Here is a 72,089-nt window from a genome sequence, read left to right on the forward strand (position 1 = left end):
CAGAGGAAGGGACCTTACTCATGGTTGTGGCTGACGATCTTTTGCTTGATTACTGGGGGCTCCACCCCAGAGAGATGCAGGTCAGCAACTGCTCAGTGCAATCAGCCTGGGATCGGGGGGGTAGTTCTGTTCTGTGGACCCAAGCCAGGAGTTCCTTTCTGGTGACAAGTGGGGGAGGGGTGAGTGGCTGGGACCTGTGGCAGATAAACTGATCTCCTTTCCTTGGGTCAACTTCTGCTTATTGAAGGTGTGGATAAAATACTTGGTGTCTTTGCTCCTGCATTATTCCAAGGGTAGCAGAGGCAGTAACGACACTGCAGAGGCAGTGACAGAGGGGCTTTCGGTTGCCCCTGGGGGCTCCATCTCTGAGGAACATGGAGCCACTGTTACTGGAAGTGTTCAGCCAGTGAGGTAGGCAGCTGCAGCGCTGGCATGAGCTTCGGGCTTCACTTGCTGGGGAGCAGGGGGTTGAGGGCTCACTGGGAGGAGACTGGTCTCCTCTCTGTATAGTGACGGTGGTCTGCTATAGGCTCAGGTGTAGTCCTCAGGCTCTTTGTTTCTTCCCAGGCTGGAGATGGCAGGGATAGAATCACTGCTATGGGAGGGGCTGTAGATGGCTCTGGGGGCCTCTCCCCAGGAAAACTCTAGGCTACTAACAGTGGGTATCTTCAGCCACGGGTGGGGCAGATGTTTTGCAGTCATGAGCCTGGGGCCCTACCTGGTGAAGAGTGGGAGGTGGGGGTTGCAGGGAAGAGGGGCTGGACTCCTTTCTGTGTGGTTGCTGCCCTGTGCTGAAGGTACCAGTGTAGTGACCAGGTCCTTTGCTCTTTCCCCAGCCCAAGGACTTTTAAAATGAGAGTTGTGGATTGACTGCAGCTGCAGCAGTGGAGGGGTGATGGGTTGATTCTGGCATTTCCTCCTCAAAGAAATGCTGTGCTGCTTCTGATTGAAGTGGTCAGGTGAGGGCAGGGTGGTTGTGCTGGAGTCCCAGGTAGGGTGGACCTGTCCACTGAGAAGCAGTGAGGACTGAACCTGCACGGAGAATAGTCTGGCCACTTTTCCATGAGGTGGGTGCTCTGTGCTGGGGGTCCTGACCAGCTCCTAGTCCTCACAGACTCCAGAACCTGGAGACAGCAAGGGTGAGGGAGGTGAGACAGCAAAGATGGCAACCCACCCCTCCCACTGGGGGCTCTATCCCAGGGAGTTGCAGAGATGCTACTGGTTCCATAGCCCCAGCAATGGGGTGGCTGGAAACCCAGGCAGGGAGAACCTGCCCAGTGAGAAAAATATGGGATCAAGAACCAACATAACAAACGGTCTGGCCACTTTTCCTCAGGCTGCTGCAGTGTGCTGGGGGTCTGCTGCAATCCCTAGTCACCTTGGATTTTCCAGCAGCTGAAGGTGTCAATAGTGAAGGCTATGAAACAGCAAAGATGGCGACCTGCCCCACCCTCTAGGAGCTCTGTCCCGGGGAGGTGTGGACCTCTTGCGGGCCTGAACACACTGGTGGGGGTGGCAAGGGATCCCAGTTGGGAGGTCTCACTGAGCGAGAAGGAATGGGATCAGGGGCCCACATGCAAAAGCAGTCTGGATGCTTTCTAGAGCAACTGTGCTTTGTTGGGGGTCCGCTTCAGCCCCCAGTAGCCTCAAACTCTCCAAAGACTGAAGGCAGCAATGGCTGAGGCTGTGAAACAGCAAAGATGGGATGCTCATTCAGTACCCAAATAATAAGTAATACTGACTAGGTTACACAGAAAACTAGGCTTGACCACTTACATGGGAAGTTTGCTCACCCTTCCGTGTGGGAGCTCCATCCCACGGAGGTTTGGAACTGCTACCTGCTGGAAAACACTGGTCGGGGTGTTATAGACCTCAGCTGGCAAATTTGGTCCGGTGAAGAGAAATGGGATCTGACACCCACATGAAAAGTAGTCTGGCTGCCTCTTTGTAGAGCTGCTGTGCTGTGCAAGGGACTGCTCCAGTCGCTGGTCACCTCATATTCCTCAGAGCCTAAAGGCAACAACGTCCAAAGCTGTGAAACAGCAAAGATGGCGGCCTGCCCCTCCCTCTGGGAGCTCCCTCTCAGCGAGGTGTAACGCCGCTATCCCTGCCTGGCTGAAGTTCCAAGCCAGTGGGTCTTATCCTGGGAGGTGCCTTAGAAGTGGGGCCTGCAGACCACGGCTGCTCAGCCCCCTGGATTTCCTAGGGGTACAGACGGGGGTCGAACCTCCCACTTTGCCAGAGTTGCTGCTATTTTTGCAGGGGAAGCCCAGATTTCTTAAGCTCCTGGGGCTCTGCGTGTCAATCTGCAGGTACTGGTAGAGTGGGTTCATGAGGGGATCTCCTGATGCGAGCTTTGCAGAGATCTGTGGGAGAAGCACGGGTTCCCAGGGTCACTCACTCACTCGCTGCTTCCCTGAGCAGAGGAAGCTTCCCTGGCTCCATGTCACTCCCACGTAAGCTGTTGCCCTGCCTTGCTTTTCTTTGTTTTCTGTGGGTTATTTTCTTGATGAATCCCAATGCATGTACCCAGATACTTCAGTTGAAGGTGCAGTGTTTATTAATATTTGCCCCTTCCATTTCTCTCAGTGAGAGCGGCACACACTAGCTGCTTTTAGTCAGCCATCTTGAAAAGAGTTAATTCCGATAACGAAGTGCCAATCAGCAGCTCCCACATTATTCTCCAGATTGCCAGGGCTTTGTACTATTTACGCAGGGGCTTTCTATACCTTTACCCAGAAAAGTGAGCAAGAGAGAGTTTCTGGATCTTGGTAGTAGGAATACTATTAGTCTTTACAGACTTAGAGATGCTCATTCACTACCCAAGTAATATTGACTAGGTTATACAGAAAACTAGGCTTGACTACTTATATTGAAAGTGTGCTTATCCACTAAGAAGTATAAAACCAAGCTTTAAATAAATAATTTCTTAATTTAAAAAATGCAAAATGTTTAAATTAGGTGGTGTACTACTGTGAGTTCCTAGCAAAACCAAAGGGACTGATTTGCCATTTGGATTTGGAGAAATCTCTTTTTTTTCTGTAACATTAAGAACTTGTTTTTTTTTTTTTTTTTTTTTTTTGAGACGGAGTCTTGCTCTGTCACCCAGGTTGGAGTGCAGTGTGGCGCAATCTCGGCTCACTGCAAGCTTCACCTCCCAGGTTCACACCATTCTTCTGCCTCAGCCTCCCGCGTAGCTGGGACTGCAGGTGCCCACCACCACGCCTGGATAATTTTTTTTTTGTATTTTTAGTAGAGACGTGGTTTCACCATGTTAGCCAAGATGGTCTCCATCTCCTGACCTCATGATCCACCAGCCTCGGCCTCCCAAAGTGCTGGGATTACAAGCATGAGCCACTGCGTCCAGCCAGGAACTTCTATTACCATCAGAGGAAACTATAAAAGCATGCAGGAAGGAGAATGAGGCTGTGGTCGAGACATGTGTCACCCAAGTGCACCAAGTCTTTGCTTTCAGAATGCTGCCTCACTCCCATCCTAACCTTGCCTAGGATAGCCCAGGAGAGCACCTCTCTGAAGCTACCTCACTAGAAAGTCAATCTTTTAGTGGGGGGAGATGGAGACCAGCTGCTACGTGCCCCAAAGAAAGTGAATTCCCCCTTTTGTAGACTTGTGAGCAATATTCCTGTTTCAGCTCGATACCACAAGCAAGTGTTCATAGAAATTCTGTGTCTCTAGTTTTTCAGCCTTTTCAAGTTTCCATCATGGGAATAAAATTGCTTCTAAGTGGTAAATATCTCTACTCTCTTTTTCTACTTTGCTAAGCCAGTTGTGACTTATTTATTCACTTTTGAACTTCCAGAATTGTATAGTAATCTCTTATTTCCCTTGTTATTTTGCTCTCTTTGCATTTGTATACAAATATATAAAAGTTGTCCTTGCTGTCATTGTAGCACAGTGTCACAAGAGAAGTAGAGATAAATCCACCATGTATGTATTAGTTTGTTCTCACACTGCTAATAAAAGACATATCAGAGGCTGGGTAGTTTATAAAGAAAAAGAAGTTTAATGAACTCACCGTTTCACATGGCTGGGGAGGCCTCACAGTCATGGTGGAAGGCAAAGGAGGAGCAAAGGCACGTCTTATATGATGGCAGGCAGGAAAGTATGTGTAGGGGAACTCTCCTTTATAAAACCATCAGCTCTCCTGAGACTTACTCACTATCAGGAGAACAGCATGGGAAAGACCTGCCCCTATGATTCAGTTACCTCCCACTGGGTCCCTCCCATGACACGTGGGAATTATGGGAACTACAATTCAAGATGAGATTTGGGTGGGGACACAGCTAAACCATATCAATATGTAAGGTAAAGTTTCTGCCTTATTTTTTGCTTTAGTTTTATGGAAGTAGACTGGATTGTGTCACTGTGGAAACTTTCTTTACTTTTGATCCCTTGTTTCATGCCAGTCTATTCAGCACAGTCTAATCCATGGGTAGACAGCCTCCCTGACTCACCTAACTGATCCACAAAGAGAACTGAAAAAATGAGCAGTGACAGTGGCCATCGCCTTAAATGAATATAGACAATGTTAGAAATAAAAGATTAAAGTGTTCTCTGTCAATGTGGTAAAGACATTTGACAATGAGAAAATAACTTTTTAAAAATATTGCTTTTTAAGCAAAGTTTCATGGTCATTAGACCTTGATTAAAATTCAAACTTTACCAAATGCTTACTAGGTCACCTTGTAAGTCTTTGAAGCCTCATTTTTTTTTTTTTACTTTTAAAATGGGGATTTTGTGAACAAAAATCAAGATAGCAAGTGTACAGTATTCAGCACTGTGTTTGACAGGTAAGTGATTCTTGAAAATATTAGGTCCATTTTTACATACTCACATGTCCAGCCTTCCTAATGGGGAATAATTTATATCAGAGAAAAATATGTAATTTATTCAAATTAAACTTAAATTAGTTCTATAAGTATTCTATCCTTCAAATCTTGGGGACCAAGTCTTTTTTGTTGTTCTGGCTTTAAATTTTATTCAATTCCTTTGGCAGAACCTTTGGAAGCTTAAAAAGTTTATTATGTTCTTTATGGAGTAACACAGGTACATTTCAGCATACAGGCTCTAGTCAGAGAGATTTAAAAAATTAAATTTTCCTAAAACTGGAAAAGAACCAAACCTTACAAACATGGTTCTGAACAAAGGCCATTGTAGTAATAGAGTTCTGGGAAAACAATAGAGACCACATTTTCAAAAACTCATTTCATGACTGATTCCAGAGCGAGGTAGAGGAGGTACAATACAAGCTTGGAACATCTCTTTATACTAGACATACCGTATATCTGGTACACTGTTTCCACATAGGTAACATTATAAATATATAAAAACTGTGTATTTCTGGCTTCATCATTTGCCAACTCTGAGACCTTAAGAAAGTCACCGCCCATAAGGTTTCCATCTTTTATGTGTACGGTTGGACCGAACACAGCTCCTCCCTCACGGTGTTGTGAAGATTGTGTGAGATTCTGTACGTGGACACCGGCCTCCCTGTGACTGATCATGGTCACCAGAACCCAGAATTTCTCTTGTGATCAAGGCGTTGTGTGGGGGGTGGCATATGATGAGCTTTATCTTTCCTGAGCATTAATCATCACCAGGAACCTGGCTTTTTACTTCTCTGCATGGTCCTGTTCCCTAGTGTGGCTACTGCCGTTACTCAGTGTTCCAGCTACTCACCTGCTGGGCAACTTGCCCTTCATAGTCCTCTCAGGAGGGCAATTTCCTGCCAAGTCAGGGAAAGGACCTGCTAAGTAGAAGCCGAAAACCAGCCACAGAGAGCCAGTGTGTGGCTTGGGAAGGCCGTCACTCTGAGGAAGAATGACCTTTTCTGTATTGTTTAGCAGCATCAAATAGTCATTTGAGCTGAGATGAGAGGCACTGTGAGCTTTCACGAAGAGAGGCAAGCCAAGAACCTAAGAAGTATATGGAATAGAGAGAAATTCAGATTTATTTTCAAATTATTACCATCCTGCTCCTAATGAATAGAATAGGCTTTCTCTAGTCAGCACTAGTTTATGGTACCCGAAAGTAAATCAGGTGCTTGAATAGGAAAACCCAATGCCTGCGTGAATCCCCACCATATACGGAGAAGGATGAGAACCAAGGCCTGAGGCTTTTGGAAGGAGAATAAGACCAGAAAAGGGAGCAAAGAATTAACAAAGGTGGAAGTGGCTACTTTGAGTAGCAGCAAAAGGGACTCAGAAAAAGCCACAGTTTTTAATCCTTTCCCCCAAACTGCCACAGGTTAAGGTTGTTTTATTTTCTTAACAAAAGCAAATATTTTAAATCGGTCAGAGAAAGACAAAAGGAATAATTATTTATTAAAGGCTCTAAGAACAAGTTTCATAAGACACAGTTAGACACTATGAGACAACCATAGCAGCAATCTTTCTAAGAAATAAATTTAGGGCACAAAAATGTACCATTATGACTCTAATTAAGAAAAAAAAATGAAGATGAGTTTTCATTCATTTTTCATCCAAATCCTTTGGGCCCCTGTCACATTATTTGCTACCTGCCAAGTACTGGAGACTTGGATCTCCAATGACAATCTCTCTCTTTCCCTCACTCAAATGCAGGGCAAAACGAAAACAAAAACAAACAAACAAAAACCAGGAAAGTCAAAATATTCTCTTCCATAAATAGCTTTATTTCCAAATTAACTTTCTCTGTGCTTCATTGCTCATGGGAACACCTACTAGGCCTCGTGTTTACAAAGCCATAGCTGTCTGCACTTTCATTCTGAATAATTTTGGAGTAATCTTGTACCACATTCTTGCCTTTCAGAGAGGCACCTAAGGAATTCCTCTGTGCTCCTTTTAGGCAAAAAGATAATTCACATTTGTAAGAAGTTTCTGCATTTTCTTCTTTGGTCTCTGATACTCCTGTCCTAATAACTTGTAATTACTTTGCCTTTGAAGAGTGAGAGAAGGTGCTGTTCAGAGCACCGTCCCTTTTTTTCTGGGTCGCTATCTGGCATCTCTCTGGTCTACATTTATAAAAAGCAGAATAGATTCTAATTAAATCCCATTTTTTCAGATAACTCTATTGAGTAAACTGATAAAGATGTTATCAGTGGGCCTGTTGTCATGTTTGATCAAGTTCTTTACAGAGCTATATAATCTCTCATAAAACCTGCTTGAATGGTATAGTTCAGAGAAAGCTTTGAACAGTACTGTCCTGTTTTCTAGAATCAAGGGGGGTAGAGGAGGTGAGGGGATTGCTTGAGAGTCTCCTGTTACGTGAAGTGATGCTTAAATGGTTTGTTTTAGGAAAAAAAAAACACTCTTCTCATCTTTTACTTTTACTGTCTTGCTGTAAAATCCCACTCAAGGTACAAAATGGAACCTATTTTCACTTATTACTAGGGTGAAAAGAATGAGTCACTTCAAAATCAGTTTTTTAAGGCTGAAATTTATTCACTGTCTATTATTTGTAGGGGACCATACCAAATATCCTACATGAATTACCTCATTTGATGCCTATGACAATGCAGGATGTTAATTCTGCTTTGGAGGTAGGGAAATTGAGGGCTGGACAGTCTTGTCCAAGGTCACACAGCAAAGATACTTCTGAGCTTAAGAGGGGAAGAGGGAAAGGAGGAACGAGAAATAAAGCAGCTCTGTGTGGAGATGAAGTTCTGTGTGTTTATGTCAGTTAGGGCTCTCATGGGAAACACACCCCCAGTGGGAGAATTCAGTAAGCTTTATTTACCGAGGGTCTAACTATCAATGTTTGGGTGGCTACAGAGGCATGGGGCTGTTAGCAGCTGAGCTTTTACCCTTCCTAAACCTGAGGGAGGAGGGTGAGGGGAGAGAGGCCTGCAGAGTCATAGAGTGATGGAGAACAACATGTTTTGAAAAGATAGATGGCCTTCAGTCTGAGCCGGCAGCCACCCTGAGGCCACCTTGCTGGCATAGAGTCAAGACCTCCCTCTCCCCAGCTAGCCCATCAGCAGAACCTTCCTGCAGTCCACAGGACAGGGAGGTCCTGCTCACACCACCCTGACTCAGCCTCTCAGGCAGCCCGTGGTGGGTACAAGACCCCAAGGTCTATTCCCCTTTTCACCCAGAGCCCCCAGTACTCCCCATGAGTTTCTGCCACAATGGGCTCCCTGGCTCCTGCCTCGTGGCTCCTGTCCCTTTCACATGGGGCTTCTTGTCTCTCTTGGTCTCATTTAGAGGGACACAGCTAACCTGGAGTGATGACAGAGAAGGGGCCTGTTTCCAGGGCATGTGCAATGGAGCTAAATCTGGATGAAAAGGAGTAGCAACATGGGGAGACTGAGGCAGGGTGGGCTGAGAAGGGGGTGGGCCCTGGAGACCATCACTGTCCACTTTGTTTGGATATTTGACACTTTAATAAAGTCCTGGGCCATTTACTTCTGTTTTTGGCCATCAGATATTGCTACCATTTCCCCATAAATAGAACTTTTTTGGGTGGACATTCAGAAGCCTGTCCCACATGCCTTCACTCCTCCACTTAGGTATTATTTCATTGATTTATCCATTCACTGTCATTCATTTATCCATTCAATCAGCACATGTTATGAGCATGTATCATCTTACTATTAGCACAAAGATCATTGAAATATGATCTGTCTTTAAAGCATTTGCAGGCTACAAATAAAATTTTAATGATCCTCACAAATAATTTTAATTTATTTAAAAAAGTAGGAAAACCTATGCAGATGGGATAGATAAAATGTATTAACTGTTGAAAAAACAAGGAGGTTATTTTTAATTCTCATATCAGAAGTTCAAGGTTCAAGTTCTTCTCTTGTGGAGAATTGTCTAGCACCATCTTCCTAGAAACCTGGAGTAATTCTGCCCTAGACTTAGCTGTCGGCTCTGAGCTCCTCTAGAAAGTGGTGCTCTGATGGACAGAGTCCGATATCAGATGGTACAGTGACTTTTACCATTCATGAGCTGGCTCTTGTGTTTACCTCTGCTTTCACCAAAGATATTTCCATCCAAGGCTTCCTTCTGGCTTCTGTATTCTTTCAGGGACTGGGTGGGTTCCAGCAAGTCAATGGTCGACCAGAGATGGTGTCACCTGCTGATGATGGGTAGGAGACATAAGCAAGTTAAGTGATGTCCCCATGCCTCACAGCAAGCCAGGGCTAAGACAAGGCCACAGGTCCCCAGTTCACACTCCATCACCCCACTCTGGCTCAAAACTAGATAAGATGAAGCTAGATACAGGAAAGCTAATCTTCCCTCTGATTAAGTTAAGACAAGTCCACAATGAAAATTGATGCCCAACGGTTTCCAGGCACTGTCCCTTCTCTTCCTCTCTTAAAACCTCCAGGAAACTGCTCACTGCATTTGAGAAATATGTCTCTGCATGTCTGTTTTCCTTACTCTCTTGTGAGCCCTGGGGACCAGAATCTGTGTCTTATTTATGTTTGTGTCTTCAGTAGAAAACTTTGCCTGATATGTCGAGGGCATCTATTAAATGCTCATTGAGGGAATGCTTGCACTGGTTCTTTCTTTTTTTAAAAATAATATTCACAAACCTTTAGTGACCAGACCCACAGCAAAAATTATTAAATGCTATTACTGGATGCCCCTTTCTCAAACAATTTCTACTAGTATCTTGTGAGAATATTAGCTCAATTCCCATTTTACAGACAAGCAAATAGAGGCTACGGCTGGTTGAACAATAACAGCTAACGCTTCTCGACCTGACACTGTGTCAGGCACCATCTGGAGCACGCTCCGTGTAATGCTTCATTTAGTCCTTATGATGACCCTATGAGAAGGTGAAATTAGGGTCTTCATTATTTCATATGATGAAACTGAAGCACAGAGATGTTAAGTAAATTGCCCAAGGTCACAAAGCCATTAACGAGAAGCCAGGATAGGAGGACAGTTAGTTTGACTTGAGGACTCAAGTCCTTAACGGCTTCATTGTACAGTCTTTAATGATACACCAAAGACTCAAAGATAGCCAGGGACCATGAGTTTTCCTTTTGTTAATGACTGGGCTTATGATGCTGAAAATGTCTCCATCTTTCAGAGTTTGATTTCCTTATCTCTGAGATGTTATACCAACATCCACTTCCCAATACAGGTCTGACTTTCTCCTAGACTGCCCCCAAGCCTACATAAAAAACATACATGTGTAAGCCACTCTTTGGCTTCCAAAATGCCAAAATCTCAACGGAATCATTTTATCCTCTACATTTTTAAATATACTAAACAACTAAGCACCATTTGTCCAGCCCTGGGCTCAAGAAAAATACTTTTTCAATGTTTGAAAGTCAGAGTAACATTGGGAAAAAAACTAAGGGTATAAAATTGTCTTTTTTTTACCTCTTAATATCTGTGTGACCTTGGGTACTTCATGTCAGTTCTATGTATTTGATATTCATCATCTGCAAAATAATAACAGTGACAACAGTAATAATTATCAATGAATTATTTTAAAAATGAGAGAATGATACACGGCTTTTTAAAACAATAATAACCAATTAAATGCTAACCTATGATTACTGTTTATACAGATTCAGTTAGTTCAACCCTGTTAGAACACAGACAAAACTCCAAAGGTTTAACTGAGTAAGTAACCTAAGTAGTGGATGGCAGTCTGTATCCCCAGATTGTTCATTTACTGGTCAATGTGCAGATACGGGGTTAACAGGACATAGGAGAAAGACCCCACTGTCTGGAATGAAATATTGTTATGTGACCTTGGGCAAGAGGTTTTACATTTCAAAATATCCATGGATGTTTACACTAAGGGGTTAAATAACTTTCAGAATTGTCATGATCATAGAATGTGATGCCCAAAATACAGTGTTTGGCTCAGGTTAGGATTGAATAAATATATATTTTCTTCCTCACTTTGGATAGAACTGTTTTCATGAGTGAAGAGAACCCAAGCAACTTTTAAAATTCCAAGTTTAATAGAGTATCATTATTAACAAATAACACTACTAGCCTTCCTCTCCCCTCCTTTGCCAACACTCTAATCGTTGTATTGATTTCAGACTCCATTTGTGAGATGAGAATGCCCCATGAGAAATAGCCTCAACACGATGCTGCTTCCTCACAAAATAAAGACAATGTCTATTTGATTGAAGGAGAGAGCACATTTACTAGCTACTGATGGAAGCCAACTTGTCGCCTCTTCATATGGACCATCAATGTAAATGTGTATCTCTTTTATAACTTACATAAAAACTAGCTTTATGCTTGAAATAATAGCATTAGAATAGCTTTAGGGAGCCAGAAGTCCTGGTTTTAATTTTACTTTGACAACTCTTTTTCCTGATACCATGGGAAAATCTTTATAATTTCATGAGCCCCAGTCTACTCATGGATTAAATGGATCAAAATATGTAAAAATTTATAATATAATAACTCATACATAGTAGGAAGTTTATAAATGTACATTTTCTATCATCTTCCCCCATAAGACCATACTTTAAATTTTACGTAACTATATAGATCCCATAATGACTAGCAGTATGCCCTGCACAAAATATGCTCTTGAGAAATGTTTATGAAATTAAACTAAATTTAAAATATATACAGATAATACAAATGTTTTTAATACACCATTATTTTACATTATAAAATGTACAAGCTTAGGATCTAAAATTAATTTAATATATTTTGAATTTTATGTATTAAAATTATAACTAAAAATCCACAGTGCTCAAATTTTTTTGTTGTTGTTGTTTGGTTCGTTTTTTTTTTTTCAACCAATCTCACGTGAGACCACCTAGTGTCAAGGAAAGAATAAACAATTTGGAGCCAAAGTTGAATTTAAATTTAGCATATTTCATTGGCTCAAAGATACCATTAATTATGAGATGCACATGTGCAATTGTTACAAAGACAGTACTGCCAATACACTAAGGGATGATTGCTAATGCACTAATTGCACAATGAATACTTATTTCAGAGATGTTAATATGAAAGAAAATATGACCCAATGAAATGCTATTTAACTTCTTTGATCTCAGTTTTCTCCATCAGAAAAATAAGTCTAACAATAATAACTGAGAGGATCTTGAAAGAATCACATGAAGAACGGGTATGACTGTCCACTTCAAATTCTAAAACACTGAAAATATTGTTTGTAGACGACAATCTCACTTGATGAGAAGCTCAGTTTGGGGATATGAAATGTCTTCTATCTTCCTGATCTATTTTTCCTTGGTTGTTTATGTAATGCCATGACCAAGAAGTAACAGGTTTTGTGTCTTTTTCACTGTAGAATGACAACATATAATCATGATAGATCACCTGAATTTGTGTTACTTTGCCTTTGGAATGAACTTCTTAAAGATTTTTTTTTCTTAACCTAGTTTCTGGTAATTATTCAAATACAAAAGTAATTGTTTAATGATTATTCAAGAAAAACTTTATATCCTATTTAGGTTACTCATTTAAAAGAATTGACCTTAGATTTTTAAACAAATCCGAAGAAAACAAATCAGAAAGCAAAACCCACAAAACAATCTAGAAAATTACCCAGGTCGGGGAAAGAACTGGATGATTTACATGGCAAACTATTCTTGAAATTTTTTTATTTTTTTATTTTTTTATTTTTTTATTTTTGAGACGGAGTCTCGCTCTGTCGCCCAGGCTGGAGTGCAGTGGCGCGATCTCGGCTCACTGCAAGCTCCGCCTCCCGGGTTCACGCCATTCTCCTGCCTCAGCCTCTCCGAGTAGCTGGGACTACAGGCGCCCGCCACCACGCCCTGCTAATTTTTTTTGTATTTTTAGTAGAGAGGGGGTTTCACCGTGGTCTCGATCTCCTGACCTCGTGATCCGCCCGCCTCGGCCTCCCAAAGTGCTGGGATTACAAGCGTGAGCCACCGTGCCCGGCCTGAATTTTTTTTCTGTAAGTCTAGGATATTAGATTTGAACATTTTTACAGAAACCTCAGCAGATCCATTTGACTTCAAAGTTTGGGACTGAACATAGGAGACACACTTTCTAGGCTTCCTGATCCTCTGTGTGTTAGGTGACATACCTAAAGAATTGCATGCCGGGAGATCGAGACCACGGTGAAACCCCGTCTCTACTAAAAATACAAAAAATTAGCTGGGCGTGGTGGCGGGCGCCTGTAGTCCCAGCTACTCGGAGAGGCTGAGGCAGGAGAATGGGGGGAACCCGGGAGGCGGAGCTTGCAGTGAGCCGAGATTGCGCCACTGCACTCCAGCCTGGGCGACAGAGCGAGACTCCATCTTGAAAAAAAAAAAAAAAAAAAAGAATTGCATGCCATATGAGTTATATAGTTGGATGTTGCAGATTCATTGTCTTGTGGGGTTTTGCCAATACTTCCCGATGTGACAAGCAAGGGTGCCAAGAAATAGTGTGATTCAGCTTTGTGAGTCCCTCCTGTTTCTGATTTTGTAACTCCATTTCTGTTGCCCCTGGAAAGATGGTCATCATTTGGTAAATTTGATTCATTTTTGGAGGTTCAATGAGCAAAGGAAATGCGAATGGTTTACAACTTACAAGGACACACAGTACCGCATAATGCCACAACAAAGGCATTAACGAAGTCGTTGTGACGTTTGACAGGGATAATTTTTAAAACTGAGGAGACAGCAAGGTGGTGGGCACATTCTACCATGTGCTCCTGGACTCTTCCAGTTTTGTCTCCTAAATAACTCCGATAATTCAAAGTACCTTAAGATTACCTCCCCTCATTCTCAAGCCTTTAATTAGAGTGTTTTCTTTATCAAGAACATCTTCCTCAGTGCTTTCATGTTAAAATCCTAAATATGCTTTAAATTTCAAACTCATTTTTCTTTCTTCCATAAAACCTTCTTGTCTCCGTGCAATCTCTATCCCATAAAGCATTCCATTTAACATGTCCTTGATACATCCAGAATAGCTCTTATCCTAGTTGCTCAGGGATTTAGGGATATGTTTCTCTTATAGCTTCAAATTTCTCTGTTTTATTTATAGTTATAATCCTAGGGCTTAGGTACAGATTTATTGAATATTTGTTGGCTAATTTTGATTCTCTTTTGCAATTGGGATGAGGAAAGAGACTGTAAATGCATGTCATAAAGCAATAGTTTTCATGGAATAGGTGATGTTCACTGGGCTGCTACCTTTCTTTGCCCAACTACCTCCTAGTCCAACTAACTCCATGCCTCTATTCCTGTTAAAGAAAAAGAATAGCAAAATCCAAAAAAGTGAGTGATATTATAAAAGAGAGACCATTAAATCTGCAAACCTCACACTTTGTTCTTAGTTATAGTGCACTTAAAACATACCTCAATTTTCTGCATGTTAGGTTTGACCATGCTATAGTTGAGAGCTGTTGCCATCAGCCCATGCTCAAAGAATTTCCCACAGAAATTGTTTCAAACTTCCCCCACTTTCTCCTAGTCACAAAACACCCTCTTGTCTTCAGAAAATTACCTCCTGTTTTATCAATCTATGGCAGCATTTCTCAGCATTGTGCTACTGACATCATGAATCAGATAATTCTTGGTTTTGTGGGCTGCATGTGCATTGTAAAATGTTCAGCAGCATCTTTGATTTCTACCCACTAGGTACCAGTAACAATCTCATGGCAATCAAAAGTATCTCCATACATTGCCTAATCTCCACTGGGAGAGAAGAGATCCCCCCAGTTTTAGAGTAACTAGTCTATAGAGACTCCTCTGGCTAAGCCTCCTCAACTTACATAACTGAGACTCTTAAAATAGGAGAGATGAAAGGAGCCACAGAGATTCACTGGTGCAACCACATATTACAGATAAGCCCATAACAGCTAAGCGTTTTCCCCAAATAGGCTAACAGTGCAAGACTAATGCATCTAAAATATAAGCGTGACTATGTCCTTCTAGTATTTAAAATTCTTCACTGGCTCTTCATAACTCAAAAAAGAATATCCTAAAGTCCCGTGCCTTGATTCACAGTGTCTTCTCTTGTGGTTCTACCTGTCCAGCTTCATAGCTTCCTCAAGCTACTTGCAGATAGTGGAGTGGAGTGTGCTCTCTCACTCATTGGCATGAGATGTTCCTGGCAAACATCTCTGTCCCTCAGTGTCATATTTTGACATTTCTCTGCATATTTGTCAGCTTCTCACCATAATAATGTAAGATCCATAAGGACAAATGTCTGGTCTGCCTTCCTTATAATTTCCGCACCAGCACCTTACTCCACAAAGTTGGTAGAAAAATGACTGGAAGCCTCTATATTCTGGCTAATATTTATCTACCTGAAATGCCCCCTAGAAATGCAGTCCAACCTCATCAAAGAGCACACAAAGACAAAAATATTCTCCTCTTTTATCAGAATGGATTCTGTGAGTTTCTCCTAAAAATCTTAATGGCTGGGTTGTTCACCTGTCAGTCAGCCAGATGCTCACTCTCAACACCATTGATTTCTAAGAGCAAAGACCAAATGGCACCACACTTGTAACCTTAGTGTTTAGTGCTAGTGTTTGGCTCATATTAAATATTTCATTATAAATGGATGTCTGTATCCCTTACTTCTTCCTTTTCTTTTCTGAGTACAACAGAAGTCGTGTCTCATCCTTCTGGATATTTTTCATACTGTGTAGCACAATACCAGGCAAAGAGTAAACGATTAGTTAACATGCTACATCTGTTTCTTCTTCATCATTGCTTAAAGGTTTTGGGGAGTGCTAGACCTGAAGTTTCAGCTAAGCTTTCTCAGGAATAGCATACATTGTTTATTGGTTTCAGGGTGCTTGGCCACTGTGACCAACATTGCTAGTGCTCTGCACAGACTCTCTTAAATCCCTCTCACTGCTTTAGTATTTGTCTTTCCCAGCTTCAGGGTGTTTCTGAATGCAAGGTCTGTACCTGCAACTCTTTATTGAGGACCGCCCTTAGCTACCGAGGGCCTTAGGAGCTTTGCGCTGCTATAAAGGAATACCTGAGGCTGAGTAATTTACAAATTCAAGAGATTTATTTGGCTCATAATTCTGCAGGTTATCCAAAAAGCACAGGGTCACCATATGCTTCTGGTGAGGTCCTCAGCAAGCTTCCAGTCATGGTGGAAGAGGAAGGGGAGCCTGCGTGTGCAGACACCACATGGAGAGAGAGAAAGCAAGACAGAGAAGGGGGAGGTGCAGGCTCTTCTAACAACCAGCTCCCGTGGGAACTAACAAAGCAAGAACTCACTCAGTGCTTTCAGAGGACATTAATCTGTTCATGAGGCGTCCATCCCCATGACCAAACACCTTCCATTATGTCTCACCTCTAACATCAGGGAATAAATTCCAACATGAGTTTTGGAAGGGTCAGACATTTAAACTATATCGTGGAGTCTTGTCAACTACTGGTGCAGGGAAGGGGACATTCTTGGAGGGCCCCACACCCACTCCCAATTCCTGCATCCAAGCATAGGGGAACACAGAAGCTCAACTGCCTCACCTCAGGTTCAAACACCAGGAGCACAACTTACACCCGCACTCCCTTCTGGGCTGGACCGAAGCAACCCTCTGGGCACTTTGCCTGAAATTACACACTGGCCTTGTTTCTTTCCCTTTCCTGTCTTCCCCCCGGGCCCCAATTCCTCATTTGTTTCCCTTGGAAGCAATTTCTTCATAAATCATTGACACACAAACTCTTATCTCAGGGTCTGCTTCTGACAGCAAACCCAGGACAACATCTTCCTCTCTCCTAATTGTTAACCAGCAGGGGAGGGAGTGAGGAGCATATCTGAATCACTTGAGGACATGACTGGGTACATAATTTGTGAGGCTGTCTTAGTCCATTCAGCTGCTATAATAAAATCCCATGAACTGGGTGGGTTATAAATGGCAGAAATTTACTTCTCATCGTTCTGGAGGCAGGGAAGTCCAAGAACAAGGAGCCAGCCAATCCGGTGTCTGAGGAGGCACCTTCTTGCTGTGTCCTTGTGTGATGAAAGGGGCAAGGGGGCTCTCTGGAACCTCCTTTCTAGGGGCTCTAATCCAATCCATTAAGACTCTGCCCTGATGACTTAATCACCTCCCAAAGGCCCTACCTCCTAACACCAACGTTATGGGGATTAGAATTTCAACATATGCATTTTGGGGGATGTAAACATTCAGACCATAGCAGGAGCTGAGTGTGCCTGAAAATCTGGGTCTCTTGTTCTTATTATGAATTTCAAGATCAGCAACAGCAGAGCATTGATCTAAGTGTGGTTTCCTTCTGGGCCCGGGTGCTTGTGTGACTGCCCAGATTGCATGCCCATGAGGTATGCCCTACCTAATAGACTTCGTCAATCTCCCATATCCAGCTACTCTTCCACAACCACCAACAACCAATAACACATGTGCACAGCCTTTGTATGGATGCTTTTTCCTCTCTCTAAACAGCATTTATTTAAAGTATTATCATATAAAAATAGCTGTAAAAAATGGAAGACATATGGGGAAATTTTAAAATATCAATAACTTCAGCAAAATGATCTGTGACACATGAGGGAGCATTAAGATTCATTGCCTGTGGGCAAAATTCTGGATACATAGTAGTCACTCAATAAATGCTCATTGATTGGCTGATAAGGTTTCAAATATTTGACATTTTTAATTGGTTTCCTTTGCACTTGGTGCTATTAGAAACACATAGGATTGGAATATATGAAAGTTAGAAAGGACTGAGGACCTCAGTAACCATAATTCAAAAATTTGATTTTGCAGATCTGAGACCAATATATTTTAATGATTTCCCTACGGTCATATATCTGAGATACGGTAACAAAGAATTACGTTGCTCATCGTTTTTTAAGAGCCATAGGGTATAAGTTATAATTGTTTACAGGAATCTTATTAATATAAACTTAAGAATTACCAAAGGGACAGTGAAGCTCTGTTAAAAGACAAGTTTGAAAGTGTACTATTTATCTATAGCCATACAACAATGAGTTACCACAAAATCTAGCTGCTGAAAACAACACACATTTAGTCTGAAGAAAGAATTTAGACATGCTGGGATGGGAGTACAGAGAAATTCTATGTGAATTGGGTGAGGCGTATAGATAAAGAAACTCAGAGTTCATGTGAAGAGCAAATCCCCTGCTTCAGATAAAGAACTAAATCTTAACTGTGTGCAATTTGGAATAAAATGAATGTCTATGAAAGTCACATAGTCCATGGTATTACTTTCAGGAGGTAAGTATCAGCTCTGTGCATGAGGAATTGAAGAGAAGAGGGAAGTGCTGTGATTAAAGATGCTCTGCAAAAATTATTGGTGAGAGGAATGAAGGTATAAACTAAAGACACAGCAATGGATAGGAGAGGACCAGTGTGGGAGCTAACATGGAGGCAGAATGGGTCAGACTTGGCAGTGGGTTGACTAGAGGCTTGGCAGTAGCCAGTAAGAAAGAAGGGAAGTTAAAATGAACTGCAGGTGTTACAGCCGTGAAATGAAATAGCATCTCAGCTCTTAGCAAGCAAGGCCCATTCTTCTTACAAAACCCCTTACAGATTCCTATACTTCCTCTAAAGAACATTTGCTTGAGATAAGGTAGTAGATAAGTTGTTCCTAGGAAGTACAGCAAGTGCAAAAAGGACAAGCTAAGGTTTTTGAGCCAATCTTTTTGGTATTGATGAGAATACTGAATTCTAGTTTCAGGAGCTCTATCATTGGAGCTTCATTTACAGATTCAGGGGCCAGGGTAGATCTATTAGTGATCTAGACAAGAGTTGTCCTGTCAGAGGGGTAGTAAAATTACGTGAAAAGACAAGTGCAGGACATATTGGTTACCTAAAGCCCCATAACCAATTACCCCAAATAAAGCCCCATAACCAATTACCCCAAATCTTAACAGCTTAAAACAACACACAATGCCTGAGGACCAAGAGTCAGGGAGTGACTTAGCAGGTGATCTGGCTCAGAGTCTTTCACAGGCTGAGTCAAGCAGTCAGCTAGGGCTGCAGTCCTGTGAAGGCTTTACCTGTGATTCCAAGGAGTAATTCATATGGCTGGAGGCTGGAGGCCTCAGTCGTTTGGCATGTGAGCCTCTCCACAGGGCAACTGTCTTCCATGAATCAAGTGATCAAAATGGGAGGGAAAGAGAGAGCCGGAGAGTGAGACGAAGAAAGTAAGTGAAACAGAAAGGCAGAAAGAGAAAGGTAGGCAGAGAGAGAAGAGACAGAGAGAGACAGACAGACAGAGATGGAAGAGATGCAGAGACAAGCACATACCAGAGGGAGATCAAGCAGGAAGCTGATGAAACTTTTATGACCTATCTCCAAAGTCAGACACAATCGTTCCTCCTTATTTTGCTAGAAACAAGTCCATCCCACACTCAAGAAGAGGGAAATTAAACTCTACCTCTTGAAACAAGAGTATCTTAAAATGTAGAAACATATTTTTAAAACCACCACAATGGGTGAGCTGGACGCAAATGAAAAAGTGTCAGGAAGATGGAGAAGACTCTGGAAAGAGAAAGAGGAGGAAAATTAGGATTAATAGATCCGTTGGCAAACACAGACAGAGGAGGGGAGTACAAATCCCTCTATACATAGCTCTGATGCCGTGTTGAGCTTAATACCTTATTACTGCAGGAAAGAAGTGGAGAGTTCCATGTCAACGTGTATATGCCAGGTATGTGAACCAATAGCCAAGTGCCTCATCTTCCTATACAATTAGGTGATATTTCAGCTGACCCATTTTTTAAAAAAAATTTCCCTCCCCCAAATTGCTACAGAACCATACTCCATTATCATATAAAAAGAAAAATGGCTTAGGTACTTCTTTCTCAAATCTCTTTATATAGACAAGGTGCAAAAACAAACATGGCAACAACCTGGACTCTTCTAAGTGCCTGTCATTTCCCGGGCTACAGGGCTTGTGCGTCCTCTTCAATGCTCATCCTGCAGACTTGCCCCTGCAAGGGGCTGCTGTGTCTGCATCTGCAGCGGCTCATTGATTCTGCTCTTTTGGCCAAGAACAACTGATGGACACGCAAAATACATGATTGGGTGACTAATAAATAACCATGTGCAATGTCTTGGCTCCCAAATGAATTCCCATAACTCATTTAACCTTCTTGGATGCTTGGCCAAGACAGTATGTTCTTATTGTTTCCCCTTCTTTTCCAGATATAACAAAAGTTAAGACATAAATAACAATTGTAAAGCATTTATAGCTAAAACACCTCAGATGTTTGTTGTATTTATCACTGGCTGGAAGAAATAGAAGACACTCTGAGGTAGTGGATGAAGCCGTAGATTTTAGTCCAAAGCCCTGGATTGACAACTGGCTTGGTGACCACTTAAGTGAAAACTCTGGGAAGGTTGATCCTTGGGAGCATGAGATGTGTGCTCTTTTTTGCTTGTCCATTAGTAGACTTTGGTTGGCAGTTGCTAGTTCAGTAACAACCTCCCTTTTACAGATCCTCTGGCAGCAGATGCATTTCAGTTTCAACGGGTTCCGCCTCGGTAGCAAGCTGTGGAAGAGTTTCTCCTCACTTAAACCTCCAGGGATTATTCAATTATTTGTTTATTTATTTTGGCACCCACATATTAATCTGACTCTTAGTTTGCAATATCTTCTGCCAAGAAATCGGATTAGAAGCAACAAACCCTTGGGCTTTAGTCAAATGTGACTTTCCCTTGAATCCATCATGTGCCTTAGAAAGGAGACTTAGCACTTCTCTCTTTACAGGAGGCTTCCCTGATCTCCTGGCTTTCCTGTCAACCTCTTGCTCCCCGTGTTATCTTAGACTAAGGGGTGCTACCGTAAATAGGGTTCACAGAGTACTGTTCCAATATCCTGGCCATTGCCAGATTATGTGGTCCCCCAGGGCCCCCACTATGAAGCCACTGAAAAGCATGATGGAGTAAAAATGAAGCCCCTATTTGACTAGTCTTCATTCCACAAAAGAAAATTTTTAAAAAAATCAGATGCATAGTGTTCAATTTGATTCCTGTGTCCTGAACACAACATTTGTCTTTAATGCCGGAGGTTTCTTAGAATGTAAAAAAACATGTTGCAGCAAAGGGAGGCCAATTTTCAAAATCACTCATTTGGCAAATGCACCAGCTTTCAAGCTGAAAAGCCCTGCTTCTGGTTCCTCACAGTTTACCTAATCCAAAAGCAGTGGTAATCATGTTAAAAAAAAAATTATCAGCTCTGCCAATAGCCTTGGGCTTTGCTTGCTGCCACAGTAACATACACAAAGAGAGATGGTGACAGTGGGTTGCTTATGCAATTGAAATGCACGGCCATCCATATAGAACACGTGTGCCTGTTTGAAGAGCTACCGGGCACAAAATTTATGGCACCCTTGATTTTACAACTGCACCACCCTCACTATAAATACTTTCATGGGATCAGCCAGTTTATTTCTTGGCTAATAACTGATCCATTCAAGCAGAAATGTCTGAATAAAGAGCTCTACTACTACCAGATGCGGTATTTGATCAGACTATAATCAACATATCTCATTTTACTAGCACTAGGATAACTTACATAATAAATTTCTCATTGTTGTATGGATTGAGTTCTTCCTTAAAAAAATAAAAAAAAAACTTGGAAGAAGACTAGCACTTTTATAATTTGGGCTGGCATTCAAAGTCTACAGGAATCTCTATAAATCTGCTTTCCAGCATTATAAAATGATGCGTCCTCAGCATATTTTTCTCTTTCTTGATGTGGATTGCATGTGCCTACCAGAGCAGAATCAATGAGGGATAAAAATGCTACAAGGATATCTTGCTACAGCCATTATCTCCTAAACCATCAATTTGCAAGAGATTGACTAATTAAATCATGCCTCGGGTCTTCCTTTCAGCAGGAAAATGCAGTTAGCTAATCTGAGCTCATATACTAATAATAGAAATAGGCATCTTCAAATAGAAGACATTATCTAGAGTCTCACAAAATATTCTCACTTGTTTGTATTTAATGCCTAAGGTGAGCATTACCTTTTTCCAACCTCATGTCAAACATGTGTTTAACATAGAATAGTCCCTTAAGCAACTGTAGGGTCAGTGTGGACCAAAGGATGCTAATGGCTGCTGTTGGGTGGCACGGCCGGGTGTTGGTTCCCTGGGACTGTCACAACAAAATACCACAAACTGGGTGAATTGAAACAGCAGAAATTTATTGCCTCATAGTTCTGGAGGGCAGATATCAGGGTATCAGCAGGGCTATGATTCCTCTGAAACCTAAAGATGAGAATCCTTCCTTCCACCTTCTCCCTCTGGTGTCGGACGGCAGTACTTGGTGTTCCTTGGTTTACTGCTGCATCAGTCCAGTCTCTGCCTCCATTGTCTATGGTTATCTTCCCTCTGTGCATCTGAGTTTATACATGGCATGCTCCTCTTTGTGTTTCCTCTTCCTCAAAGGACACTAGTCATATTGGATTAAGGGTCAGTCCTACTCTGTTATGACCTCCTCTTAACTAATTATATCTACAATAATCCTATTTTGACATACAATTGTATTCTAAGGCATTGGTGGTTAGGACATCCACATATCTTTATAAGGGAAAAAATTCAATCCATAGAAGGCTACCTATGCCCCAGTTGGTTTTGGTTCCTATTTAACAACTAGGATTCTACACAGATTTGGTGTATATCAGTCAGATGAATACCTTTGTCAGTGGTTTGTCAGGCAGAATGGCAAGCAAAGATGTCTGTAACCAGTCCTATTGGCACTAACAGATCCCAAGCAACCAAGTGCAATGTTACCCCTTCCCATTTACCCTGGGACTCTCCCAGGGAATCATCAGTGGGTTCCAGGTGGATATGGGAAGGGGCACCACTGACTGAGCAGAAGAAACTCCACCTATTGCTGTTACCTTAATGAATCATCATTCTCAGGGGATTTTGATTCAGGAATCCAGTCTTGTCTTTGCACCTAGAATTGTTTTATCTCAGAAGAGAAAATCATGCTGACTCAATTCTTCACGCCCAAACCATAATCTAAGTATGTTCATTTTTCATAGAAAATCTGTGCCACAGAAGCTGGAATGTCCATTTCAGTGTGAATGTGAATTTATTTTCTGTAGGCTGAGCTACACAGGAAGCAAAATCAGAAATTGCCTTAGTGAGACTGGAAACTAAAGGAGGGAAGACAGTTGGCAATTCAGTTATTATATTACGGAAGTCTGGGACAGCCACCTTCTTAGATTTGTTTCATATAAAAATGGAAAATAAAATAATGAGTATAGCTGACATTTATTACAAAGTTACTTTGTGTTAAGCATTGTACTAAGTATTTTTTGCACATTAACAGTTTTTAGTCTTTTCAACAATGGTATGAAGTAGATGATATTATTATTCTTGTTTTACAGATCAAGACACAGACAGGTGAAGTGCCTCGCTCAGTATTCCACAGTTAATAAAAGGCAGCCCCACAATGAGAACTCTCATCAGCTGATTTCCAGAAACCAAACTCTTTTTTTTCTATTTTTTTATTTTTTTATTTTTGGAGACAGAGTCTCACTGTTGCCCAGGTTGCTCACTGCAACCTCTCTCACTGCAATCTCTGCTCACTGCAACCTCTGCCTCCCCGGCTCAAGTGATTCTCCTGCCTCAGCCTCCCAAGGAGCTGGGATTATAGGCACTCACCATCATGCCCGGCTAATTTCTGTATTTTTAGTAGAGATGAAGTTTCACCATATTGGCCCAGCTAGTTTCAAACTCCTGACCTCAAATGATCCACCCGTCTCAGCCTCCCAAAGTGCTGGGATTACAGGCATGAGCCACCATGCCCATCCCCAGAAGCCAAACTCTTAATCAGCATGTTACTCTGTCTGCAGAAAGTCCATTCCCTGGTCAGTGGTAGATTCACACTGCTAGCTGCTCCCCACTGCCAGTCTCTGATTCTACATTTCTGTGCTGATTTCATGTCCTGCACTTGACAAACACTAATTAATTAATATCCATGATTGGTCCAAAGAGAAGTCTTATTATTCCTCTTTCTGGATTGAAAGACATTTTGTTTTTCATTTTGGTGCTATGAAAGGAAAATAAATCTCGGGACCCCAAACACACTAAGCCGAATGGAAAAGTCAAGCTGGAAACTGGGTCAGGCAAACTTGCCTCCCATTTGATTCCTAAATAACACGGCTACGAAGATAAAAAGCTACATACCTCCCCCACATTTTGCCCACAAGGAAATTCCTGGTGGCCCCCAAGATCTTTACCCTAAAGCATTTCTACTAACGTTCACCATGGCAATGTAAATTGATAGCTTATCTTCACAGGTGCGGGGACACAGGACAGAATTCAGAGTCATCCTTCGGCTAACCGGAGACAAATGCATATCTGATTGCTTCCTCTGCCCTATTGTCATTGTTTACATTATCTTATATAAATATTCAGATTCCCTGAGCCAGACAAAGGCATGAATGACCATTTTCCCCATCACCTCTCACATGAAAATTGTGTATTTCCCCAGTATCCACCTTTTTCTCTTTAAATATTGAAGCCCTCAAAATCGTCTTTGGAGAAAGGCATAGACTTGTCTTCCAGGCACGCATCCTTAACTTTGGTAAGTAAACCTCTTAAAGTGATTGCTACTTACTTTGGTCATTTTCTGATTTACAGTGCATGACACAAAATAGATTCCTTTGCTCAATGGCTGGTAGTAATAAGCGCCAGGAAGAAAAATGAATTAGCATTGGAGGCCATGGAGTGACAAGGAAAGCCATGTTATATAGGATGGTCATGGAGATGATATCTGAATTTAAACCTAAACTAAGTGAGAGGAGTCATGAAAACAGCACTAGCAAAGCGCCCTAAGGTGCCCAAGGAACCACAGTGAGTGTGTCACTCAGAGCAGGAAAGAATGATAGATGGGGGCAGAGGGTAGCTGAGCCCAGGGACAGGAGCTTCTTACACATCTCAGGGGTGATGGGAATATACAGAAGGTTTTGCACAAAGAAGACATGTTATTTGACTTATGTTTATAAATAATAATTTAGGCTATACTAAAAAATACTTTATAGTGTCAAGAGTAAAAGCAGGGTGTATTCGGTCTGTTCTCACACTGCTATAAAGAAATACCTGACACTGGGTCATTTATAAAGAAAAGAGGTTTAATTGGCTCACGGTTCTGCAGGCTGTATAGGCTTCTGCTTCTGGGGAGGCCTCAGGAAACTTCCAATCATGTCAGAAGGCAAAGGGGAAGCTGCCGTATCTTACATGGCCAAGGCAGGAGGAAGAGGGCGAAAGGAAAGGTGTCACACAGTTTTAAACAACCAGGTCTTATGAGAACTCACTCACAGTCACAAATACGGCAAAGGGGAAATCCACCCCCATGATCCAATCACCTCCCACCAGGCCCTTTCTCCAACACTGGGGATTGAAATTCAACATGAGATTGGAGCAGGGACACAAATGCAAATCATATCACAGGGAGAACAGGAAAAGCCTCTTGCAATGATGGTGGCCTTCCCGGGCCGGGTTGATGTAGGAGGAACACAGACTTCACATATGTGGCAGCTGCTGGAACCACAGGGACCCTTTGACAGATATTCCATCCGTCTTCCCATTAGAAGGGCAGAACCTCGCTTCTTGGAGATCTGTCTGCTACTTGCACGAGCTCTCCCCAACAATTGAAGTTGTAACACCTCCCCTCTAGCTAGGGACTCCAGACCCATTCGGGAGCAAGGGGTGGTGGTCACCTGGCCTCCACATGAGTGTGTCTTGAACCAGAGTGTGCATTGTATTTTATCCACAGGCCTCGCTGCAATGGAAGGAGCAAAGAGAAAGCTCTCAACGTAACCAACAAAAAAGTCTAAGGACTTTTGAGAATGACTACTCTGGTTATCTTTGGGAATTTTCTCTGATTGTGCCATCTCCAAGCCATCCCTCCCTCCTCTGAACACCTATTTCACTTACAGATGATTAAACAAAATGTAGCATTTAGCGGTGCCCCTGTTATTTCATGTGTGTGCACTACACCTACCTGAGTGCACACACATGAAGTGGCATGGACAGCAGCAAAGTCCATTTCACCCTCATCATCCTAAAAATAATTAATATTTTTCAGGCACCTATGGTATGCCAGATACTATTCTAAATGCTTTCCATATATCAGATCATTTAATCCTCATGACAAAACTATGAGGTGGATACCATGATTACTCATAACTTTCTGATGATGAAGAGACTGAATTATATGAAGATTATGCCACTGGATGAAGATACCCCTCAACCCAAGCAGTTTTCCCCAGACTTCTACGCTTCCACTGAGACACATGGCTTCTTGTGTTGACCAGCACAGCAGTGAGCACTGAATGTACAGAGATGACTAAAAGCAGATCTCTTACTTATGGGTTAACCAGCCAGTAATAAAATATTTTAACAGTGCATTCACAATTACGCTGGAAGGGGAAATAGGAGAGAGTGGAAGATGAACACACTCAAAATGTGTGAACTCTGTTGCTCGACCCCTCCAGGAGCCAGCCTGAAGACAGATCACACAGACGTGGGCTCGGACCCTTCACTCTGTCCATGGCCTCCATATGCAATCATGTACCATCACTCAGCATCGTGACCTTGGTCTGCTAATTAACTCAGCAAATGTTTATAAAGTATGCACCAGGTAGTACAGGCCTCATTGCCAGCTCCCTGGGCTGTGGCTTCACTCAGGCCTGTAGCTTTTATTCTGTACCACACCTCTGGGCTTCAGTTTTGACATCTCTTCTCAGCTACAATGTGGATGCTTCCCTAGGGTTATATTATTTGAACCAGGCCACTGCCTTCCCAAGAAGGCAAATAAGGTGAGATACGGAAAGTGATTGAAAAATAAAATATAAGACTGAAAGTTCCAGTGACAAGTACACATTCCAATAAGTGGTGGTGGTGGCTAGAAGGACACACACGTCCTGCCTGCACCTAATTCTCCCATTGTTTCTGTACACAGTGACGCCTTTGGAACTGCTCTGAATTCTATCTGTTCCTAATTCCTTTTTCTACCTCCCTATAAAGCTTAAAAATAGGACATTTTCTCTCCATATTTCCTAATATACTATGAATTAAACTTACAAAGCCAGCTAATCAATAAATAGCAATCCAACATCTAAATGCTATGTAGGCTGTGCACAAGATACAAGAAGAAAATATGTTCTTATTTTTCACATCATCTCAATTGCCTTTCAATATTAACACCATTTATTTTACAAGCACTTATTAAGCACCCACTATTAATGATGCACTATTTTGGGCAACTGAGAAACAGCAGCAAAGAAGGCAGACAAAACTTCCTGCCTTCGTGTAACTTACCATCTAAAAGAGAGACAAATGACTATGGAGGGTTCTGATACTGATGACAGAAATAAAGAAAATTAAACAAGGTAAGAGAATGAAGAGTAAAAGATGGCAGACAGGCTGGTCTTAAGGGTTGTATTAGGGTTCCCCAGAAGGATAGAACTACTAAGGCATATATATATATGAGATATATATGAGATATATATGAGATATATATATGAGATATATATGAGATATATATGAGATATATATGAGATATATATATGAGAGATATGTATGAGATATATATGAGATATATATGAAATATATATGAGATATATATATGAAATATATATAGGAGATATATATGAAATATATATGATATATATATGAATATATGCGTATGAAACATATATATGAATATATATGTATGAAATGTGTATGAATATATGTATGAAATACATATATGAATATACATGTATGAAATACATATATGAATATACATGTGTGAAATACATATATGAATATACATGTGTGAAATACATATATGAATATACATGTGTGAAATACATATATGAATATACATGTGTGAAATACATATATGAATATATATGTGTGAAATATATATGTATGAATATATATGTATGAAAGAGAGTTTATTAGGAATAATTGGCTCAGAAGATTACAAGGCAAAGCCCCACCATAGGCTTTCTGCAAGATGAGGAAAGATAGAAGCTGGAAGTAATTTAGGCCAAGTCCGAAAGCCTCAGAACCAGGGAAGCCAACAATGCATCCTTCAGTCTACCGCTGAAGTCCTGAGAGCCCCTGGGGAAGCAGCTGGTGCAAGTCCCAGAATCCAAAGGCCAAAGAATCTGGAGTCTGATGTCCAAGGGCAGGAGGAGCAAAAGCAAGTGTCTGGCATGGGAAGGAAAAAGATAAACAGAAGACTCAGCAAGCTGCTTATCCCCCTTCTTCTATCTGCTCTGTTCCAGCTTCACTGGCAGCCGATTGGATAGTGTCCACCCACACTGAGGGTAGGTCTTTCTGTCCTGGTCCACTGACTAAGATGTCATCCTCCTCTGGCAGCACACTCCCGGACACACCCAGAAACAATACTTTACCAGCCATTTAATCATCCTTCAATCCAATCAAGTTGACACCTACTATTAACCATCCCAAGTAATATTCCACAAAGGCCCCTCTGAGAGCACAAAGGTACAGAGCTTGTCACGTGATTGTTTGGCAGAAGAACCTTCCAAACCATGAAACTGCAATTGCACCAGTCTGAGCACAGATTTGAGCTTGCATGCTGAAAAGACAGAATAAAGATGCTCCGTGGTTGGGTGTGGAGTACAGCCTGGAGTATGGCAGGGAGTCAAGTTGGAAATGTAACTGGAATCCAAATGCTAGAAGTATCTTACAGACCGGGATCAGGTATTTGGATTTCATTCTAATTGCACAGAGAAGCCAGGCTGCGTGGCTCCGGGACACTACTCGAGAGAGTGGTATGACGTGCATTTGAATTTCTAAAGAATTCCTCTGGCTGTTGTGTGGAGAATAGGTGTGGAGAGGATACATGCCTCTATGTGGAATCGGAAGTGGGAAAATCCGAGAAGAATCCACGAGAAGAAAGAAGGAGCATCAGTAAGGGTAACTTCTAGGTAAACGTAAAAGACATAAAAGAAGTACAAATACATGTTTTGTTCTTAACTCTGTTCTATCTGATTGAAAAGAAACTGCCTACACCAGTAGTTATAAAAGTGTGTTTGATGTGCTTATGATGTGTAAGCATGTAATTCGTGTGATAATAACAGTGCACAGGAGGAGGTGGACATGGAGCATCACAGGAGCAAAGTTTTTGTGTACAATTGAAATCAACTTTGTATTAATCCAAAGTCGATTTTATAAATTAAGATGTTAATTTTAACCCCCGGGACAACCACTAAAAAAAATTCAAAACAGCCAGGAGCAATGGCTCATACCTGTAATCCCAACAGTTTGGGAGGCTGAGGCAGGAAAATCACTTGAGGCCAGGAGTTCAAGACCAGCCTGGGCAACATAGAAAGACACTATCTCTACAAAAGAAATGTATTTAAATTAGCTGGATGTGATGGTGCCTTCCTATACTTCCAGCTACTAAGGAAGATCAGGTGGCAGGATCCCCTGAGCCCAGGAGATGAAGACTGCAGTCTGCATTCCAGCCTGGGCAAGGAAGTGAGATGATACCTCAAAAAAGAAAAAGAAAGAAAGAGAGAGAGATAAGAAAGAAAGAAAGAAAGAAAGAAAGAAAGAAAGAAAGAAAGAAAGAAAGAAAGAAAGAAAGAAACTCAAAAATATAATAGGAGACAAAACAAGAAAATTAAAGTGTTACACAAGAAAATATGTACTTAACATAAAATAAGTCCGGATACTGGAGCAAAGAAGATATAAAAATAAAATGGCTCACAGAAAGAACTACAAATGAAATTAGGATGCACTTTAAGATGAATGAAGACAGAAACAGAACATAAAAACACTTCTGGGATACAGCTATAGTAGAACTGAGAGAAAAAATTGTACATGTTAATGCCTATGTTTAAAGTGAAGGAGAACGCTAATAAATATCTAAATACTCTCCTTAAAAAACTAGAAAAAGAAATGAACTGGAGATTAGAAAAACAATAGACAAAGTAACAAAACCAGAAGTTGGTATTTTGAAAAGATGAACAGAATTGACAAACTAGACTGAGCAAGAAAAGAGAGAAAACCTGCAGTTCTGTAAAAGTAAAGATCGAATCTGTAATTAAAAACAAAACAAAGCAAAAAACATTCCCTACAAAGAAAAACCAGGACTGGCTGGCTTTATGAGTGTTTTCCACCAAATATATATATATATATGTATATATGTATGTGTGTGGGTGTATATATATGTATATATATACGTGTGTGTACGTATGTGTGTGCGTGTATATATATATATATATATAGAGAGAGAGAGAGAGAGAGAGAGAGAATCTTGCTCTGTTGCCCAGGCTGGAGTCCAGTGGCACGATCTCAGCTTACTGCAACCTCCTCCTGCTGGGTTAAAACAATTCTGCCTTGGCCTCCTGAGTAGCTGGGATTACAGGCACCTGCCACCATGCTCGGCTAATTTTTGTATTTTTCCAACAAATATTTAAAGAAGAATTAACACCAACCCTTCACAAACTATTTCAAAAAATAGAAAAGGAGGAAACACTTCTCCTATTCTATGGGGCCAGTATTACCCTGATACCAAGATTAGACAAAGACATCACAGTAAAAGAAAACTACAGGCCAAAATTCCTGAAAAGTGTAGATGAGATGCAACGATCTACAGCGAAATACCATTGAAGCAAATCTAGTAAAATATGTAAAGGATTATATACCATGACTAACTGGTATTTAACACAGGAATGCAAGATTGGCTCAACATACCAAAGTTAATCAATGTAATGCACTATATTAATAGAATAAAGGAAAAATATCACATGATAATCTCAACTGATGCTGAAAAAAGTGACAATATTACTCATTTTCACCGGAAAAACATTCACAAGGAATTGAAGAAAAACTTTCTCAACATGATAAAGAATATCTTTTTAAAAACTCACAGTTAATATAATACTTTATGGCAAAAGACTGGCAGATTTTCTCCTAAATTAGAAACAAGACAAGATTTCCACTATCACTACATATATTAAATATTTTACTGGAGGTTCCAGCTTGGACAATTAGCAAGAAAAGGAAATAAAAGTCATACATACTGAAAAAGAATAAAAAAAAAACCTTTTGTGCAAATGGTATAATCTTTAATACAAAAATTCCTAAAGAAGCCGAAAAATTATTATAACTAATAATTGAATTTAAGGCTGCAAAATATACGACAAATATACAACAATAAATTATAGTTCTATATGTTAACAATCAACAGTTGAAATATGAGGCTAAGAAAATTATTTTATTTACAATAGCATCAAAAAATAAAATTATTAACATAAAAATTACTAAAGTACAAGTTTTATACACTGAAGACTACCAAAATAAATGCCTGAATTAAAGAAGACCTAAACAAATAGAAAAGTATCCCTTATTCATGGTTTGGAAAACACAGCATTGTCAAAATTCCACACTGTCTATAGATGTATTTATTATTATTATTATTATTTGAATTGGAGTCTCGCTCTGTCACCCAGGCTGGAGAGCAGTGGTGAGATCTTGGCTCACTGCAACCTCTGCCTCCCGGGTTCAAGCGATTTCTCTGCCTCAGCCTCCCAAAGAGCTGGGACTATAGGCATGCACCACCACACCCGGCTAATTTTTTTTGCATTTTAGTAGAGACAGGGTTTCATTATGTTGGCCAGGCTGGTCTCAAACTCCTGACCTCAGATGATCCACCTAACTTGGCCTCCCAAAGTACTGAGATTACAGGCATAAGCCGGTCTACAGATTTAATGCAACCTCTATATAAATTGCATATAGATTGTAGCTGACTTTTTGTATAAATTAACAAATGAATCCTAGGATTCATATGAATATGCAAAAGACCCAGTATAGCCAGTCTTTTAGAGAATAAAGTGGAAGAACTCACATTTCCAAAAGCTTAAACAATGTGGTCCTGATATGAGGATAAACAAACAAATCAATAGAATGGAATTGAGAATCCATCTATTTATGATGAATTCGTTTTTAACAAGGCATCAGAAAAACTCAGTGGGGAAAAAATAGTCCTGTTAAGAAACGATGCTAGAAAACTGAATACCCACATGTCTATTTCACACCATATAGGAAGATTAACTCCAAGCTGATCAGAGAACTATAGAAGTAAAACTGTAAAACTCACAGCAGGAAACATAAGAGTAAAACTTGGTGATCTTGATTTAGGTAATAGTCACTTAAATATAATAGCAAAAGTTCAAGTGACTAAACAAAATACAGATACATTTGACTTTATCAAAATGAAAAACTTTCGTGCTTCAAAATACAACTTCAAAAAAGTGAAAAAACAATTCACAGAATGTGATAAAAATATTTGTAAATTATGCATATGATATGGGATTATATCCAGAACATACATATATATATATAATTTGTGTATATATATGTGTGTGTATATATGTATATATATATATACAAATACATTCTTACAACTGAACAATAAAATGACAGTCTATTTTTTAATGGGAAAAGGATCTGAATACCCATGTTTTCACAGAAAATTAGACAACAGCTATGGCGTAAAGGTGAAGAAGTTGGGACCCCCAAATATTGCTAATATGAAAGCAGAATAATAGTTATTTGGGAAAATATGTTATCACTTCCTCAAAATATTAAATAGAGTTATCATACTACTCAGTATTCTACTCTTAGTGGAACTCCAAGAGAACTGAAAACATATGTTCACACGAACACTTACACAAAGATATTCGTAACAGCATTATTCCTAATAGCCAAAAAAGAGAAACAATCCAAATGTCAATCACCTGATGAATAGGTAAATAAAATGCAGTATATTCATAAAATGAAAACTTTTTATTTAGCCATGGAAAGGAATGGAGTAATGCGCGTGCTACAACACTATGAACTTTGGAAACATTATGCCAAGTGAAAGGATCAAAAACAAAATGGCCACATATTATATGATTCCATTTTCTGTTTTGATTCCATTTATATTTTATAATGTATAAATGGAATCAAAACATAAAGTATGTTAGAGGTTGCCTGGGGTTTGGTGGAGGGAGGATGGAGAACAATTGCTTGTGAGTATGAGGTTTCTCTGGGGGATGATGAAAATGTTTTGAAATTAAATAGTGGACAACTTTGTGAATACTATAATAAAAACATTGAATTTTGATCATCAAAACAATAAATTTTAGGGGATAGAATTCATAAGTTAATGTAAATTATCGGCATTACAAAAACATAGCCTTTTATTAGCTTACGATTCTGTAAGTACAGCCATGATATGGCTGGGTTCTCTGCTTAGGGTCTCATAAGGCAAAATTCAAGGTGTTGTCAGCCTGCCCTCTCCTCTGAAATTTGGGATCCTCTTCTATGCTAGATTTTGTAGTTGGCAAAATTCTGTTGCTTGGAAAGGAATAGCACTGTGGCCACTCTGTCTTTCCTTGCTGTTAACCAGAGGCCACTCTCAGCTCCCAAGGGCCACCCACATTCCCTGCCACTTGGTCCTCTTCATTTCAATGCCAGCAATGGGTAAAATCTTCCTTGAGAAAACGCTCTTGCATGCTTCAGACCTCTTTATTCAGGATGAACCTTGTCTCTCTTGATTAGGTCAGTGCTATCCTGGACAATCTCCCTTTTATAAGCTGGCTGTGCTATAATAACCTGCCTTCTTCATGGGAATGATATTCTATCCCATTCACAGTCCCAGAGATTGTACCTGGTGTGTACACATGGGGCTGACTGTCTGAGTGGGCATCTTATCATTCTGCCAATCACAAATTGCTTTCTTAAAGCCGGCCTGGTTTTATGCTCATCCCACCCCGTTTTTCTCTCTTCAGTGTTGCTCTGCGTACACTCTTCAGCACAGTCACACAGTCTAGCAAGGAGCAGCAACTTTAGTAAGACTCTAATGGTGTTTTTTTTTTTTTTTTTTTTTTGAGACGGAGTCTCGCTCTGTCGCCCAGGCTGGAGTGCAGTGGCGCAATCTCGGCTCACTGCAAGCTCCCCCTCCCGGGTTCACGCCATTCTCCTGCCTCAGCCTCTCCGAGTAGCTGGGACTACAGGCGCCCGCCACCACGCCCGGCTAATTTTTTCTATTTTTTAGTAGAGACGGGGTTTCACCGTGGTCTCGATCTCCTGACCTCATGATCCGCCCGCCTCGGCCTCCCAAAGTGCTGGGATTACAAGCGTGAGCCACCGTGCCCGGCTCTAATGGTGTTTTTAGACTAAAAACCAAAGGCGTCGGAACCACGCCAGTCACCCTCACTCTCAGGATATGTGCAGGTCAATGCACTCAACATTCCTTTTCACATGTATTCTAGGCATCGTGCTCAATGTTAAAGCCTTCTAGGCATGCTCCTATGATTGTTCTAGAAATCTTAGTCTTATTTTCTATATTTGGAAATGCAACCCTTAGAAGAATTATGTGTGTTTATGTGTATGTGATAGAGATAACATATGTGTGGGTGAGAAAGACAAAGATGACTGACAGAAACATTGCTTTATTGCTGCTATTGCTTCAAGCCATTCTGCTCAAAAATGGGAAATAACATGAAAATCAATAGAACATAATAAAAGTCATCAGCGAAGTGAAGAAGGCTGCAGCACAGCAGGCGTATTTCCTGGAATGCTGGTAATTTCTTTCCCTGTTTTCTCTCTCTACTCTCCACAATATGCCTAGCTTCTGAAAACACAAGGGGCGGGGTGAGCCTTAATTGCAGCCACATGAAGCCTTGGAAGGCTTGGCTTATCGACACGGCCTCCCTGCAAGAAGCAGAGGCACTGGCCAAATGATTATAATTGACCCAGACAGCAATCACAGAACATTTTGGCTTTGCAAAGTAGTTTTATTCACCAGTCATGATATAAGATAAAAACTGTGGGCCTAAGACTTGTCTTCAAAGAAATGTTCTTACCTATTAGGCAAAAGCATAGTTGGGTTAACTTTTCTCATCTATATAATACGGGTAGATGAAATTCACCCTGGTTTTATAAGTCGAATACAAAAGATATGCCTTTTTTGAAATGTGTGTTTACTTACATAAGAATCCGATTTTAATAAATAACGTGATGCTTTTATAGGTTACAGTTTTTTTGGCTATGTGACAGTCAGAAGATTTTACTTGTGATACATTGTAAAAACCCTAAAACAACTCTTTGAGATGCATTTAATCTTCATTGTTTTATAGATCAGAAAAGTAAAGCTCTCTAGATGCTATGGCTACTTACGCATGCTAAAGTTAAGTGAACTGCAAGGCCTTCAATTTGCACTGACTGCTTTTCACTTTCTGCAGCACCACCGGCCTCTGTTAGTCATCAAGACACTGACGCATTGCTTTCCCAGGAACTTTAATAAGACAATGCTGCATTTTATCAAAGAAACCTTTTACAAATGTATTATTGCACGTTCTTTGTCTAGTAGAAAAGACATTTATAACCAGAGGTACCTTGAATCATTTCGTAATACGGAATACTAAGCATGGGGTTGTCACTCATAGGTGGAAATTGAACAATGAAAACACTTGGACACAGGGCCGGGAACGTCACACCCCGGGAACTGTCATCGTGTGGGGGGCAGGGGGAGGGACAGCATTAGGAGAGATATGTAATGTAAATGACGAGTTAATGGGTGCAGCAAACCAACATGGCATATGTATACCTGTGTAACAAACCTGCATGTTGTTCACATGTACCCTAGAACTTAAAGTATTTTAAAAAAGAAAAATACTAAGCATGTGGAATGAGTGAATTCCTAACAAAACAATCCAGCTGCATATAATGCACTAGTAATTGTACATTTTCTTTCTAAGGAACCATTTCAGAATCTTTTCAGACCAAGTTTTGACATAAATAAGTGTAACTGATTATCCAATAATTGTGCCAATCTTTAGAGCTTTTACTATAGCCATGAAACCAAATACCCAGGTGACAATTACCTCAGTTTTTTTAAAGGGTAGCTGAACTCATTCTCTGTAGCAGTTGCTAAGAAGTCATCAAAGCTTGTTCTAAGATCCTTGATCTATCACCCATCTTTGAACTTCAAAAAAGAGGAGAGTAGAAATTGATCAAAGCTAGAAATAGGGGAAGGCAGGGTGTGGAGTGCCTAGGAATGAACACTACATTAGCACAAGTGATGGAGATGGTCTTGGTGCCACAGGGAAAGGGCAGGCATCTATCGAGAAAAGAAATTGGAAGCTAATTCATTCCCCCACTCCAGCATGGAAATAAGCTGCCAGCACATTCGGGAGCTAACTCATGCAGACACCTGCTTTCTTCTGAGGTGGAGCATGAAGAGCTCTCAGGAGGTTCCCAGATTGCACTTGGGGTAGGGGCGTGGGTGCCTGCATTATCATAGAGATGTGTCTGCATTGTTCTTGGGTGGCTGTATTTCACTGGGAGGTTGTGGGAGGGTGTGCATTTCCCTTCAAAGATGTCTCTATTCCATTGGGAGGTGCCTACGTTGCTAGAACAGTGAGAATGCCTGGTAGTTCTTTTTGGCAAGGGGAGACTCCCAGGAAACCAGCTGAACCAAAGACGGTGGATCACCCATACCATGAACAAATGCATTATTCAATGACAGGAGGACAGGAATAAGACAGAGGATCAGTTATACCTTAAATAAACCCACAACAAGTGCTCCAAGGTGAGCCAGCCAGCATTTTGGAACTGCACAGAGGTCGCTAATTACATAGGACATTGCCCTTGCAGCACCTCTTTAAAGGAATTATAGGTAACACCCATAAGACGTAATGTAAGATGAAACCTAAGAGCACGTTACCCCAGCTTTCCTCTGAAGGCTGCAGAGACTGAGTCAGACATAAACTGTGTGATTGTGGATCATTTCAAACAAATATGTGAGACAAAAGTATTTATTTATACTAGCCTGGAATTTTTAGTAACTGAAATGAGTTCATTTTAATGCCTGAACATGACCAAAAAGCTACTAAAACTACCCATTCAGGGATATCAGAAAGAAATAAAAAACAATGAATTGGGTTTGAAGATGGTGATGAGAGAAAAATAAACTTTCTTAACTTGCCTGTCAAGTTCAGCTCATGCAGTGTGTTAGTTACAGATAGCCATGAAGGCACGCAAGTATATTTAAGTAGAGAATGCTGTAATATAAATAGTACGTGAGGAATATTGCCTTCTAGAATTTGGCTTTATTTAAAAAAGAGATATCATTCATATCTACGTCTATTGACCCTGTTCCTTCTCTTCACCTTCCATTTCTATCTTCCCTACTCTTCCGTATTTCACGAATCTATATTCAGTCCAGAATGTTGAGTTCCTGCTATGTATTCAGCACTGTATTATGGAATATACAGGAACACAAAAGCATCTGTCCACAGGAAATATGATGATGGCTTGGCTCAAAATAATGATTACTTAATAAAAATAAAAGATGCAGTCATCTTATTAATTTTTTCAAAGGCTTTGGTTACAAAATGAAGAATACCAAATCTTCAAAATATTTTTTACAGTCATTTTACTGATGAAATACATTTGTGTGCACGGTCAGTTGGGTTTTATTATGCGAAAAAAAACTGGCGATTGAAGTAACAGAAAAATAAAAGGGAAAAAAACACGCTTTGGTGAATCTATGATTCTTTAAAGGCCATAATTACCTTTTTTACTAAAAAAAAATCACCATCATTTCAACTATGTATTAGAAGAAGTGTGTTCTAGGAGTTAAGAGCCGTGGGTTTTAATCTCAGCTCTGCTTTAGATGTCTATTTGATCTTGAATCATTTTTCAACATCTCTGAGCCTACTTTCTCATCTGTAACCAGCAGCTCTAAACCTAAACATACTCCTTCAGATTTTCAAAGTTAGGAAAGCAGTTTAATTTCCTGTTTTGCAATCTACATATTTTAATGCTTATGTTGGGTCTTTTCCATGACAATTCCAGGAGGTAAGCAAATTCACTCATATCAAGTCTCCTACTGCATCGTTTCCAAAAGATAAACTGAATTTTAGGGTAACAGATGTTTGCTTATTATAGGAAGACAATGCTGTAAAATTCAGGCAGCTTGGTACATTTGTTTCCAAGCAGGAGAGTTGAAGACATTTTGAGTATTTGTAAAGCGTCAGTGGTTCTGGCTGGACAAGATGCGGCCTTTGTCCATTATTTTTTTCTCTTTGGCATGAGATCACCATAGCAGTGGTCATTTAGAGAAAGGTAAACTGAATAGAGGCTATATGAAGGATACCTACCACTGTCAAAAATATGGCTGTTTTTAATGAGGCATGATCTTTTCACTTGAAGTTGCATTTTACCAGCAGGGAAACTTTTTTCAGATTGTTATGCTCTGGGTTCTGCAGGTTAGCCAGCTAAACTCAAATGTGATTGGCATGCAGAGTCCCTTAAAACTGTCAGGCCACCTTGCAATTGGGCATAATGCCACTCTAACAGATGGCGTGAATGATGCCAGCCAGCTAATACGTATCAGCATTGAACATTCAGAGAGAATTTCCTCTTTCAGAATGTCAGAATGTGGGTCTATGGCATAGCTAGCAATGAAGGATTTCACACAACACATAAATTTTAGACAGATACTGCTTTTACATAGGGCTAGATATAGAACAAGAGAATCATAGACTCAGTCTGTCAGGGTTAAGAGGCAGTTTAAAGCCAATGATGCTTCATTCATTAATTTATTTATTCAACAAATATTGAATATCCATAATGAGTTAGGCACTGTCTAACTATCTGCCCGGCCACTGGGCCATAACATCACCTAGCCTAGCCTTGACTAAATCCACAATCAAAGAACTCACTACTGTTACACTCAATATCTTAATTACCCTCCACAGAATAACTGAAATACTGACCACATTCTACAGCATCCAGACCCAAATCCATTGCTCCCCTTGGAATTGGTTCTAAGATATCAGACAATAAAAAGCCCGTGGTTTTGAAAATATCCTCATTGTGACCTTGTATGGTGACATGACATAAGAAGCAGCAATTTCTACATCAGGTGTGGTTTAGAAAAAGAATATAAATTTCCTAGCTTGGTGTCTTGGGGGAGCTATTTAGTTTTTCTGAGGCTCCATATGCTGCAAAGTGGAGATATGACTGTAGTGGAGATATGGGTGTGTGGATATGGAAAAGTGGAGATATGGAGATGTATAATTTACATCTATTCCCTTCTTTGGCAAACATATTTCATAAAGATTGTGAACAAACCAACCACCATAGGACATAATTAACTATGCAACGTGGAGAGTTCATATTCTAATAGGTAAATAGTCCATATTGCTGTTGGACCATTTGATTCGTCCATAGATAAATAATCCATATTGCTATTGGCTATTTTCTGAGCAAGTTGCTTCACCAGGGTGAAGGTCACAATGAAGATATTTTCAAAACTACAGGGTGAAGCAACTTGCTCAGAAAATATTTATGGAATAAAGGAGAAACTTAACCACAAAATATGGAAGAAACATTATGACCAAAGGTAGGTATGTCTGTCTATATCTGGAAAATGGTGCATCTCTGTATAGAAAAGACTCTGAAAGAAAACTTCCTAAAAGGAAAAAAAAAAAAGGTCGAACCTATATATATGTTTTAAGTCATTTGGGCTACTCTAACAAAATAACAATACTATGTGTTCTCACTTATAAGTGGGAGCCGAATGATGAGAACACATGGACACACTGGGGGAAACTACACACACTGGGCCCTGTTGGAGGGTGCGGGGGTGGGAGGGGGAGAGCATCGGGTAGAATAGTTAAGGGATGCTGGGCTTAACACCTGGGTTATGGAATGATCTAATCTGTGCAGCAAACCACCATGGCACACGTTTACCTATGTAACAAACCTACACATTCTGCACACGTACTCCTGAACTTAAAATAAAAGTCTGGGGGAAAAAAATCTTTGGGCAATTTATAAAAAACTAAAGTTTGTTGCTCACAGTTCTGGAGGCCAGAAAGTCCAAGCTCGAGGTGCTGGCAGATGCATTGTCTGGTGAGGGCCTGTTCCTCATAGACGGTGCCTTCTATGTGTCCTCACATGGAGAAAAAGCAAAAGGGCTTTCGCAGGCCTCAACTCTAAGGACACTAGTTTCATTTATGACGATGGAGCCTCAATGACCTAATCACCTTCTAAAAGCCTCACCTCATAATAGCAGCACACTGGGTATTAAGTTTCAAGATGAATCGTGAAGGCACACAAACACTGAGACCACAGCAAGGACCATCAGCCAAGGCTAGAACAGAACTGAATGGAATGGATCAAAGGAATGATTGTGAGGAAGAGTGGTCCTCAATGGAAGTTATTTCAGAATCACCAAAGATTCCTTCCAAATACCCACACTTACATTTGGCCTCCTCCTTCTGCACCTTTATGTGATATTGCTACACAATATATTAGACTATTGGAAGAGGAAAAGAGGGAATTGAACCATATTCTCCAAGGCACCCAGATGGCCCCAAAGCCATATATGCCTTTTTCTCCCCTACCATGTAAAGCAAGGATAAAAATCATTGAAGCAAACAAGGGTCTTCTTCTCAGTTGCTCTCTGGTCCAGACCCCATGGGTCATGCTTGATCTCCTGGAGAGGTTGAATCCTTGAGATATGAATGACATTGTGCCTGTGGTTTGATGTACAGGAAATGTTCTCCTGCAGAAAACACTGGGTATGGCAGTTTGGGCATGAGTGAGGTGGACGTCAACAGTGGTGATAATTCAAGCATAGGCCATTGATGGGAGTGCCTTCTCTTTTATTGTGAACATACATGGTGCTTTTGGTATTAGACGGTGTTATGCACTAAATTGTGCTCCCTACAAATTCATATGTTGAAGTCCTAAAGCCCATACCTTATTTGTGACATCATTTGAAAAGAGGGTTATTGCAGATGTAGTCAGTTAAGATGAGGTCATGCTTGGGTAATGTGGGTCCATGGTCTAATCCTTATAAAAGGGGAACATTTGGAGACAGACACATAGGCATAGATCTACAAGCCAAGGACCACCAAAGATGGCCAGCAAATCAGCAGAAGCTGGGAGGGTCCTGGAACAGATTCTTCCTCAGAGCCCCTAGCAGGAACTAATCCTGCCAACACTTTGATATCAAACTTCTAGCCTCCACACTTCTGAGAAAATAAGTTTCTGTTGCTTAAGCCACCAGTTTGTGCTTTTTTGTTACAGCATCTCGAGCAAACTAATATAGATGGCAAGGGAGACATTTTTATAATCAGTCAATGGAACCAGAGGGGAATGGCAGATGCTCCATGGAAACCAGGGGGATTGCTTCAAATGTGCCATAGGGCTTCCAGTAGGATGGGAGAGACTGTGGATTTTATAGCGTGAATGTAGACACAGCCAGCAAGAAGTATTAATGAAAATTTTGAATCCTAGTTTTACCAACTGATTTATATAATCTTGACTTGGAGATATTTATGTTCATCTATTCTGTCATCATCCTAGGTTTCTCCCCTACCTCTCCCTCCTCTGCTGCATTTAATCAGTTTCCGAAACTCATAAAATCGGTCATGCTAACAGCCCTGTTATCTGACCCTTCTTCTCCACTTTCACTACTCCTACCTTTTGGAGAATGTCAGCCCTTCTTGCCGTGACCAGTGAAGTTATCTCTTGTTCTCTCTGAAGTCAACCTTCCACCTTCTCTCATTTGCCCTTCCAAATGCAATTGCTAATGGAGAGCTTGCTAAAGTATACAGAAAAGTCCAAAATCCTTAGCCTGTATATGAGACTGCTGGGATCTTTTTTCTCTCTGGAGTATGTAATGGTTAAGAACACAAGTTGTCTGAGAAGAACATGCATTTCTACACTTCTTAGCTCTGTAACCTTGAGCTCTTTATGTAACCATGAGCGTTGCTCCCATTGTTATAAAATCAAATGGTGACAGTGTCTCTCTAGGTTTGATGGGCCAAGTGAGTGAGTTTATAATTTTACTGTTAAAGAGAGTAACTTAAAACACAACTGCTTAATAGATGCAGTTTATAATAATCTCATGTTTAAAATCTTTTCACTCCCTCTTCTTCTAGCCATTCCAAAATGCTTGTATTCTCAGAATGAGCCAAGCTGTATGGTTTCTCAGACTTTTAGTGTGTGCTTCCTGGCCCTTATTTGCCTTTAAAACGTTGACTGCTATTTAGAAATTGTCTCAATTATATCTTTTTAATGAATGTTTTCCTGAGCCCTACAGGTGGAACTGACCACACCCTGGCTGTGCCCCAGTATGTTTTTTTCTACAGACTTCTTTCTTGGCACTGAGAATTTACCACCAGAAGGGTTGGCTCATGTTAATCTCCCTTAGGGACCAAGTCTTTGAATTTGACCAGCTTTAGAAAGTTCTCATTACATACTTATTTTTAATCAATATAATTTTAAATCTATATTTTATGACAATTAATGATAAAATTACCATGTCTTGTCCTCCACAGTGAGTAGCTCCAAACAGCTTGCTGAGTGGATAAATGAATGAAAAGTGTATCTGGGAAAATATTCTTATAAAGTTTGCTGTGTTCACACATAAAGTAACAGAACCAGAATAAACAGCTCCAGGCTTCCAACAGTCAGGCCAATGCCTCTAGCCCTAAATCACACACAGGCCAATGTAAAAACACTCAGGAACACATTGGTTATAGAGAAACGTAAAATTTAGCCACTTACAAGTATCTCACTTTTGCACCTACGTTTTCCTCAATACATGGAATTCATCATCTTATCATCCTTACTACTTTTTAGAGTGTGAGAAAAATACACCAAGGTGGGTCAACATTGAATTTTATAAGTTTTTGCTTATATTCCAAGAGTCTCATGTATCTTTTTTCCAAAAAGCCATAGAAAGAAACTAGACTTCAGGGATTATTAGCTTGTTGAAGAAGCTATCTTATCAGAATGGCCATTTTTTCAAGAGGGAAAAAAGCCGTCATCAGCCAATGCTAGCGTGCAGGTATCCTTGCCCACTCCAGGAGTACCTAAAAGGCAGATGGCAACTTAGTGACCAAGTACAGTTCAGGTATTCAGGTATTAGACACAGAAATTTGTATCATTCAGACTGGATTATATCTTCCTGTAGTCCATTCTCACACTGCTAATAAAGACATATCCAAGACTGGGTAATTTATAAAGCAAAGAGGTTTAATTGACTCACAGTTTCACATGACTGGGTAGGCCTCACAATCTCGGCTGAAGATGAATGAGGAGCAAAGTCCTATCTTACATGGCGGCAGGCAAGAGAGCTTGTGCGGGGAAACTCTCATTTATAAAACCATCAGATCTCATGAGACTTATTCACAACCATGGGAGCGGTATGGGGTAAACTGCCTCCATGATTCAATTATCTCCACCTGGCCCCACCCTTGACATGTGAGGATTATTATAATTCAAGGTGAGATGTGGGTGGGAACACAGCCAAACCATATCAATTACATATTAGCATATACTTCTAATTTGTAGCACTAAACATAATTGTAACTATTTGTAAACTTCATTTAAGACAAGCTTGTCCAACTTGGGGCCTGCAGAACACAAGCAACCCAGGATGGCTTTGAATGCAGCCCAGCACAAATTTGTAAACTTTCTTAAAACATTATGATATTTTTGGGAACATCACACAACAGGGCCTGTCGTGGGTGGGGGGAGGGGGGAGGGATGGCATTAGGAGATATACCTAATGTAAATGACAAGTTAATGCATGCAGCACACCAACATGGCACATGTATACATATGTAACAGACCTGCATGTTGTGCACATGTACCCTAGAACTTAAAGTATAATAATAATTAAAAAAAATTGCTCAAGCAATAAAAAAAATTGTGATATTTTTGGCATTTTTTTTTTAGCTCATCAGTTATCATTAGTGTATTTTATGTGTGGTCCAAGACAATTTTTTTTCTTCCGATGTGGCCCAGGGAAGCCAAAAGATTGAATACCACAGAGTTAAGGTGATAATCTCTCTGTCTGCTAAAATTCCAATTCCTAAGACAGACGTGAGCTTAGATATGCTACATACTATATGTATAAATACATAAAAATAATATAATAAGTGGATTAACATAGAAATTTGCCTCTGGATTGCAACAGGTGCTGTGGGGGTGGAGAAGGCAGTGAGCTTCTGGCATTTTTTGTTTACTCATCACAGTTACTTCAACTAAAATTCAATCCTTAAATGTTCATTGTGTATGTAACTCCTTTCTATCTGCTAAGTAAACTCAGGACAAGGTGTTGGGTAGGCATCAATTCTAAAACAATGTTCTAGATCTTGGGATTTTCCTTTTATTCATTCGGGTTCGTGGCCTATGCAAATATTATGTTAAAAGGCATACCTCAGCAACTTAATGAGAGATTAAGTAACTTTCAAGGTATTACACATACAAATGAAAAACCATCCAAAAGGACTGAAAGAAGTGGTGCAGAATCCATGTTGAATTTCTATATGCTGATTATTATTCAAATAAATTTAAAGAGATAGCACATCCAAAGTTCTCAGTATGGTGCCTGTCATGTAATGGCACTTAAGAATCGTTGTTTACTTCCCCTTGCAGGAAAGTATTTTAATTATCCCCTTCCCATTTCTCTTCCTTCTCTTCTTCTCATCAGTATGAGGCTTGGCTTTTCTGGAGAGTAGCTAAAAGTCTTGTTGAAGTGAGAGCCTTTGCTCCAGGGTCAAGAGCAAACACCCACTTTTTGGCAAAACATTAAGCCTAGTTTCCAGGGGCCAGAGAGTAGCCTGCAGTTTGTCTGTATTGACAATGACACGTTCTGATTCAAATGCAATGTGATTGACATCTTCTGTCCCACCAACGGATACAGATTTGATGACCTTGAAACTCTGTCTGCTAAGACAATTGTTGGAACTCAGAGACAAATCTTTCAGTTTCAAAAGCATTACCTGCTACTCTCCATGAGCATACCTCAGTGTGTGAAGTATTACCTATTTGAAGACAGAATGAGAAAAATTCTTCTCTTTGATATTTTTCTTACACTCACCAGATACTTATGCATACATACATATATACATATATATGTGTAATTTTAAAATAAAGACATAAAGACAAAAGAACATGAGTGTTTGTTAAAGCCTGTATCTGGCTAACAGCCTCAGAAATCAAAGCCTACACCGCTGAAAGACATAATGTAATTTAAAAATCATTTAGGAATTTAAGATGCATTTACAACAACTACAAGGCCAGTGGAACTAAAAGGATTATATTTTTTACACATTTGTGAGATGCCTATCTGAAAATAGATAAGAAGGGCCCTCCCCCGTCTCATTTTCCCTGTAGTAGAGAAATTCCAAGCACGAACATTCAGAAAACAGTGTTGTTTTCTCCTTTGTGCTGCTTTGTGACACTGTTTTTTAATGGTCCTAGCCCAGTACTTCTCTTGATGTAACCAACTGAACACTACAACCCTCAGACAGAAAACAATAAACAGAAAAAGACACATCTGTGTGTGCCAAGAGGTACTGGAGATTTCATACCACATCCTGGATAAGTTTTTAAAAAGGGGTACAAAGGATGGCAGAAAAACTTTTAAAATATGTAGTAGATTTAAAACACACTTGACGGCTGAGCATAGCACAATTGCTGTGGCTGAAAGCTGAGTCATTGTGGGTCAAGCCCATGAGACCTGGAATATAGGAAGAAAAGAACCGAGAGCTAAACAAGATGGGAGGACAGGGATTGATGACGGCTGGCAGGGATCAAAAATCTCAATCAAAAAATGTTTGGCATTTCTGTGCAGGATATAAACTATCCATCCATTCATTTATGCATTCATTCATCCTTTTGAAAATATACATGAGGCAATTGCTATCTTCCAGGCATAGTGTTAGGCTGTAGGGAAGAACTTAATGAGTAACACAAAAGTATCCTACTGTCATGGGGTTTTATTTCGAATAGGAGAAGAAACATCATAAACAAGCAAACAACTGAAGAAACAGAACATTGTCAGATAGTGACAAATGCTTTAAAGTAAATAAAACAAGGTAAAGTGTTAAGGGAGATGCTGGAAACTCTCCTTAGATCATGCGATCAGGGTCAACCTGTGTGGGGTAGCAGAGCCCTGAATGTTGAGAAGGGGAATGAGCCACAGGAAGGTAAATGAAAGGGGACGTGTTCCTAGGTACAGAAAAAAGGGAACACAGAGGTGCTGGGTGGGGACTGTGCCAGCAATTAGTGACGCTAAGCATCATTTGGGAGACCCATGGGCTTATAAAGAGCTGCATATGTAAAGATGAGACTCCAAGATGTTTGCCAGATCCATACCCAAACTGATTCTGTTGGTGTTTTAATAAAAGAAAAATCTTATATGCATTTATTTAGTTTGCGTGAGTTGCGAGATGATCACCTACAAAGGCAAACAACACTAGACTTATATTTTGCCTCGACGTTAAGTGCTAAAAAGCTTATCCAGCACAGCTCTAGAATTTTGGAGTAGGAAATTTGAGATCTAAGAATTATAGTTGATCAGATTGTTTTACATTGTCATCAGATACACAAGTGCTTTGAAAAAACATTAACCTCGTATCTTTTTGGAAGATAGTGTTACCTGGTACGATGATCACTAATTGGCAAACGAAATAAATTCCATTTCTGAGTATTGGGAAGTATTAGGTATTATATAAAAATATATATAATTGTTTAAACAGAAGGTTATCAACAGGCCTAACTTCTAGGATTTTTCCTTGAGTGAGTTAAAGATCGTCTCAGCAAAACATAACCTATTGTATTGGCCACAGTAAAATCTCTGTTAAACAAATATTGTTCATGATTGTATTAGAAATTTAAAAGTAAGCAGTTTCAGCACAAATTTTTTTCTTGTTATATGAACATTATTGTAACAACACCATAGAAACGTATCAGGAATAGCCTTTCTTTTAAACAATATACACATTAAATTATGATCTCTGATAAAAAAATATCACAAGAGTGTGTTCTAGTGACTATGACTATGTGACAAACTACTTAAAATGTAGTATCTTAAAGCAAAATCAACATTTATTTATTTTTCTCAAAAATCTGCCATTGGGGAGGGTTTACATGATGCCACCATCTCTCTGCTTCTGCTGGAGGAAGCTGAGCTGGCTCAAGGCTGGGCACTGCAGTGGTTTTAAGGCTTACAGACTCACAGAACTGGTGTTACTAGTGGGAATACTTTGGGCTCCTCAGCTTCTCCCCCTCTATGTGGCATCTCCAGTCCAGTAGCAGCAGAATGAACACTCATTATGTGAGACTTCTGGGCTCCCTTTGTGCATAGCCCAAGGGAGACGTTATGGTTTGAATGCTGGTATCCTTCCAAATTCATATACTGAAACCCTACCCTACCAATGTGATGGTATTAGGAGGCGGGGCCATTGAGAGCTAATTAGGATGAGATGAGGTTATGAGGATAGAGCCCTCATGAAAAGGATTAGTGGCCTTAGAAGAGTCACAACAGAGCTTGTTACCTCTTTTGCTCTCTCCCTACCACGTGGAAACACAGCCAGAAGACGGCCATGTGTAAGTCAAGAAGAGAGCTCTCATCAGAATCCGACCATGCTGGCTCCTGGTCTCAGACTTCCAGCCTCCAGACTGTGAAGAATAAATGTTGGCTGTTTCTAAGCCACCCAGTTATGGTAATTTGTTATAGTAACACCAACGGACCAAGATGTCAGAGAGGGAACAGGAGGAAACCTATGTGACCTACTCTTGGAGGGAGTCAGGCAGGATTCTTTGCACCCTCTTTCATAGAATGCTCCAGAGTGTCAGCAAACATTCTGGGAAGGGTGTGAAATTCTATCTGATCAGAGCCCTGTCAAAGGCCTTACAAAAGAATTTTAACATCTTCGGTGCCTGGAGAAAAATGTTAAAAGGAAAAAAACCCAAATTCAATGCTGACAGGTATTTATTTTGTCATTTTACTTTTCTCAATTTTCTTAAACATCGTTCTTTTTCCAACAAAAAAGAATGAAAATTAGATATGACACAGCTACGTAAGCCTTTCCTTAATGCCTGCTGCTAACGAGTCCCCTATGCCCCCTCTCCAGTCTTTCTCTTCATGTATCTTATTTCTTTATCATCCAAATCCATGTGTTTCTTAACAATAATATACAATCTACAGGCAGTTTGACATAAGCTGATATCAAGCCATGAGGAGGTAAAACACGTAATGGAAAGATGTATGTTCCCATCTGTCATTCACCAGGTGCGTGAACTTGGGAAGTCTATTTAACTCCTTTGAGACTCCTTATTCATAAAAGGAAACTCAAACTGCCTAACTCACTGAAATATTGTGAGGATTAATCAGATAATTTATATACAATTGCTAGAGAATGCATACATACGAAAAGTAGGTACCCAATAAATATTGCCTGGATTTAAAACTTTACCATGCTTCACATAGGCCAAAATGACTTCTGTATTTTTCTAGGTGATGGATCATTAATGTGGACTCAGCAGAGCAATAAATTTGAAACTAGCACAATTGTCTGTTCTTTGCATTCATAGAAAACACACATTAGACATCAAGGCACAACACTAAAAATAAGGCAACATTTTAGCTATTACAACTCTGCGCTGGAATTTCTATTTTAGAGCAAAATGGTATACTTCCATTTACCGGGATAACATTCATCTCCTAATCACCAATTTCAAAAGGTGATAATTAATATGTAGCTTGCAACAAGCTTGACATGAAAAAAAGCACCAATCAGTCAACATGGTACTCCAGGTACAGAATGCCAGGACCCATGCTACGTAGGGTGTGCAAAGCCCTTTGTATTCCAGCAGAACCAGACTCATTCTCACTAATGACAAGGGAGCCCATTGTGAGTTAGCAAATTTCACAAATTAGCAAGTAAGAAAAAAACATAATTAAAAGAATTAGGGACCCTGAATCATGGTATGTGCAGTTTTATTTTATTTTGACAAGTATAATTTAATTTTCCTTATTTATGGTAATATTTCACAGTATACTAATGAATGTACTCTTGTCTCTTTTGTAAATGTAATGAAATATTAGTAATATGAGACCTCAGTGCTGCTCTCTGTTATTAAATTGCTCCTGACAGGTGAGGTAGGACCACCACAGTTGGGTTTGCACCGGAATGGTAATTGCATTGGCGGCATAGCGGTGTGAAAGTGAGTGAGTATTCACTGAGGGACTAACATGAAGGTGTGCAAAGTTCATTGCTAAGTGAATACACAACATTTAAAGAGACATATTAGGTGTAATGTTTATAGTAGTCCTCTGGTACACTCTAAAACTATTTCTTCTTTGGGAAATCGGAATCACCATTTTTTAAAAAGGCACTTTTATATGCTGAGAAGCACTACTTCTTCCAGAGTCTTATTTCTATCAAAGAATCCCTCGTTCTCCAAGACAAGAAGGCTGAAAAACTTAGAAATAGTCTTTTCTGTTTCGTTTTCTCCCCTATACATTCATTGACAATTCCTCACCATTCTTTTTCTTTTTCTTTTCTTTTTTTTTTAAAGACAGGGTCTCACTCTCTCACCCAGGCTAGAGTGCAGTGGTGTGATCATGGCTCACTGAAGCCTTGACCTCCTGGGCTCAGGTAATCCTTCCATCTTAGCCTCCAGAGTAGCTGTGGCTACAGGCATGTGCCACCACGTTTAATGTTTTTGCATTTTTCATAGAAATGGGGTTTTACCATGTTGCCCAGACTGGTCTCAAACTCCTGGACTAAAGAGATCCGCTCACCTTGGCCTCCAAAAGTGCTGGGATTATAGGACTGAGCCACTGCATCTGGCCACCTTTTTTTGTTGTTGTTTGTTTGTTTTTAGCTTTAATGGTGTATCATTGACAAACTGAAATTTTATTTATTTAACATGTACAAGGTGTGTTTTGATATATGTATACATTTTGAAATATCCCCACAACCCAGCTAATTAACACATCTATTGCCTCGCCTAGTAACCAATGGATAGGGCTGTATGCTAGTAGGACAGACACTTTCTGTGGTATCTGAAAATCGTATATCCACTCTCTCCCCATGTTAACTTTCTGGACATGACTTGTTTCTGGATCTCTCATATCTCTCTACATGCTTGCTCCAAGTCTACCTTCCTAGTTTTCTTCTTGTTTGCTTTAAATTTTATTATTGACCAGTATTATATAGTTATATCTTGCTACTGTTATTCTCACTGCATGTAGACTTGGTCTTTGACTGTCCTGGAGTGTTTCTGACTTACCTTCATCCCAGCCCTGACATTCCTCTTGAGCTCCGGGCACTGGTGGGTGGCTAACTAGCCCACTCCTCCTGAGTGTCTCATTGGTGCCTCAAACCGAAATTGACTCACACCGAAATCATGATGTCATCTCTAAACAGTGTCTTTTTTTCCTGTATTCCTTGGTTTAACAACCAGCATCATTCCCATGCAAGGTAGCCAAAGCAGACTCCAACTCTCCTAACTCCAGCGACCTGCTCAGCCCCATTTACATGCTTCTTCCATAACCTGAGAGTCTATCATCACTGTTCAGCCCAGTCTTTCAGTGCCTCTTTTCTTTTTCTTTAGAGCCCTCTCAGCTTGTCCAATTCTTTCCTCCCATGAAGTCCATCCTTTCACACAGCCATCAAGGGGCACTAGCTCAGTCTCAAGGTTCCTCTTGAAGCCTCTCAGTTGAAATCTTCAACAGCTCCTCAAGTCCTTGAGTAAAAGCCCAAGTTTTTGCTGTAGAGTGGAAAGTCCTTCATGATCTTCTAAATTCTGTTTTTCTCCTACTTCAATTCCCACTATTCATCCAACAGGTCCTTACACTGCTCAAATGCCACCTTCCCTGAATTCAACTCCTACTTCCAAGACTCATAAACAAATCTCTCTCCCAATTCTCATGATGCTGTCCTATAACCAGCAACTACTTGTCTTCCTCCCCCCACTGGATTGTGTATTTCAAGAGCAAGAATCTTGTCTTACGGATCGTTTCAGCCCTGGTATTTTTTTTCCTGTGTCTGGCACATAGCAGACATTGCTTGTTTGAGTAAGCAAATAAATTGATTATATTATTTCATACTTTCCTGATATAACACCAAGCTAAAATAAACTGCTGTCTTTTATCACATATGATCTAATTTCTAATCTCACATCTGGACAATATATTTGGCTCTGTGTTGAGCCTACTGGCATCTTTAACCAGGCAGCACCTGGCAAAACAGAGACAAAATAATACAACAGAAGAACAAGAAATAAAAATGCAGCCAGGGCCCGAGTCACCTCCTCATTCACTGCCTCCTGGATTCACTATCCCACCATTTAACACTTGAACTTTCAGCTGCTGAGATTTGGAACAAGGATGCTTAATTAGTCAACAAGACATGACAACATTCTGTTACAGTGAGATTACATACACCTATGGGTGTCAGGAGACACGTAGTAAAACCCAGCAACTTCAGAGACCTGAAAAGAGTGTTATCTTCCAGCAGCACATGGGAGAATGCTCCAAGAGATAAAACACACAAGACGAATGGTGTCTCTAATTGAAAAGCAATGGAAGAATGGAGCCCGTAGAATTCCAAATACATTTTCCCTCCCAGTGTCCCTAGATGAGTATGGTGAGCTGGATTAAAAAAGAGTTGTGAATATCTTTAAATAGAGAAAATAATGTACATTTCTAAAGGGACTGACTCCAGGGACCATAAAAATCTGTGCAGACATCACATCACTGTATTATAATTTCTATTCCATTTATAATTCATTATTTATTCCACAGTATTAATGCAAGATGCATATGTCTTTATTTGTTAAAGGAGGAGAAGGATGTTTAGGAACCTCTGGGAATTCCTTTCCACATAATGATGCTTCTAATTGTGGTACAACTCAGAGTAGAACAGAAAACTGATGCTCTACAGGTTCAGGAACAGGTTCCCATGGCCTTAGGAGTGCAGAGCTGATCCCTGTCTAACCCAGTTGACCCAGATTGGTTCTGTCTTTCTTATACTTTGCCACCTTCACATCAGTGACTTCTTCAGGGGGATCTATGTGGGCACCTCTCTTTGGGCTGACTATGCTAGTTTGACCATAATGGCATAAAGCACACTCTACAAGGCATTCTCCTGCCCCAGTGCTGGAGGCAAGCAGAGCAAAGCACCTTTGAATGTTAGCTTCCTTCCCAGTCATTGATTGAATAAACATTATGGTCAGCAGCGTCCAGACTCTGGAGAGAGGACAGAGAAGATGTTCCAGTGAGGGAGCTGACAATAACCCTGTCAGCAAATGTCAGTGTGACACAAGCATCACTGCAAAGAAAGCCTAATAAAATAGGGCTATGGATGGGGAGGAAGGGTATATTGAGAGTCAGATGATCAGAGTAGTTCTGAGAAAGCGATGTTAAAGCAATAATACAATAAAGTAGCTACAGAAAAAGCTATGTGACACCAACCCACCGAACCTTTCTCCACCCTCCGCAGCCAGCACCTTATACCTCCTCTCCTTCTTTTCCAGGGTTTCCACTTTGCCAGGACAAGTCCAAGGTTCTAACAGACCTTAGCCTCAACCTCTCTCTCAGTCTCCCTCTCTCTACTCTCAGGAGACTCTCTGTGGAAAACACTAACACGATGATCATAATTAAATTGATATGGCGCAGCCAGGTGCGGTGGCTCATGCCTATAATCCAAGCATTTTGGGAGGCCGAGGCAGGCAGATCACCTGAGGTCGGGAGTTCAAGACCAGCCTGACCAACATGGAGAAACCTCATCTCTACCAAAAATACAAAATTAGCTGGGCATGGTGACACATGCTTGTAATCCCAGAAATGGGAGGCTGAGGCAGGAGAATCGCTTGAACCCGGGAGGCAGAGGTTGTGGTGAGCCAAGATTGCACCACTGCACTCCAGCCTGGGCAACAAGAGTGAAACTTCATTTCAAAAAATAAATAAATAATTGATATGGCCAAAGCCTTGGCATTCAGAAGGGGTGATTTAAAATTTCTAAATCTCTTCTCTCTCTACAAAGTTTGACTTTCAAAACTAAGTCTGACTAAGGAGATCAAGAAAATCCACCTTTAAAATATAGAATTCATCATTTGTTCTCGGATGAGAATCGACTCCCTCCTGCTGTGGGCAACACCCTCTGTGGCTCATTCTTGGGAGGAACAGGCTAGAAAGGAACACAATTTCAGGGGCAAATAAAAACATATCAATTTACTATCCTTCTAAGTTTCTTCTATTATTCTGTATGTCTCTAAGCAAGGACTCAGCCAGGCACGAAGACTGTCATCTTTGTCCTTAAAAGATGCCTTTACTTCTCCTGTAGAAAGGGGAAGGAGACAGGCAGCCAAGGAGTCAGGTTCAATACTGTCTTTAATCATACAGGCTCCATGAGCAACTTCTTACCTACTAGTGTCTTCCACAGTGAAGTTGTTGCCGTCCACAGGCAGTGAAGGTGGTATGACTCCCCTTCCTCCTGATGAATGAACTTTTACAGGGAATCAGAAAAGGCTTCTTTCAGGCACTCATTCCTAGTTTATAATAGGGGAATCCATTTGCCTCAGAGCTCAGTGAGGTGGAGGTAGAGAGGTGGTCCATAGCAAATCTAAACAACTTTTACACTCTATAAACAAGCAGGGACTGGTTACTTGGCCATTTGAGATGTCCTTGGGAATGGACTTTAATTTAGGCAGTCAAGGTAAACCCCAGCCTCCCTGATGACTGTTGAGAAGTCTACTATCAGACTAATTTGTTTTTCTTTATTGGGAGTCTGTTTTATCTCAGTGTGTGTGTGTGTGTGTGTGTGTTTAATCATGTCTAGTATCGGGTAGCATGTAATTTCACTGTAATGAGTTTAGGTATGTACTCAATAGGACTTATTTTTCTTAGGACTTACTGACATTCCTGATTCTCCAGACTCCATTCTTTCATAAGTTGTGGGAAAAAATATGTATTATTTCTATGAATATTGGCTCTCTTCCACTTTTTTCTCTTTTCTTTCTTTGGTCCTCTGATTAGAGGTAGGTTTATAACAGGTAACCTATGAGGTTTCTAACAGGTAAACTATGAGGTAAAATCTCTGTATCTCCTTTTGTTCCATATGGGATAAATTATTCTAATCTATTTTACCACCCATTAATTCTTTTTTTCATTGGCATCATTTGTGCTGTTCCTCTCATTTGAATTATCCCAATTTCAATGATTACATTTTTAACGGGTTCCATTCAATTTTTTCTAAAATCTATCTTGTATTTTGGAGCATCCTTTGTCTTTTCTGACAACTACGTTTCCTTTTTATAATGTCTTTAAGCATTTTAAGCATACTTGTTCCACATGAATTTGGGGTGTGGGGATGCTGGGGAGTTCATTATTCAGGAGTGGTTTGCATGTGTTTCCAGCAGGTGCACCAGAGGTTCACAACCTTGATAATCTCAGTTCCAGCCCTAATCCTTTATGAGTTAGGTCCGTGGTGACAAACGTTCAGGGAAGTTCCCGCAGCCTGTATTTTACTCAGTACCCACTGACACCCACGTAGACACAGCCTGGGATCCATTCCGGCCCTCTGAGCTAGTAGGCAGGTTTCTTTCTTGCATACTTTTCAGTGAGGGTGTAGCCCAGCCAGGGCCAGGCTTAGTTGGGTAGGTGGAGCAGAAGATGGGAGTTAGTTTTGATTTCTGACCCAAGGATTCAAGGACCCAACTTTTGTCTCCTGTGGTGATTGCCCCCAATCCCCCGATGCACAAAATAGAAAAGCATCCCTGTCCCCTGCATTCCTGTGTCCTTCCAGTATCTCCCAACACTTTGTTCTTCACTCTGGCTGCTCAGAGTCTCTCTCCTGAACTCAGCCAAACATTCAAATGTTGCTTGTAGTCACGCACACAGAATTTCCAGGAGGTGTCAGAGGCAGCACCTTCAGGATACCTGCTACCACATTGTCAAAGTTGAAATAAAAGGAAATCGTTATAATTATTTTCTGTAGGGATCTCTGCAAAATTTCTAATGATACAAATACATTAATAGAATGTAATTCTCAAACTAAATAAAACAACCACTTTCTCAATGGATTATAATATTTTCCTTTATGTGTAATTATACTTGTATAAAATATTCACTCTGACGTGAAAAAAGCAACTTTCCATTTATTTGAAAACCAACATAGGATAATTATTTTATTTCATGATTTAATGGATTAACCTAATTGATATTATTTGAGTCTGGCAACAATGACTTGAGGTAGGTTTCATTTTGATTTGTTTTCTAAGAGAAAAAACTGAAAGTCAAAAGAAAATGAAAAGGGAAGTTTTTATTTTCAAAATGAAAAGTCAGATTAAAATGAGCAATTCTTTCAAAATTCTAATGTTTGCTTATGGCAAAGGTAAGGTCTGAACCAAGGTCTGACTAAATCCAAAGTCAGTTCTTCTTTCGCCAGTGAGATTCCTGTTGACCTGCTTCAGGAATCCCCTGACACCCCAGGAATTCTGCCCAGACCTACTCAGCACCATCAGTAGAGATGAGAATGGATACACTTTTCAAAAAGCCTTCCGGGCAATCCTTTTCCACTCAGGTTTGATAAACGTTGCATGCTATCATGCTGCTTTTGTATGTATGACTTAAATCAGCTCTTTTTAACCAGAGATTTTATGTGAGGGTAGTCAAATCTCCTGGAGAACATCAACTACAATCCATTATTTTGTTCAAGATGCAGAAAACAAATAGTATGTGGAAGACCCGGGTGGTCCGAGTGAGTCTGGTCTTGTACGGATTGACGGAGGTTGATGGGGCACCGAGGAATTCATGGGGAGAGGAGGCTTCTTTTTGAGGTTGCCACTCATCTCTGCCAAGATTTTGTTTCCATGCTTGCCATTTTCTCATGCCTTTGCATTTTTACCTAATCTGGTAGTCTGGAGTATTTCAGATGTGAGCCAAGAAAGGATGGTGGGGGTAAGTGGCCAGAGAATGAAACAGAGGTGACACATGTTTGAGGAAAGTGGACGGGGAAAGAGAGAGATCAGAGGAGGGAGGCAGAGCTTCCACAAGATGACGCTAGTCCAGAGAATCAGAGGGTGAATCGCTACCTTGAAAAATTACTTGCTCTGTCTGAATCTTCATCTCCTCATTTGTGGAATGGGGATAAAAAACACTGCCTTGAAGAAGAAAATGAATGGAATGTGCTTTGAGGAGAATGGGGTAATGATGCTGATTGTGTCCTTGGAGCAAATAGGAACACAGCATGGTAGTGATGATGACAAGGATGCCATTTCCCCTGGCTCAGACCAGCTAGGGAAAGGAGAGGCTGCAGGGGGCTTTATCCGAGGCCTTGTGATATTAGTCACACAGAAGCTCCCCAGAACCATCTCCATGTTCAGCACTGACCACCCGCCTCATTCTACTCTGAGCCTGCACCAAGCTGCACATGAGAAAGGGTCAGACATCCCGAGTTCAAGGCAAGTGAGAGGGCTTGTGATAAGCCCCTTACTTGCACTCACAAGACCAAACTGCCTGGAGCATGGGGCATATCACCTACAGCATACAGCTCACAGCACTACAAGAGGCCTTGAAAACGTACTTTGCCAAGCCTGGGAGAGGAAAGGCATTCCTAGTGGAGGGACTTGTGCAAAGTTGAAAAGGCCTGAAGGCAGCCTCTTGGGGATGGGCCACGAGTGTTGAAGAGAGGGGAGTAGCGACTAGGAATCTACACAGGTGTATGGAGTGGTTGACAGCACATTTGCAAAGCCTCGAGTGCCGTGCTGAGAAGCCTATTCTATATGTGCTGGAAAATAAGAGCTTTATATATGAAAAACAAGTCTAGGGGCAGAGTGGAAGACAGACTGGAGAGTAAGGGGGGACCTGGATATAAGAAACCCATTAGGTGCATTAGAAATCACATTGGCAAGAATTGATGAGTACCTAAACTTGGGCAATGGCAGTGCATGAGAGGAAAGGGGGATTCCAGAAATGTTTCCGCAGCAGAAGAAGCAGATTCAGTAAACAGATTAAGGGAATTTAGGGTCTGTGTTTGTGTGTGTGTGTGTGTGTTTATGTGTGTGTGTGTGTGTGCGTAGGGATTGGATTGCCAGTTTGGGCTAATTATGAGAATGCCATAGATTACACATAGGTAATTTGGAGAAGAAGCAGGACGTGAAGGACAAATCAGAAGTAGAGCAAGCAAGGACACTTACTTTATTTGGATGGTTGGAGGTCCTGATGCCTGCAGAATGGGACAGAGCTGACCAGCAGGCTTTGAAACTGTCCAGGATTCAACAGAGAGGGATGTGCTGCCTATCAATGTTTTACAAACACCAGAAAACAATTGGAAATTCAAGTCTTAGGTGTTGCGATGGTTTAGTTGATGTGACTGGGCTTAGGGATGCCCAGACACCTGGTAAAACTTTCCTACTGAGCATACCTGTGAAGGTCGTTATGGAAGAGTTTGGCATTTGATTCAGTAAGCTGAGCAAAGAAGATCACCCTCACCAATGTGGATGGGCACCATGCAATCTGTTAAGGGCTTGCCTAGAACAAAAAGGTAGAGGATGGGTGAATTTCCTCTCTGCTTGACCTGAGACATCCATCTTCATCTGTCCTTGCACATCAGTGGTCCTGGTTCTCAGGCCTTTGGGCCTGGACTAGAACACCACCACCAGCTTTGCTGGGCCTCTAGCTCTCAGGTGGCAGACTGTGGGACTTCTCTGTCTCCACCATTATTTCAGCCAATCTCTCATCATAAATAGCTTTCTGTATATTCCCATATATGCTATTGGTCCTGTTTCTCTGGAAAATTCTAATACAGGTGTCAATGAGATATCCAGGAAAAGGGAGAGCCTTAGGGGAAGTAATGCAATTGGAGGAATTCTGAAACATGGCCAGTCTTAAGAAGTAGACAACCAGTGAGTATGATCAAAAAGCTACTCCAAGAAGAAACGCCCACAGTGGAAAGAGGAAAGGCAGAAGACACAGAGGGGATAAGTGTCTGGGTGTGTTGTGCTCACCCTTCTAACCACTACTCAGCCCTGGGAATGGAGAAGGAATGGAGAAGAGCTTGGCATATTCCAGCTCTGACCTAATGCCTAGGCCAGTCCTGTGTCATGAGGCCCAACCTGATGCAAACCAGAGAAAGAGCCACAAATCAGCAAGATTGAGCGCTTTTCCTACAGAGAAAATTCTGCTAGGACCCTACGAAATGGGTTGTACATGTGTGCACTGGGACATGCACAGTGTGCACATGTGTGTGCCCACATGTCTGTTTAGTTTGTGAAATTGAATCTCTGACTTCAAACCTTGTTTTATCATAGAATTGAACAGATTTCTGCCCAGAGATAAACAGGTCCTGCCTGGATGTTTGATGGTTTTGTCTCTACCTATTCACCACCTCTGTTTCAAGGAATGGTACGCGCCATTTGAAAAATCAGCCCTTAACAGATCTTTGTTTGTTTGTTTGTTTGTTTTTTCCAGCCACCAGATTAGTTTACACTCTGGGAGAGGGTAGATACATTTTGTTATCTGAAAAAGGGAGATAATGATCAGCTCACAGTCTCCAAAATAGTTAACAAATGACCATAACTGTGCACGATTTATTTGAAATGCTAAAAATCATCAGGGTTTTTCAATGAGTATTTTTTTTCTGAATACCTTCAACTGAATCATATTTTTGTTTTTAAGAATGGATTTTCAAAGTGGAATTATGTGTGTCTCTGCTTTTCTTTAGGCAGTGGTGATAAATCTGTGCCTGGGAGTCTTTTATCGGAATAATTAAAATAATATAATAAAAATGACCTCTCAGCCCTATAGACCCAGTGAGCTTTGGGTTGATAATGGAAGAATTAAATAATCAGAGAACAAGGCCATTCATAGAGTTCCCGAGGAAGCGAGACCAGTGCACGGTGAAAGGTGACGTCAGGGACGATATGGGGAGACAAAGGCAAAGGGAATCACAGCCCCCAGCACCAAGTGCAAGGTAGGACCAGAGATCACGTGTGTGACAAGGAGGCATGAATGATGGGTGGGGGGAGGCATAGGGGAAGCGGATGCAGAGAGAAGACCAGGCTTGGAGGAGCAGGTGTCTAATGGGGGAACGCATCTGGGGGCAGTTTCTTGGAGGGGGAGAACCACTTCACACTGTTTGTTCCATTTATAGCATCTCAGGGCATGGAGTCATTTTTCAAGCAAAGTAGCTGAGACAAGGATCTCTGACTTGCACTTTCTCTGTACACCTGCACAAACTGTTAATGACCTTAGCTTCCCAATTCATAACATGGCCACTTCTTCAACGGGGCACAAGGGTACAAAGGGATGGGTCGCTGGGAATCAGCCTCTGTAGTTTGGATGGTTTGAGCTATGGCAGGCACCAGAGGAACCTGGGCCAGGCTGGTTTCACTGCAGCCTCCCTTAGTTTTGGAGACAGCAGACACAGGTGGGACAGGGAGAGAGCACATTCAGTCCTCTCCCTGAAGGCACAGCAACATCTGTGAAGAGGACAGGGGACAGGCCCTCAAGCAAGGCCCCAACACAGTTCTGGCAATAACATCGTTTCCAAGATGACAGGGCATGCACTCACGCCTGCTGCAGGCCCATGCGAATGGGACCAACTGGCAGAATGGAATAAGCACTGAACCACCGAAAATAACAACCACTGCAGTAACACCAAACCGAACTGGGTTGTTCGGAAAATGACGGAAGCCCATGTCACCACCCTTAATTATTTGTTACATGCTGCTGCAGAAAATAAAATTATTTTGGTAGAGGGAAATATTGTGTGTCCCAGCTTTCAGGCACAGATGCAGTTTGGGCGATAAAATAGAGATTAGGTCGATAAAGGGGCCTCTAGTCTTCATGCCTGTGTCCAGGGCTGGCCGTGTGCCTGATATTCTTAGAATGAATGCTGTGGATGACCTTCTTGCTTTGATAAATGAAATTGCTTGGCTCACACACTTTTTAATGTGGTTTTTATAGAATCTTTCAGAGCAAGGGAGAAACAGAAAGCGTGAGCGAGTCTGTGGCTGCCTTTCTTGAAAAATCACTGTGGGCCACAGCGGAATTCTGAAAGTGACAGTGTGAAGTCATTCTTGTGCTTGCCGTTTTGGATAGCAGATGGGAAGCAGGTGCGTTTCTGCAGGATGAGCTGAAGAAGAGGGGCTTAATTAAAGAACACGCTCACGGCATCCAAAAGATCTTGAATTGCCACCGTGTGGGCCTGCCTTTCCCCTTCCCCAGAATCTTTTTAACTCTTTTCATGGTGGGTCATTGTCCTCCCTGCAGCCCAAAGCAATGAGGCCGGGGCTATTATTTTCCTTGTGGACAAATGGCTCTGCAGAGCTGGCTGCCGGGCCAGTGGAGCCTTCTGTGGCCACTGTGCAATTGAAATGGTTCGCAGGGAAGGGGCCTCAGCTGCTGCCTGTCTCTAATTGTTGCTGGGACCCAGCCTTCTGGTCAGCTCTGGTCCCTGCCACTGCTGTCTACACCGACTGTATTTCCTCCTGGCTTCCAGAGATGAGGCTTCCTTTTGTTCCTCACAGTATTGCACTTTCACGTCCCCTGCAAATGCGGGAGTTGGTCTTTTCTGTTGCTCGAAGTCTCTGGGGGCCTCTGTCGCTCTGCTCACTACTGTCCGACAGTGAGCTTCTTGCCACTCCTCTCCAGCCTGCCTGTGTGGGTGGCCTCGTGAGCTCTGATTCAAAAGATGACAAGGAGGCACTGGAAGGAGCCCCGGAGGCCCTGGGGTGTGCCGTCTGGTTGTAGGGACAGGAACATTTGAGGTCAGGAGGGGAGAGACTTTGTAGGATAAATTTGTGGCAAATCCAGGCATACGCCAAAGAATGCTGATTCCCATTGTCTGAAATGCGGGAAGGTTTTCGCAACTTCCAGGAGACGGGCCTGGTGGTGGGAAGGGTGGGCCCTCCGCACTGGGACTGGGAGCCACCCCGAGGGAGAAAGTGCTGCAGTCAGACACGCTGCAAGAGCCTGGGTCTGGGCCACATCGCATCCACGAATAGGATGCCTCCTACCTGGCTGGCCTCTAGACCAAGTGAACTAGAAACAGGAGCAGCTCCCGTGAGCAGTGTTTCTGGAGGGCATTGGTAGGGAGTAAGTTGGAGGTGCCAACTCACACTTCCCTCCAGGACCTGAACATCACAGACGCTCCCACCAATGTAGCTTCCATATTTCACTGCCTAATTCTGGATTATTTATGACAGCAAAACAAAAATTATTTATTAAGCTACTGTTTACAACTGAGACCCAGGGAAGTGACATAATCTAAGATTGCGTAACTAATTAGTGCCAGAGCTAACACCCTGTTATATCATCTCCTTATTTTAAATCAATTGCAAAGCTTTGCAAACATTTCAAATAAGCACATATCTGGCATTTCATGACCTTTTTATGCTTAATTCAAAAGAATGTACTTCCTTTAAATAAATATTAAGGACATGAAATACATTGATATATACACAAAAGACTGATTATAATTCTTATGTATTAAGCTCCCATTGTGTGCTACGTGTTTTTTTATATTCCTGCATAAACAGCATTCTCTACTGTAACCCAGCAAGGTAGGCATTATTGCCCCGTTCTGCAGTTAAAGAAGCTCTCACTAAGAAGGATAAAACAGCAGAAAAGCTGGGAAAAGATCACCCACAAAGCAAATAAAGAAATGGGAAGGAACACCCAGATCTGCCTGGCTTCAAAGCCAGTGGTAGTAACTTTCCTAGTGTGAACGAGCTCATCCAGGGATAAGGTTTATTTATGAACAAAAGAGAAATCCCACCGAATCATCTCTACAGATTTTTCTTTCTTAGTCTAAGGAGTGACAGGAAAAACTGTAAAGAATGGGAAATGGTCAAGCAGAATTGGCAAGTGTTCTTGAGTCAAGACCCCTCATGAAAAGGGTAAACCATTCTCTCTGCCCAAATGTGATTCCTGTAGCTGGGTCCCAGTCAGCACGTTTTCCACTGAAACGCTGAGGAAGGGAGGGGCTGTTCCTGGGATAGCTGTACACAGCCGTGGTGGCCAGCCTAATTCAAGTTGCACAGCATGGACACACACACTCTCACGCTGGTGACTCCCAGGCTGTTAGTTCAACCGTCCATTGAGTTTGACATCATAGATGGGGGTTGCAAGGTGGGCAAGGGAATAATCTGATTTGCAGAGAGGAAAAATTGTTTGTTATGTATATACTTCCTGTCTTTATTTTCACTATTCTTTTTCACTCAGCACTTCTAATTTCCACATACAAGCAGAGTCAGTGGAAAGCGTTTTATTATGTAACACTGTACTACCTGAAATTCCCTCTATTATTCTATGGGGCCATGTTGATCAGGACACCCCTGAATGTAAATAATGCAGTCAGAGGCCTGGCAGTCCTGAGGCCAGGGCTACATTTTGTATGTGCACATAAACACTCAGGACGTCCTGCCTACAAACCATTTTGTTCCCAGGGCTAAATATTTAAGTGTCCTCATGGTAATGATCAGAGATAAGACTTTCACACTGTTGTGATTACAAAAGGGAGTATACATTTGCATCTGTTAATAATCACCACCCTCATAAACAGCAATAACAACTTTGAATTTTTCTTACTTATTCATTTAACCTGTAATGAATGCCCATTGTGTGCTTGTACTCACTGGATTTTTTACCATATTATTCTACCCTTACACATACATGTGTGATGTGTGATGTTCATTCTCCTTTGAGGATTTTGGCACTAAAAGCTTTCCTCTATTGGGAAAAATGTGAAAATATTCATTTCCATCCAGAGTCAACCCATTTGGAAATAGGAGCAAAGCTTCCACAGACTCCATTTTTTCTTTCTATCAAATATCCTTTGTGAGATAAAGCTCCAAGGATGGAAATTAGCCACTTCTGTCCTGAGAATCTTCCCAACCCTATTCTTTCAAAAGATTGCCCATAAGGCTCTGGGACCACCACAATGCGGACACGCACGGCTGGCTGACGGCCTCGCTTCAATAGAAAGCCTTTTAAAACATGCTCCCATGGTCCTGAAAAAGACTCTCTTTTGGGGGCTTAGGCCGGGGGAAAGGGAGCCAGGGCTCCGGAACTGCTCAGCACAGCTCAGGAGCTGTTTTCGTCCAGATCTGAGAAGACTCCAAAGCACTAAAAATGAGGGGAATTTAAAAATCATGTTTGTTCAAGGGATGGGGGAAAGGAAAGGAACAGAAGACGGAGGCAGGGGAAGAAATTTATAGCAAAAAGGTTACCTCGGCTATTTCTCCACTCTGGGGGTCATCCTAGAAACGTCCCTCCTCCAGACATGGGGGTGGTGCCAGTTGCCAATAATCCTCTCTTTCCGGAAAATAAAAATGAAGCGCTTAGCAAATGTCAAGATAAAAAAGAAAATCAGCTGAACAAGGGAACAGCCAGGATGGGCTGCTCGATGGGCGCCGGCCACGGGAGCCCCAGGTGCAATCAACAGCTCTTTAAGACTTCAGGGCATCATTTCTCTGCTTTGAAAAACCCAGCCATCTCTTGGAGAGTCAAATCGATCAGAGGCCACCTTTTGTGAAAGGGATGCTATCATTGTGGTTGTAATTTATGCAAAGACGTTCTGTGGCACACGATGATTAAATCATAGTATAGAAGACAGGATTTCTATAGCGTGTTCCCCCCTCTGGATTTTGCACTTTTGTCTACATTCGAATCAGGTCTGTGCAAATCTGGTGCACATGCTTTTCAATCTGGATGACAGAACATTTCCACATGTTTCTGTGTATTTTTGACGTGGAGAGAACGGTACCGCCACTTGGAGGTCCAACTGAGCCTACGAGGCAAAGGCAATGTGATTCTTTTATAAAAAGAAAGAAAAGCAGACAGAAAGGGTTATTTCCTGACACGCTTTGGGGGGAAGCTGTGCAGGTAAAATAAAATAACAAAATAAATTGAAAAACTAAAAGCATTGTGACTTAGCTCCCTGAACGTCAGAGACACCACCATACAGGGCTGCATGTGCAGAAAGGAGACCCAAGGTTAAGATTTGCTTCTTACCTAGACAACACCTCAGCATCCTGCCTTGCGGCCATAACTAGAAAGGAGCTTCCTCTGTCTCCACGTCAGCCACCATTTTAGTGTGGTCTCTGGATACGGCAAGATGGAGGCAGACAGAGAGAAAGCCTGAGGGGCTCCCTCTGCACACGCTCAGCTGTGCCCCGCAGCCCCGGCGCCTCTCCCTGGGTGATGCATTATTCCCCATCCCCCTTCAGCTGAGTCAGGAGGAGCTGAGACAGGACAGCGCCGCGGCGAAAACGCAGACGATGACAAAGCCTGCTTTACCGACGGTCCCGGGATATTGCAGGGAAAGGCAGCCCCCCTCCAAGGCATTACAATGTGGGCTTTTAATAGGCTATTTGCTATCTAGAAATATTTAAGACGCAGCCACTATCCATGTGGGGTTGCTTCCTTCCTGGGCTAGCTGCCTTTTCCTCTCTCTCTTTCCAAATATACAGCCCTCATGAAAAATCTTATCTGGGGATCACAGGATGCTGCCGGCAGCTGGGGAGGCTCTTGCAGGGGCCGACAGGAGCCAGTGTGGCAGGGTGGCTTGTTGCTCCCCCTTCAGCCCTTCCAGCACCCTCAGTGCCTGCCCGCTGGATTCTTAAAGAAGAAACCTGCCTCCTTGAGCGTCTGAAGCCTGGGGAGGTGGAGGTTGAGCTGGGAAGAAATGGGGAGCAGGGTCCGGGCTGTTTCAGACCTTCCTGGAGGACCCAGGGAAAGAAGAGCCCCAGAGGGATTCGTGGACACAGCGTGACCTTCGGGGCCCTGGGCTGTGCCTGCTGTCAGGAGGAGGAGAAGGAGAGCACGAGGCGCGCGCGCGCGCGCGTGTGTGTGTGTGTGTGTGTGTGTGTGTGTGTGTGTGTGTGTTTAAAGAATGTTAATTCTTACTGAGATCCTAGGGAATATTTTCCTAACTAGGACAGACTTGGGAATAAATAACGTGCTTATATAGCTGGGTGTCCCCTCCTCTTCCTTTCTCCCACTCACTAACACACACACACATGTGCGTACACAGACACAGGCACACACGTGCACACACATTGCTAGTTGCTAAAGCTAGCCTATGGGGCAAGGAAAAGCTGACCTTGAGAAATGCAATTTTCAATTCCAGCTGAAGCCCAAGCGAGGAGGCTGTGCCCGGCCCTCCAGACAGACTGCACACCTTAGGTGGGCCATAGGCAGGCACATCCCACACGTGGACTTGGGCGAGGTGCCCTAATGCAGCAGCTGAGGAGCAATAGAGGGACCCAGGCGGAACCATTTCCACAGGCCTGGAGTGTGCACTACAGGTCTCCGGCCTTGATGAAGATCATGGGTGTGCTGAGGTTTCTCATCCACCCAATCCTCTGTGTGTTTATTCTGCTCCTTTCCTCCCTCATAAATGACTGCTACCAGCACTTGGAGGAAAAGCCCAAGCTGGGTCTGAGTGAATGGAAGCAGAGCAGGCAGGCCGGGCTCACCAGCCAAGTCCCAGCCACGACCGCGTGTGTAAGTGATTTCCATGTTCTCATTCCTTAATCCTTTTTGAGATGATCCTTCTCCTCCCGCGTGCACTCAGGGAAGGCAGGTACAATCATCTGCTTTCCCGTCTCTTTCCTTGATCTGGCTCTATTAGAGAAAGAAAGAACTGTTAGGACACATCCAAGAGAAAAGATACCTGATCAAATTATTTCAATGAAAGAAATCCAGTTATAAGATATCAATATATACATTCGAATGCTATTATAAACATGAACCTGTCTGTGTGGGTGTGCATCTGTAGAAAATACAAGATGAATACATATCAACATGGAAGCAGCAATACCTCTTGGTAGTGTGAAAATTAATTAATTATATTTGATTTTTCATACTTTTTAATTTTTTCTCAAGCAAGATACAATGAGTTATTGTTGCTTCTACAATCGGAAAACAATTAGCTTAAAGAAACAGACAATCTGAACAGTTACCATAAACATTAGCAAAGACACTGTTTAAAGTTCCACTCAAGTACCCCAGTGTTCTCAGCAGGCTTTCTATCTTCTCATTGTATTTATTCCAGTTTTTATTTTAAGTCAACCCAGTGTCTCTTCTGGGCTGTGAAGATACTTGTAGTATAAACTGCTAGTGATACTCAGTGATTGCATTTTGCTTATGTCATATTATATAGGAATATATGACCCCAATATTTAGCTGGGCATGTGGTCATCAGAGAATGCAATGCTTTCCAGCACCTTTGCAGATGGGTGTGGCTTAGTGACTAAGTCCCAGCCCATCAAATATGAGCAGAGTTGATGAGTGCAACTTTAGTGTTATTAGAAGAGGCAGGTCACCCAGAGCTTTCCTTCTTCTCTTCTTTATGTGTGAAATCCAGCCAAAGCAGAAAGCCATTAATAACATGGCTACACTGCAACTCCATAGGTACCTGCAGGCAGACTTGCTGGAGAGCTCTGACTGAGGCTGCATGGGGAGGCGCTGCCACCCAGGACCATTATCTTCCCAAGTTTGGCATCCAGGGGACAACTGGGTCTCTTTGTCAACTACTTCTGGGCCTTGGGGCCAGATAGACAAACCGAGTCCCCTACAAATTCCAAGGGGCTCCTCTCTGTAACACTTTTTTTGAGTTTCTTGAAATTGCCCAAGAATTCCCTAGCTAATAGATTACTACTTAGGAATCTTCATTTTTGGTTCTGTGTGCCATAACATACCCAATTCTCTTTCCCCATTATTATCCTCCCCAAAACAACCACTGCCAGCCCCCTTATAAATTGTGGGAAGCGATTGAATGTTCCACTTTCCAAAGCTCTTGGAGCTTGTCTTTGAAATGCTTTCCTACTCAGTGTCAGGAAATCAGATGTCGGTATTTATCTCAGTCTGGAATCTCCTTCTCAAGCCACCCTCCTGGGTGTGCCCTGGGCCAACACTATGATTCAGGTCACAAGGTCTGCAATAATCTTCTGGTAACAGGACATTGTTCTGCCGTAACTGGCTATCCGGGACCTGTGAAAGGATACCCATGCTTGTTTCTCTGGAAGATTCCAGAGCTCTTCACTACCATAGTGGGTCCCCACCCAAGACTAGAAAAGCCAAGTGAAATCTCCTATCTGAATCTCTTGCTTTTGCTCTTGATGAAGAGCCATCCTTTTTTGCTCCTCCTCTCCCTTCCGTATCACCACTGGTTAGGAATATCTACAAGGAGTTCAAACAGTTATGCAAACCTTTGCGTTGAGGATGTCCCAGCTTTGCCCTGGCCACACCCATTCTAAGGAGGCCAAGCCATGCCTCCAGCTTCACATCTCCCTGTCGAGAGCCTCCACATCCATGTCACATTTCTGCTCGCAGAACAATGCAGAAATACCAGCCCTCCCCATAGGGATTGAGGTAGGTGACTTGCGCCTTCTGTCATCATCAACATGATCCAAAACTTGTTTTAAATTATTAAAAATTTCTCTGAGTCATGGTCCTCAAAGATTCTCTTTGAGTACACAAATGTCCTAAATGTGGGTCCCTGTGACACACCATCATGTGACACTTTCCGTGGCCTCAGATACTGACCACTGATGCAACTTCCCAGTAGGATGTCTCAGTTAAGGCTCAAATCTCTATCCTCAGCCCAGGCCTCTCAGTTGTGGAAAACGCCTTGGATTTGGGTGAATTAGTCATTTCCACAAAGCAGTGGCTTCATTCCCGTAGCCACTGTGGATCTCGTGCCTTGGGGGACAAGTCCTCATTCCTGGTCCCCAGGCATTCAGGCAACATGGACCCCAGTGCCATTCATCTCCACTCTGGATGAAAGCTGTAGTTTCTTAGAAATTCACATGTGGAAGTGGGGCCTAAGCATCAGCTTCCACATCCTTCCTTCTTCAGGAAAATCCATCTTATGGGCAAATTTCAAATAACTTCAGAATCCACCAGAAGAATTATGCTTGGCCATGGTTCCTCCCAATTGAATAAAATCAGATCCTAATTTATCTTCAACCTCCTGGTTGCAAATTTATCTCAATCATGTTTTCAGCCATTGCTCCTGGACTTGAAAACAATTCCCAAAGGTTCCGTAGAGTCCAAACATCAAAGGAAAAGTTCTCTGTTCTTCAGCTCCAACTGTTCCCACAGAAGTGCTCTCTGTCCCTTTTAGATAAGCTGACTGAGCTGAGTTTGGACACAGGGACACGTTATCACTGTCCCCAAAGCTGTGACACTCAGTGTCCAGGGTCGCACATTTTTTAGGACCTCTGCGTGCATGGGGCTGTCTTGTCCCAGGGATTTGGGGTACAACCACCGCAACACTATCAACAACAAGAACATCCTCTGCATCCCCATGCCCTAGCTGTCCTTATCTCTCATCATGGAAAACTTCATACCATGACTTCTCCCTCTACTGGCAGTGTCCAGCATGCTTCCTCTCAGAAAACCCAGGCATTCGCAGATAATGGTTTGCCTTGTCTCCTAGTGGCCTAGACACTTCTGCTTTTGGTCCTATCAACCAAAAACGTGAGCAATCTACAAAGGCAAGAGAGCACACACTCTTGGCCACAAAACAGGGAGAAAAACATAACAGTATCTCAGGATCTTGTTTTACCCATGTGGTTATTAGTATTGCATCTGTATTTAGTCAATACGCTCTTGGTAAAAGAGTCTATCTTTGCTCTACTTTAACTCTATTAACAGAAGTGCAAATGTTGAAGAATATGGCATCCATGAGTACAGGAGGCCAGTGGGGGTGTGAGACAGTTGGGACTGGGTTGGTTATCTCTTGTCTATTTCTCACATGAGAGTAATTTACATGATCTTCATTTGTGTTTTGACTTCTTAGGAGCTATCTTCTACCTGGAGTCTTATATTAGGTGAGATTGCTGCATGAAGGCAATACTTCTTCACAGAGTTCGCTGGCCACTGGTGAGCTAGACTACGCTTCCTTTAGCTAGGATTGCATTTCTATTATTTTCAGAAATCAACAAAGTTTAAGACAGTAAGATCTCAGCATATAATCTCAATTCTTGTCATCAAATTATCTTACATCATTTATAAGATTCATCTCAATATTGTATCTAAATTTTCTCCTCTGATAGCACATGCCTTTTCTGCACAACAAAATGTTGACCTAGGCCTTACCTTGACAAAAGCTACCTCAAGCACCCTGAGGGCATTAGGAGGTGCAATAGGGACAATAAAGCCTGCTAGTGTCATTGTGGGTGGCCTGGCAACCGGAGTGATGGTGGGGAAGGCCTGGAAGGCATTCCCTTCTGAGACCAGACAGCCTAAGCAGAAACCAGAGAAATGCATCACATACAAAGGAGGCAGCAGAGCTGTCTTCATAAATCGCAGCCTGTAGGCCTTTTAATGTGTCAGCGTAACCCGCCGTTAACCATCTTTAATTGCTGTCTACAGTAAGTTCCGTAGATCATTACCATACCAGTCATTTTTCAAAGATCCTCATTAGCACAGGACTAGTGAACACAATAAACGATGTGACAGGAGATGGCTAGAGAAATGCTGCAGAGAAGGAGCTCATGTAAGCCAGCCAGCTCATAGAGGAAACCCCCTATATTTCTACTGGCACCATGACGAAATCCACCATGCACACTGGGCTATTTCCACTGCAGTGCATAAGACAAGAGAAGTGGGTAACTGTTGTGCTCCTGCTGGTTTCCTCTGCACCAATGCAGCTTGTTCCCTCACACACTAAGGTGATGTCCACAATGCCTAGCTAGAACAGAAAAGATCTGACAACACCGATGTCCACACCTAAAGTGCCTGAAAACAGTGCGTTCCTATGAACACTTAGGTTGGCAATCCATCCATTTAGGAGGTACATGTGTACTGTGAACCTACCCAGAACCAGGCACTATGCTAGGGCATTGAGATTCAAGGTCAAGGGAGGCACAGTCCTCATGGACCTTGCAGCCAGGGACAGAGCTAACGGACAGGCGACATTCTAGTCCAACTCACTTGCTTTATTTCAGTGACTTTATTTTCCATTTTGTTATACCTTCTTTTTCAAGTCTCCTGCTGGAATTTGGATTATGTTCCTTTATTTTTTCCTTTAAAATGCTTTTTGAATGATCAAAGGCCCATTTTAATCCCTCTATTGTCTGCAGCTCCTTAGAGGTGAATTCTCCTTTTACAGAGTCTGTTTGCCCTCATGGTGATGAGTCTCCACAGGTGCTGGGGGCCCACCTTCCTGAGGAATCCTTCTCCCATGGAGTCTCAGAAATGCCTTGAGCTCCACAGGCATCTTCACTGGGGCAATGATTTTTATGCTGGGCATGGACCCTTTGGGTTTCAATCTGTTCCAGATCAGCTTTTACCTTAAATTCTTGCTCAGATTTTCCAAATAGCAAAGACAGTGTGAATTGAGGCCCCTCACACCAGCCACAGTTGGGGTCCTGATTCCTCTGTGTGACTCCTGTCCCACCCCACGCCCAGTCCCAGCATTAGCTTTTGTGATGCATTCCTTGGTATAGAAGGCTAAGCATTGCTAGTTTCTATTCAGAGACACAGGGACTCTACCCTTGCTCCTGGCTTTATAAAGCTGCTCAGTTCCAATGTTCACTGCACACAACAGCTGCAAGGGCCACAAACACCCCCAAGCAGATGTTAGACTCTCAGCCCCTAAGATATAGTTTTCATCTCAACAGCTCATAAGATTCTGCCCTCTGACATGAGAAAATATAATTTTGTTGTGCTTTTTAAGTATGCCTATGGCATCTTTTAAAATATACCATACATGATCCAGTATTTCTTTGTGTTTGGAGTGTGAATCTGCAGGTGAAAAAGTGTATTCTGCACTTGCCCAATCCGTCCTCATTACACAAATTCACCCTTTACTTTAAAACAGGGAATCTGTGCCTTTGACAGGAAACAAGCCGGACAGTCATGGGGCCAAACTTGAATCAAATGTAAATATTTAATTTCCTCCTGTTAAAAGCAGAGTGGACCCACAGTCCCTCCCAAAGTAAAAGGCACAATAATGTGTCAAGAACTCTGGCCTTATTGCTTCTTGGACATTAGCAAAGATCAAGTGAAGACCACTGGCTTTAGGGTCTGATACCCCAAGAGAGTCCCGGTTTCGTGCTCACCTATTGTGTGACCCTTGACCCCTCATTCAATTCTTATGTGCTTCAGTCTCCTAAGCCATGCAAAAGGGGCATAAGTATATCTCCTGAAAGCAGAGTCAGCTGGAAGGCTGGAAGGCTTATGTGAAGCAGTTGCACATTACTTGGCACTTAGAATGGGCAAATAAAAAATGGTTTAGCTTCTCCTTTGTGGGAATAGAGACTGGGATGGTTTGTATCGTGGCTCTCCTGAAACTGTGCTGCCGAGCTGGGCCCAATCTCTAGTTCAGCTCACTTCAGAAAGCCAAAGGCAGAAGCCTGCAGGACCAGAGATTGAGCCTGGCCACACAGCCCCTTCCATGCCACATGGCTGGTGATCCTGGTCACAGCCTGCCTGAGCTGGTGGAACAGAGCTTTGTCGGACTTTTGAAGATAACCTTACAGAAAAATCACCTGGTGAAGGGCAAATGCGCATGTTTTGTAGTAAGACCAACTGGGTTTCCTAAATCAGCCAGGCCATTTATCCTGTGGCCTTGGCAACAGGCTGACCTTCCTTTTACAGAGGAGATGGTGATGCCTGGTCCCAGAGGAGCGCTGTGAGCACCCAGGCATGGATTACAGTGCTTAGCACAAAGTAACATGAAATGTGAATCTCTCTTCTAAAACTATGTTACAAAAAGCAGTAATTCATTCCAAGCAAAACTGTCAGTTTAGGTGAATCAAGTAATCATAATTTCTCTAAAACTTTTTTTTCTACTGTAAAAGCTTTAATTTTTGTCTTTATTTTTATTGATACATCTTAGATGTGCATATTTTGGGAGTATATATGACAATTCAACACATTCATATAATCAAATCAGTGTAATTGGGATATTTGTCACCTTAAATATTGATCTTTTCTTGATGCTATGAGCATTAAGCTAATGGGTACAAATGTACAGTTAGATAAAAAGAATAAGACCTGGTCTTCAATACATCGTGGTGGCTATAGTTAACATTAACCAATTGTACATTTCAAAATGCTGGAAGAGAATAATTCCAACACCTTTTTGTTTGCTTACTTTTTTCTGAATTCTAATAGACTGATACATCAGTCCCTGCTGTAGCCAAAATGATGACTTCCCCAAAATGCACTTCAAGAATGTCACCTCAATGGATGTACCAGAAAGAACCTGCTCTTGGTGTTTGGGAAAGAAAAGGTTTTAGGCCCTCCACAATTCTCCTCCCAGGTGATTCAGAGTCCTGGAGGACAGAATGCCTTGGGAGCTTGAGTGAACTCCTTCCACCAGCCCAGCCTTGAC

The sequence above is a fragment of the Symphalangus syndactylus genome, chromosome 18 (genome assembly GCF_028878055.3).
Source record: "Symphalangus syndactylus isolate Jambi chromosome 18, NHGRI_mSymSyn1-v2.1_pri, whole genome shotgun sequence".
In the NCBI taxonomy this organism is placed as follows: Eukaryota; Metazoa; Chordata; class Mammalia; order Primates; family Hylobatidae; genus Symphalangus; species Symphalangus syndactylus.